At 41.5% G+C, this 66,383-nt stretch overlaps 4 protein-coding genes across 5 annotated transcripts in view; 3 read left to right on the top strand and 1 right to left on the bottom strand.

Moving 5' to 3' along the window:
• Window positions 1-18,501: 18,501 nt before the first annotated feature.
• Window positions 18,502-29,945, top strand: fam83b (family with sequence similarity 83 member B). The gene is made up of 5 exons (XM_062520201.1): window positions 18,502-18,667; window positions 21,716-22,210; window positions 23,988-24,152; window positions 26,803-26,927; window positions 27,291-29,945. The coding sequence occupies exons 2-5, from the start codon at window positions 21,761-21,763 to the stop codon at window positions 29,377-29,379; spliced, it is 2,829 nt and encodes a 942-aa protein (XP_062376185.1). The 5' UTR covers window positions 18,502-18,667; window positions 21,716-21,760; the 3' UTR covers window positions 29,380-29,945.
• A 7,173-nt stretch (window positions 29,946-37,118) lies between these two features.
• hcrtr2 (hypocretin (orexin) receptor 2) lies at window positions 37,119-48,822 on the top strand. The gene is made up of 7 exons (XM_062519170.1): window positions 37,119-37,320; window positions 42,906-43,084; window positions 45,379-45,619; window positions 47,392-47,507; window positions 47,631-47,851; window positions 48,145-48,266; window positions 48,650-48,822. Exons 1-7 carry the CDS (start codon window positions 37,119-37,121, stop codon window positions 48,820-48,822), a joined length of 1,254 nt encoding a protein of 417 aa, XP_062375154.1.
• A 2,198-nt stretch (window positions 48,823-51,020) lies between these two features.
• On the top strand, window positions 51,021-55,217 carry gfral (GDNF family receptor alpha like). Of its 2 annotated transcripts, XM_062519863.1 has the most exons (8): window positions 51,021-51,126; window positions 51,576-51,731; window positions 52,909-52,965; window positions 53,114-53,432; window positions 53,615-53,868; window positions 53,957-54,037; window positions 54,277-54,355; window positions 54,479-55,217. In XM_062519863.1, the coding sequence occupies exons 1-8, from the start codon at window positions 51,111-51,113 to the stop codon at window positions 54,561-54,563; spliced, it is 1,047 nt and encodes a 348-aa protein (XP_062375847.1). In that variant the 5' UTR covers window positions 51,021-51,110; the 3' UTR covers window positions 54,564-55,217. The 2 variants fall into 2 exon arrangements, with proteins under 2 accessions (XP_062375847.1, XP_062375848.1); XM_062519864.1 differs by lacking the exons at window positions 51,021-51,126; window positions 51,576-51,731 and adding an exon at window positions 52,543-52,691.
• A 1,304-nt stretch (window positions 55,218-56,521) lies between these two features.
• hmgcll1 (3-hydroxymethyl-3-methylglutaryl-CoA lyase like 1) overlaps window positions 56,522-66,383 on the bottom strand; it is a 14,723-nt gene continuing 4,861 nt past the window's right edge. The window contains exons 8-9 of the mRNA XM_062519742.1: window positions 57,950-58,075; window positions 56,522-57,241 (exon numbers count right to left, since the gene is read on the bottom strand). Coding sequence (XP_062375726.1) covers window positions 57,131-57,241; window positions 57,950-58,075 — 237 coding nt within the window. The 3' untranslated portion in view covers window positions 56,522-57,130. The remainder of the gene's footprint in view (window positions 57,242-57,949; window positions 58,076-66,383) is intronic.

Raw genomic sequence — 66,383 nt, 5'->3', positions numbered from 1 at the left:
TCTGATTAAGCTTCTCTCTGAGGTTCAGTAGCTTAGCTTCAGCTTCAATAGCTCCATTTGGACCCATTTGAGTCGTGCACCTGCTTACCTGCACACAGTCTACCCACACATGAATTTTGATGAGTTCCCTTGTATTTATAGATTTAGGTAAAGCCTAGGTAGGTTTGAAGGGATTAGGGCACAGTCCAGGTGAGACCCATCTACCTGCTGGGTGTGAGCACCACTTCTAAATCTCCTTAATAGATAAAGTAGCTAATGACCCAAACGCCTCTCTCTAGCCTAAATGTCTTTTAAAGTTGTACTGCCTGTTGAGCAAAAGGGGACAGACACACGTAATATATTGTGGAGAGGGGTTAGAAAGAGAGGGAGTTGAGTCTTTGAACCACTATCAGATTAAATCCATTCTGCAACCCACCTAATGTGACACTAGCTCCCACGTAACAAAAGTGTTCGTGCAGAGGTCTCTTCAACCAGTACCGTTCAGTCATCCAGAGAATTGATGGGCCATGCGGACTGACCCTTCAGACTTGTGAAAGCCCAACAAGTAATCATGAAGAAAAGAACTCAGCTATGACTCTCGTCTCCTGTGTTTTCCTGGATCTTCTCCTGGCCTTCCTCTTGTCTGGTCTTTATTTCCTCAGGATATGGTTGGTCACATCCGGATTCTGGCATCAAAGAGCACTCAAATCGCAAGCATCTTTCAGTAGCGTTTTCACAGACTGGGAAATTTCACCGCTAATTTGCTCTCGAAACTAATTAATAATGGAATCATCAGGTAATATAGGAAGCCTTGTCAAATGCATACTGCATAGAATAGATCTAGCACAAAACAAATCTCACGCATCACTGCAAATGATCATATCATCATATCTGTCGCATCATATCATAGATAATATTTTTCACTCATGCAGAAGGTGAGCCACTTTTGTGCTACGGCTGTGGAACAGTGATACAAGTTTATGTAATTTACTGTTGCTTTAGACTGAGCCCCTGTTAGCCTAACTATAGAAAAAAGACAGACAAGGCTGTTTCTGTGTCCGACAGGCTACTGCATGTCGCTCCATGGGCCTATAGTGCCTACATGTTCAAAATAATTATTTATGCATGCATCTTCTGTCACTAATTAGTTTAGACTATCTTAACCTAGTAGGCGTTCATGTGCATGGCAGCCGTTTGCATTGACTGACTGACAACATTACTCAGATCTCACCCATCATGCTAAAGTACTGTAAGGAGAAAACATATAATTTTGTGTTTATATACTGTATGAGGAATCCATTAGCCTGTCATAATAGTAATATATATGTGTGTGTGTGTGTGTGTGTGTGTGTGTGTGTGTGTGTGTGTGTGTGTGTGTGTGTGTATACAGTATATAAATATATACATATACTATATATATACACAGTATATACACACTGCACATAGTCTTAGCGACAGAGGTGAAAAACAAAGACATTGCTCTTATTCAATTATTTTTTATAACATCATATACTGTATCATCGTTCCTCTAGCTGCCGGTGGTGTTTCTATGGTGGTCCTATGCAACGCAATTTCATTCCGCACAGCACTTCCTGAAATGTTGTTTGGAATGACAATAAAAACTATTGAATCTGGAATCTGGAATCTTCTTCTTACCAAACTCTTAAACTTACAGTGCTTATTTGCTTACTCAACTTTATGATTAGTGTGATCAAGATTTTGATTCCCTTGTCTATACAAACTAATTATTCAAAATATGAGATTGAGATTGATCTAAAAATCCAAAATACGAAGCTTGGTGAGTTCATAATCTTTCATCAAAGGGACATTTTTTTTCTACTCTGTTTTTTTTTCACAACAGAAATGTTCAGGTTTCCTCAATTTTTACACGAATTACATACATTCACATGTCACATATCTAATCACCACCAAACAATCTAAACACATTCTTTGTCTGAAGATTACCCAGTTATTAAGGGACGTTTTTGAACATTCTGTCAATCACCCAAACATTGATTGGTGAGACAAATAATTTTGCCACTGCCTTGGAAAACAAATCAGTAATATACAAAAAAAAACATTACTAGAACTTCAAAGCATAGCTCTGTTTTCAGTGGAGTGTCAGAGTTTAATGTATGACTTATTAGCCATTTAGGAGATGACACTATTCAATCAGTCTATTTGGTTAGTGTCTCGTTTGTCCTCTATAATTGGGACGAGTTTGGAGACATTACAAATGCTGTTGCTTAGATCTTAGAGGGTGCTTTCATCTACCTTGTAAAGAATATTCAGGCGACCTTCAGATAGTGTGATGCAAGTATGTGTGTATTTTGTGTGTGCATGTGTTCACACCATGACAAGGACACTTGTTACTTGTTTGCAGCTAACCTAAAAGAAGATTGATAATGAAGTTATTCCATCATTATATTTTACTGGAGACTTACACTGCTAATTTAAAAGGTATTTCTTATTGCATGTCATGCTAAAATACTCCTATATTGAAATAGTTTATTAAAGGTGTAAGAATAACTATAATGGCATCAACATATAATGAAGTCTTGAAATGTATGTGCTTAGACTTTTGCCAAAACAAGATTATTGAGGAATATGAAATATCTTTCGTTGTAATATTTGTAAGTATTGGACAGAGTGATAGTATCAAATTGGGAAACTTGCGAACGTCAAAAAAGCATCACATTTCATATCAATCCACTGCAGGCTTCTTGTGTCAGGGAAAAATATGATATTCCAAACATGCATCTCTAAGACTGATGTGACAATGCCTACAGTATATAGCAGAAACATAGGCTTGTAAGCTCTTGAAAGATGGTCAGATGTGCATTTACAGTATATTTCATTTGCAGCTAATTCAGAAAGTGTCCCTGTATTGGCATAATCATAAGGGAGTTTTGTGTTTGGCTGCCTCTGGGTTTGTTTTTATTATGATTGTGATAAAAAAAATGTTGCCAACATTGCAAGATAGCATATGCTATATATTTGCTTTATTCAATTTTATTTACACATTATGAGCCATCCCTGGCCATTGGGGGCCGTGGTAAAATACATTACTGTAAAATGCACCGGAGTGTGAGTGGGTGTTATGGGGATAAATGGTGTAGCTTGCACAGCAACAGATCTCTACAGCTTTTGCTGTTGCACTGTGGCTGGAGACCATTTAAGTTAGTGCCACTGTTTTATCATTGCAAAAGCTCAACCTCGATCTTTGACCAGACTTGATTGTCTCACTCTCAGCTATTGAGTGAGAATGCAAAAGGGGCTCTAGAAAATCCCATCTTGGTCCCTTGTGTATTCACATTTTCTTCAGAAAAATGTTTATGGATTCACTAAGAATGTAAATAGGCTGAATACAATTACAGATACTGTCAATGAATCATATTCATAATAACATCACCTGTATTTATAGAAAGGTGAGAGTTTAGCCCATTTGTCAGTTGTTTCCAGGACCTGCTTAGAAACCGTTTCCTGTTATATAATTATTTCCCTCTTTCTTTTATTAGTTTGGAGACCCTGTCTTAGTTTGTGTTTGGATTTCCAATGGAGAAGATGAATTTGTCTCAGATCAGAAAGCATGCTAATTGCACCCTTCAGCTACACTAATTACAGCAGCCGATGTACAGTACCATAGGAGCAAAATGACAGGGCCTTATGCAAGGACTTCCTCTATGCTCAGTGTGTGTGTGCGGACATGTTCTTGTGTGTGTGTGTGTGTGTGTGTGTGTGTGTGTGTGTGTGTGTGTGTGTGTGTGTGTGTGTGTGTGTGTGTGTGTGTGTGTGTGTGTGTGTGTGTGTGTGTGTGTGTTGTGTGTGTGTGTGTGTGTGTGGACATGTTCTCTTACAGTGTGTTAACTGTTAACTGACTTTGACTGTTAACTGCTTTCTGATCTGAGACAAATTTATAGGCCAAATAGCTTACTTTTTACTTCACTACATTTTGTGCCAGCCGAAGAACAGCTAAAGGTCCTTTTGGAAAAAGGACGGTTCAAATACATGTTACATGTGCAATTTCTATTAAGCGAACTAGGCTTTAAGTAATGGTGTTGCCCAACCTGTATTGATAGCCAACTATTTACTTTACCTTGTTGTCCCCTTTTCACAATATTGCCACAATCTGACACTATATCAAACACAAAAGGGAACATCTTGATTTGGTCCAAAAATGTAAAGCAAATTTGTTTTGACACTTATTTAAAGGCAAGTACTTTTGTACTCCTACTCAAGTGGAAATGCAAAAGGAGAACTTCTACTTTTACTGGAGTCCGAGTAACATTCAACCATGTGTATCTCTACTTTCACTCAAGCGCAGGATTTGTGTACTTAGTCCACCACTGCTAACAATACATTTCTACATGAAGGCAACTAAAGCATCAGCACACAAAATTATTAAAACATTCAACAGCCACAAACTGTCATGAACAGCCAGTAACACCCCCACCACAATGCAAAGATGAGTGCGGCAATTATCCTGTGCACAAGCACAAAATGTCCATATGAAAGATTACAAACAATTTTGTTATGTAATATTTCAGAATTGGCCAAGCCCTCAACATATCTGGATATGACTAATGGACATTATGAAGAAGGTTGAAGACTGTTCATGACAGAAAACCTGGTAATGCATTATTGTTGCCAGGTTTAGACTAATCAAAAAATTATGAAAAAGGGGAATTCCATCATTGTGTTACTTTAAATAACCAACCAAAACATTTATTATGCTGGGGAGTCATTTACTGTAAAAGAGTTGGGACAAATGTTCAGAAAACAGTGTCTGACAGTCCGCCACTGGAAAATACATAGGCTATGTACAGTAACTATTCATGTCATGTAACATTTGTTGATTAGAAACCCCTCCTAGTCACACAGAGCCTGTGCTACACAAACAAAATAGGCAGTATTTACAGATTCTGAGAATGAGTTACTGTAATATGTGCATTTGAACGTAGAATGAAAAAAAACATGGTTTCAGTAATGGGGTGATTATTTTGTTGAAAGATGAGCCTAGGGCAGCCTAAACTCTACAGTATACCAAGAGTGTTGTGGTAATTAGGACTATGCCGCATTTAGCGTTAACGCTTTTGACCCAAAACAACCACTGGCAGGTTGTCTGAACACTTGTGTGCTGGGTCAGGCGTGCTACTCCAATCATGCCATTATAATCAGTGATTAAATCGCTGAGATGGTTCATGAAAGGTGTTACCATCTTGTTGACCTGAAGGCCTCATCATCATGGCAATGAGAATTTGTCGTATTCATCATCTCCACCAAATGGTCATGGATGGCTCCTCTTGTTCTGAATGAAAACAGGAAATAGAAATATGAGGAAGATCCAGGGACACTGTGGTGCCATTAACTAAATTAAGTGTCAAAGTCTTTCACCACAGAATAGTCGCCATGGCCTACTGTATATCACTTGGGAAAACGGCCTTCTAGAGCAGAGGTTAACCTGGGATGTCTGGTCGTCACTTTTGTCTGTTTTGTTTAATATCCATTACAATTTCTAACATACACCATAACAAACAGCATTGTTCACACTATGGCATTCTCTACAATGGCAGTCTGCCCTAAGCTAAGCATTAGCAAAGTGACAATAGTAATATTGCAGTCTTTGTAGCCTAATAGCTTTATATCCTGATGATACAGTCATCTGTGGCTTTGTTGCAAGTTATGGTCAGGAATTGCTTTTATGGACATGATAATGATGTCCTATGTATTCATTTGTAACACCTACGATATTACTGTAGTTAGCTTATGGAGATGGCCTCACAGAAAAAAAGCAACATTACTTTTCACAATTTAAATCTAATCTTAAAGCACTGCAGTAGATGGAGCTTAAATTGAATTGATTTTTCTGTCTGTGGGCAATAAAGTGCAGGGAGCATGCAGGGTCACAAACACCAATTTGATTGTTCTGGGGTGGGGTGGGGTGAGTGGTGTGTGTGTGTGTGTGTGTGTGTGTGTGTGTGTGCGTCCGTGTGTGTGTGTGTGCGTGCGTGCGTCCGTGTGTGTGTGTGTGTGTGTGTGAGTGTGAGTGTGTGTGTGTGTGTGTGTGTGTGTGTGTGTGTGTGTGTGTGCGTGCGTGCGTGCGTCCGTGTGTGTGTGTGTGTGTGTGTTGCTCTAGAGTGCCCCCTCATGCAGTTGAGAAAAGTTGCCTAAATAACTTCATCAGCAACTCTAGTGAGTGCTGTTCTAGGTGAATATGTGATGCAAAGCCCGAGCCTTGCCATTAAAAATGGGCACCCTTATGGAACACTCTCTAAGCTGCCGAATTTACATTATGTTCAGTTAGCCCTGTAGTTTCAATTTGAAGCATTTCAGTCCTCCACTTTCAGCAGAGGTCTGGTCTCTATTCAGATGTGTCAGACGCAGAGAATTCCTGTCCGACCGTGACAGCATTCAAGTGCTGCTGACAGAGGGTTCACATTTAAAGTCAGTGTCAGCTCAAGGCCTAGTGTTTTCATCAACTGTCATTATACTTCGAAGTCCTCCAAAGATCCATTAGACCGACTATTTTCCCAGCCACAGAGGAGTGAATGGTTCTGCTGTGTCCTGCCATTTTACCCTGGGGTAATGGAAACTCCCACCCCTTTCAGTAAGGTCCAAGAACATTCATGTGTGCTCTTAAGAGCTTGTTACACTTCATTGTATTTTATGTCCAGACCCTGCTTCAGTTTCAGTATTTGACACTGCTGTGTGAGCATACACGTCTCTTTGGCTTTTAGTGAAGGTTGTAAGTGACACAATGTTCACCAAAGCCTGGTATTGTAGGCCCTTGTCATGAAAATTAGTCGGATGATTTTACCCCACAGAGTTTTTTAGGCACCTACAGTATGTCTAAATATCTCTCTTGTTGATCATTGGTACTCTGATTTGTGTATGTTTGTTTGTTTACATTAAGTCCATAGATACAGGTCACTAGGAGTGGTGATGAAAGCCATTAGTGAAACCTGTCTTGCAGAAAAAAAGGTATTCAGCCACTCTGCCAAGTTACGTTCTTCAAAGTGTGCTTGCTTACGTAACAGATATTCTGGCTGTCTCATATAGTGTGGTTCCCATAAATTTGTCAACATACAGTACAGACACTTGGAACAACAGAGTCATTTTTGCTCGTCTCCGTCAATGACTCATATATGATGCAACTGGCCAGGGCTGTGTAGTGACTTGCTGTATCTGGGCTTCATCTACTGGGTGGTACCCACCCCCATGTTCTTGTTAAATGCAGTGGCATGACAGAACCATTGCGTTGATGTGATATCTTGTCAGCCCAGAATGTTACCAAACAACAGGGGACAACAGTATGGCAGCCCACACCGGAGGAGAATGGTCAATTGAACTCCCTGGTCTGGCACCAGTTTTCATGATAGGATCTTTGACACAAGAGTCTCTGTTCATTCACAAGGGCGAGATCTCAGTCAGCCCACAGCAGTTCATGTGTGATTTCAACTGCAAATGGAGTTGGAGAAGAGCAAAAAAGCTATCACATTGATTCTTATAACATATTACTGTACAAAGCCAAGTAGTAAATCCAAGGTGAAACTATAGCAACAAGCAACAATAATAGGGTCCAAGCAGTTACAGATCTTGAAGCAGGTCGCTAGTGCCTGTCTGAAGTAGTGCTAGTGCCTGTCAGAAATCCAACCTATGCCCCTCAGCTTGCAAAGGAGCCGAGAATTACAGCCCTTAACGGCCCTTAACCGTTTCCCATGTATTTTCTGTTGGAGTAAACCACTACAGATGAAAATCATTTTTTAGAGGTCATTTCAACTAATTTATTATGAGGAGGGAAACAACTGTGTTTCTGGTTCAAAGTAACTTGGGACCATGCACCGAACTGGGAATATACTGACCTGTTACACATTCCAGAATACGGCTGATTAAGTAGCTTGGGGTCTGCATGTCGGCTCTATCCTGAAATCCTAAAATGACTATTGTGGTTATAAGAGAAATGCATTCATGAGTATTCAACTATATTTAAATTCAGTTAAATATATTAACAAACACCGGATGTGGTGGACAATACATTATTCTGAGATGCACCAGGCTGTCAAAACGATTCCAAACAGACATAAGGTGCTTATAGAGCAGGTCCAGCCTATTTGTCAAATGAACCAGTAAAACAGTGTCATGGCAACGTGATCATGGAATGGAATAACATTCATACCCAACTTCTGTCACAGCTCATATTTTAATACCTCAATCAAGTGATGGGCTAACAATCATTAACATTCAACTTGTGTTATATTTCATATGTGTAAAACAAGCCACAGTAAAACTAAACATACTGGCAAACAATAAGCAGCATTGTAATGCCCCGATCAGGTGATATAATCATTATTTATAAAAAGAGCCTCGGTAAAAGGTCTTATGTCAGCAGATGGGTCAATGTCCAGACTAAGGGGTGTTATGGTTATGATTATGGTTGCTTTTTTTATTTAGCAGATGGCTTTGGTCCAAAGCGAATCATAGCTCTCTCTTGTTCCGTACAAAAGTGACCGAGGGCTAGGCTACTTCACTTCTTTGACTTATAGTGCTTCTTCCTTCATTACCGAAATGCATTCATTCCACAGTAAACACTTCGGTTTATTACTTGATGTTGACAATATTTGTCAGTCCACTCCGACCGGAACTACTGGCTTTCATCATCAATCAAGGTCTCCCCAGTAAGAAAGGAAATATTGTCTGCGCACACAGATGGGCCTACGTCAATGGATCTCCAAAAAGTGGCAACAGCTTTGGGTGTTTGAGAAGGATCACTATCACTGTTTTGCTAAATTAAACTCTGACACAGTCTATCTGTTAAGAACAGACCTGTATCTGTCTTTTAATTATTACATCTTAAGGCTTTTATGTTTTCTTGTTAATTATTAGGGCCCGAGCACCGAGGTGCGGCTGCTGAAGCGGCTGCACCGTAGGTGCAAGGCCCTATTGTTTTTGCTCAGATTAAATTTCTTCTGGGCCACGTTTTGCCTTTTTTCACCAACTTGGTATGCGCTAAAACTCTTGAAATTTGGCAGCTACGTGTGGAATTGGTAACACTACTCAGAGACAGAGCTCTGGCCTAGGGTGTGGCACATACCCCTTTTCCACCGACGCGGTTCTGGTGCTGGTTCGGAGCCAGTGCCAAGTCTGGAACCGGTTCTTTGCTTTTCCACACAAAATAACCTGGCTCTGGGCCAGGAAAACTGGTTCCAACTCAGCACCAACTTTGAGCTGGACCAGAGATAAGAACCAGTTACGTCAGGTGTTGAGAGTGGGATTGCAGCAAATCAGAAGCTTGCGTTGTCCACAGAGGTGGGAGTAACAAAAAAAATCTGAAAACAATGGCGGCAGCTCCAGGGGTCGTAACTGGAAATATTCAATGTGAATAAAGGTTTCTTGACCACTTTTAATGGCTAATTTTGATATGGTTTATTGTTTATATGCGACACAAATGCGTCCCGGACACACAGATCATTGCAGGTTGCTGTAAGCTCCCGAACGGTAAAGTTAGCTTGTTAGCTTGTTGACCAAAACATAGCAACCTAGCATGCTGATATAACTACTGTGGTGTTTCTGGTCAGGCTAACGTTAGCAGCAAAAAAAGCAGCGTAGCATGGTCATAACCATAACAACGGGTGCTAATCAAGTGCTAATGTTGGCTAACTAATGTTGCTTTTCTAGCGACTGCAATAAATACACATGCAACATAGGGCACGTCCGGTTTTATTCCACAAATGGATACAGTGATACAGTTGAACTCTCTCGACATTTGAGCTTTTTGTGCTCAAAGTTAATCGTAATAAGTTTTTCCACCACATCTCCATTTCTGCTGGTTGTTTTGGGATACAAAAGCGCACGTAAACAGTGACGTAGCGACGCAGCACTACTCTGGAACTCAGTCTGTGGAAAAGCGAGCTGGTTCTTGAATAATCGGCAGGTAGCACCAGCACCGAACTGGCACTAGCACCAGCCCGGAACCAGCACCTGGTTCGTGGCGGTGGAAAGGGGGTAACAGGGACTCTATAGCGCCACCTAGCGCGTTGTCTGTTGTGGTCGACATATACATTCACAGAAATTGCCCAGATTTGGTGGACATGTGTGTTGTATTAATCTGAACAAGTTTTACATTTTAACTATATAGTGAATATTAAAATAATTTGAGTTATGATTATGATTATGATTTTTGCACATCACGTATTTTGAAACACTTCTCCTAGACGGTTTATCGAAATCATGTCGTATAAGCACTAAGATGATCTTGAGGGGTTGCTCAAGAGGAATTGCGACCAGATTTTTACATTTTCGAAGTATATTGAAATGGCGAAGGTTTGAATTATGGCGTCTTATTAAGAAACTGCTAGTCAGAGACAGAGCTCTGGCCTAGGGTGTGGTTTAGGGACTCTATAGCGCCACCTAGCGTGTTGTCTGTTGTGGTTGACACATACATTCAGGAAAATTGACCAAATTTGGTGGGCATGTGTGTTGCTCATGCACATGCCCACCAACACGCACATTTTGCTTTGTTAGATTCCGAAATGTCACAGGTCCCTGCACCGCAGGTGCTCGGGCCCGCCATCGCTGCTTGCGGCTATATTTCTTTATTGATTTTACCTTGATCTTTTATTAGTTGGTACTTGTTTGATAAATTTGGATTGATGTCATGGTGTTTTCTCCTTTTCTAAACCCACTCCTCATTTGATATTTCTTTAGACATCATGATGATAATTATGATGATTATTATGGTGAAGATGAGGGTTTGTATTATAACTAGTACTAATTAGTGTTATATTGATGGGCAGTGATAAATCAATAACATACTTTTTTATTGGACATGAATAAGAAAATTACATATAAAAATGTCAATATACACCTATCTGCAATTGCACATATTTAATTCTATTTAATGCTAGAACAGTAATGTAATCTGTAAACTAACTAACTGTAATCTGTAAACTAACATTGTAATCAGTATTGATACAATCATGGTGATTCACAAGGTAGCAATGTACTGCAATCCAGTATTTGTTTAGTGCCAGACAGCCAATATTTACCTTCAATCCATGATGGTCTGTGCTTCCAAATTCAGATGTGGTTGCAGTCTTCCAAATAAAGTCATGTCACACCAAGAGGAGAAAGTTTTGATGCCCATTAGTTCATATTAAGAAATGTTTTTACATAGTTGTGGTGGATCTCTGGGAAGAAATTGAGACTGATCAGAAAGTAACATTCAGCTAACAAGTCAACACTTAAAGGGATATTCCACCACTTTTGTAATTAAGATCATTTTCCACCTCCTCTTGAGCAAAACAATTGATTTTATCTACCCTTTTCCCGTTCACCCAGCCATTCTATGAGTCTGGTGACACAACTTTTAGCTTCAGCCTATAGATCATTGAATCGGATTAGACCGTTAGCATCTTGCCTGCTAGCATCATGCTTAAAAGTGACTAAGATTTCCGGTGATCTTCCCATTTAAAACGTGTCTCTTTTCAAGTTAGAAAGTGCAATAAGACAAACTGAAAATGAAACCTGGCATTTTTCTATAGGCTGATTTGACATGGAACTACTGTACATCTGGTGTAATAATCAAGGAAAGTTGCAAACGTACCATGGGCGCAGTGATATCATGCACTACTACTGCTTGTTGCCTATGGGGACTATTTTACATGGTACCATGCACTGGTTTTCTAAAGGTTTGGTGAGAATTATAGCACAATATTCTTGTATCTACCTGGTGAGCGGAATTTCCAACCTGCCTTCCCATTTCTCAAGTTTCTAGCTGACATTCACAATATATCTATGTTGCAGACCTATTTGGTGTGGTGGTTGTTGTACAGAAATCCCTGAAAAATCCTAGGCCTAACAATGGCTTACAGCCACAGCATGTACGCTGTGACAAATCTGAGCTGAACCCCCTGCCTGAGTAGGTTATACTGTGACACCGATGTCTGATTTGTGGCAGCAAATCTGTTAGTTAGTGGCCATGGATTTGGAAGTCATGCCACTTGACTAATACGCACACTTATACCCTGTGACAGACATACAAAACCTTTCTCTGCTCTCCTGTAAGTATTGTTCAACATTCTTTGCATGTCAGTTCTATAGGAGAAACCTGATTGGAAGAGATGGAGGTGTGTTCTTATTTTAGGTGAGAGCACCATGACAATAACATTAAATCCTCCGCGAGAATAATTGTAATGATGTTACATAATTGAGTAACACCTGCCACATCCCTTGACATTCCAGTCAAACCAGCAGATAGTCAAGATGGACATCCCCTGCTCTGTCATCAGAGGCAGACATCACGAGTCCAGAGAGTAAGGGCGTATTCACACCAGGAAGGTCCGTTAGTTCACTTACTTGGTCCGGACCAATTTTTTTTTCTTTTTTTCTTTTTTTAGTGCGGTTCGCTTTCACACCATGATTAATTGCAACCGGACCAGAATTTATAAACAAAAGCACATGTGCTAAGGTCGTTCAACCATTGGCTGGTAAACGTGTAGGTGGGGTGAAGAATAGGAAGCCAAAGTCAAAGTTGGCCCACGTAAATACTATGTTTGCGTACTCGTTATCATCCTAGCAATATAGTTTATACAGTTACAGCTTTGCAGAAGTGCTTGAGCGTCAAGACCGTTTGATGCAAGTTTAACAATATCATGCTCGTAATTTTGCATCGACGAAGACGTGCAACAAAACAGCTGAGAAGAGCTCTCATGTGTGTCCAACATGCTAACAGCAGGCCTACGGAAGACGGAACGGGTAGGAGATGCAAAATCAAATTATTGTTGGCAAAAAAAGCGATAGCCCACTGCTGCTTACAGCTGTTGTGTGTCACGGAGCTATCCTACATTTCCCATAATGCGCAAAAACTACGGGAGCTCGTCAAATCCAAAAAAGGTAGATTTCTGTAACTGGGTCGGATCGAGGTCGGTCTGCTTTCACACCATAAACGAACCGCACCAGGGTTCGATAGGAACCGCTCCGAGACCACCTCCTCAGCTGGGTCTCGGTCCGCTTGTTTGGTCCGCACTAGAGTTCGAGTGATTGTATTCACACCAGTCAAAAAGGTCCGAACCAAGCAAGAAACGAACTTGAGTTCGTTTTAATCGAACTAAACAAGGCAGGTGTGAATACCCCCTAAAAGTCCTTCCATGTATTATTTCAACCTGTGCACTTAACACAGGTGATATCACTAATGATCTGATCTACTTGGCTGCTAATTAGGATGATTGGGTGAAATACTTGGCAGGACTTTTACTTTCTGAACCCGGGATGTCCACCTCTGACTGTCAAGAGATGCTGCCGAGGGCCCATGACAGCCCATGGCCAGAAAACTGAAGTTACTTGGGGACAGCTGCTTGTATGTGCACATTGATTGGCAAGGCGGTGACCATGGCAACCAGAGGACAAATATCCCAGAGGAAATATCTACTCTGGCCTCTAGAGGAAAGGTCTGGGAGATTGAAAAAACCCAGATTAAAGTAATGTGGTCCCCATGCAAGAGGAGGCCTTCTCTGAGCCATCTTAATCACTTCCCCTGTCCATTCTGCTCCAGCGTAACTAGACCAGAAGTCTGAGCCTCAGCCAAAGCACCAAGTATGTCCAAAAGTCACCGTGTTCTGGTGAGCCCCAATAAACCATTTTCTCTCTCACCTCTCCCAATCAGTATGAGTAAGGTATCATGTTGTTGTTTAGGTTCATACAGTGTTGTGTCTGTTTGTAGAGTCTTTCATTTCTAAATGCAACATGGCAAAAACTCTGCAAGTCATCTAGGGAGCTTATCAACCATCTGCTGGTTGTATATTGATTGATTGATTGTGTTTATTTAAGTGTCAACACCATGGTGCCCAGCCCATGTGGGCTTATTAGACGCTGAAGTAATAATTACACAATAATATTATAACTATCTCCAGATAGCCACGTACACAGAGCCCAACATAACATAACTAAACCACTAAAAATTAATACAAAGAATGATGACTTGTCAAACTGGAAACAGAATACTTTGTTGCAAATACCAGGCCTTTTCTACAAATGTATCTCCTTCATATTGTCAAAATATATCAGGATTTTAAACTGAATTAATTCAAAAAGTGAGTTCCTTAGGTCGCAGTATAAGGGACAATAAAAAACAGTGAAATTCATACACATAACTCTGATAAATGTTTTATTGCTCTCCAAAACAGACAGCTAGATCTTTTATTGCCTAGACCATTGAGGTTTGCTGATGAAATGTCATCAAATTCAGGCGCTGATCCAAATCATGAGACACTTATCATAATTCAGTTCCTTTTTCTTTTCCTTTTCCTTTTCATTCACCTTTGCTACCATTGCATGAGATAGCATTTGACCTTGGCAGAGGTCTGTGGACTCTCTTGCCTCTTGCTTGAATGAAGGACAAACAAACAGGTAGACAGGGTCCAATTGCATGATTGATAGATAGTGGCCCCTTATTCCATACCTGTCAACTCCTGTTTTTTTATTTTTTTCATTCTAGCTCTCTGATGGTGTAGCTATGTATCGCTAGTGTCAGCCATTTGCTCCTGCTGTTGCAGTTGGGGCGTATTGTGTGGACACCAGGATGGACAGTGAGTGAACAGCGGGGCCAGGAGGTTATAGCTACATGAACGTCAAGCGTCGTCAACAATGTCACACAGGAAGAGGTCTCACCCACAGCGTGTCCTTAGCATGGACATGCATGAAGGGCAGACACCTACAGGGAGAGACAGAGAGAAAGAGAAGGAGAGAGAGAGAGAAAGAAGAGAGACAGTGAGAGAGAGAGAGAGAGAGAGAGTGTGTGTGTGTGTGTGTGTGTGTGTGTGTGTGTGTGTGTGTGTGCCAATTTCTTCTATATCTGCACAGACAGGCCAATTTGAAAAGGAAAGTTGAGATGGCAATTTGCATTTATCCACCAAACACGAACACACACCTACAGTATAATTTAACTGACTGCCGCGCTAAGATGCCATTTACAACTGAGAATCACCATGACTGTGCTCCGGAGTCCATTGAGTCTCCGATCAAGTGCTCTTATAAAGACAGAAAGGAAGAAAGAAAGAAAGAAAGAGAAAGAAAGAAAAAAGTCAGAATTGTAATTTGCTGCTCCAGTGTCTGGATACAATTCAACAGTTCAGGCCTCCTAATCCATGGACAACCATGCTCTTGGCACGCTGTTACCTCAGTAAGCTTGGCCATTCTTTTCGGCGGTAAACAGGAAGTTGCACCTACAAATGTAATCTCACAGTGAAGCAGCGTCTGGAGGAGGGATAAGCCCCATTTACCCCCTACACAGGCAGCTTAAAGCTCAGGGGTCCTTGTGAATCTGCTAAAACACAGTGTAGCTTTGAACTGGTGCACACGATCACTGCAAGAGTTCTCCATGGGGAGACCAGATAACTGTGAGGACATGTATTGTCGAATATCAAAGGAGAGAGAGAAAGAGAGAGAGAGAGAAAAAAAAAAGAGAGAGGGAGACAGACAAAGATTAGGAAATGGCAGTTGTATCCAGCAACTTTTAGCTTTTACTTTTTGAGAGATACCAACAGGCCTAAACTGATCATTTCCTTGACAGACAGAGAGCTCCTCTGAGTTTTGAGGACTATGAAGTGACAAAGGACGACAGACAGAGGGATTGACATCGAGAGAAAATAAGACATATCAGACTGAAAACCAAGGAATATCGAGTGTCATACAGTAGCACTCCTGCTGAGATTACCACTCTGTATTCAGTAGGGCAGCAAGAACCGATTTCCTCTGTGTCAATATCCTGTCTCCACAGAGTCCCATCATACTCCTGAGGACAAAGGGCTTCTGACCATTGCATTGGTCAGAAACAGTCGCTCTCAGTTATGGCGATTCGTAAATGACACCTCAGTGCAGGAGGCGAACATGATACTGTAGGTGTGCGCGTGTTTGTGCATGTGTAGGTTTGAGTGTGTGCATGTTTGTGATTGGTGGATGAATGCAAATTTGCATCACAACTTTGCTTTTCATATTGGCTTGTCTTTCATATTGGTGCAGATGTATAGATAGAAGAAATTGGTCACACACACACACACACACACACACACACACACACACACACACACACCATATGTTTAGTTTCACTCACTTGAACAGTGATGCTCAGAATGAGACAAAACTATTGAAAACATGCAGTGGCATACCAATGTCATAGGCAGATGTATGGATTACAGGGCCTCTCACCCTTGGCAGCAGTCTGCGCTCAAGTGCCCTTTCATACAAAGATGTTTTGCTTGGGCAACAAGACAAAAAAGAAGAAAGGGAATAATATTGTGATTCCAATCAATACAGCCTTCTTTTCTTTTGTCTCTCAATCTTTAAACAGAATCGCTTATTCATTAACCTCTGCATGCCATTCATGATAAGTAGCAGTTTAAAGTGAAAGATGAAATGTTTTTAACATTTCTTTTGCGTTTATGCGTTTAACATACTTTTGAAAGAATGGAAAACTCCAGTATTCGCAAAAAAGAAGGTTAAGATTACATGACTCGAAGATATAGAGGACAAGACATACAAGCACAAACACATACACTGATTAATAGTCATTTTGAATGTGTTAACCCTGAAAATGGATTTGGAGGTTAAGCATGTCTCACACAGATCCGTGGCATCATTGAGGCAATGGCCCTGTGTACAAAAAAGGACAAATATTATTTAGTGCTAAATATTCCTCATTTTTTCTAGATGCAAAAAGCCTGCTTAACGTCATTTGACTGTTGGATGGCGCAAGGGGTCATGCCTGCACACTGTATGTGAATTTATTTTTAACACATTCATGGAAGGCAATGGAGCAAGGCTGGCTGACTAGTGAGTGATATAGCAGTATCATAAAGATATTTACCTGTGAAATGGTGACCGCCTATCTCCCGCACACCACCTGCTCATCCTGATGCCCTCTGGGCGGAGAGACAGAAGCATAAAACCCTGAACAAACACTTCCTTCCAATGGGCCAAAAGGACACTCAGCATCCACATGATAGCATGTTCAATACTTTAAAAAAAAAAAAAAGTAGTAGCCCAAAGGGCACATGTTACTCTGCTCCCACAGTTACACTGGCTACTTATTACCATGGAAATCAAATTGTGTCTGCAAGATACTCAGGTAATGAGCAATGATGCACGTTACTTTTACTGTACCCCAGGCATCGGGGGTAATCAATCAAATCGGTGTATCTGATATACAGTAGGTGGGCCAGAGGCAAGCTAAACTGATGATGACAGCACTGCAACGCTCAAAGTCGGTAAACATTGGTTTTGTAGTTATCCAATTGCATCGAAGTCCGGAATCAGTCAGAGTAAACATTGGTCGTGGTATTATCTAATTGCGTATAGTGAAATGTTCAAATGCATGCTTGGTGCCGCCCCTCAATTTGGGCCATTACATCATTCGTAGCCATACCCTTAATCTGATAGATTACCAGGGTCTGGATTTTCTAGGTTAGCTACTTATAGCCACGTGCATCAAATTCAAATCACTTCTGCTTGTTTACAAAGTAGTCTCCAGTACAGATTCCACTTACTTGAATTCCCTACAGGCATGTTAGCTCCCGACCGTTGTACTCTGTATATGAATGACGCTGGCTCAGCCACCCGTAACCTCAGGGCAATCCAAACTTTTCTCATCTGTTGTTCCCTGTTGGTGGAACGTACTCCTAGAGCATGAGCGTCCCTCTATAAAAACCTCTGAAGACCCATCTCTAGGTGGCTGAATGTTCCCTTTAATTCTTTCTGATTTATTATTTATGTTTCATGCTACGTCTTTTGAAGTCAATGTTAGAAGATTTTCAGCTCTCACAATTAGTATTAAAGTACCACTGAATGAAAATACATGGGGAAAAAAACTACCCTTATCTATCCTTTAAAAAATATACGTCACACAGATCATGAATTATCTATAACATAACTAACATATAAATCACATCATTACCTAAACAACACAAGCCAAATAAAATCAACAACATTATGCACTTTGTCGTCAAGTAGATATAGTCCTCTGTAGACCTGCTGTAGGCCTACAAGCGTGTGGCTTGTTCTTTGTCAAGTTCGTAACATTTGTATAGGGCAGCCTGGAATGTCCTGAGATTGACCACAGGAACTATTCAAGACTGGAATCTAGAGAGCCAAGAACAAATAGCCAGGGACCAGACCTGACTACAAACCTGTACCTAAATGGGCTGGCAGACTCAACCTTTATCTCAGATACCAGCCTCTGTAACTGTCTTATTATTGACATGTGGTGCTTAACCATTCCAAGTTGATATCTTGTTATATTGACCTTTTTTTTTGCACTTTGCCACCATCCGCTCATCAGTTCCATACACCATCTCCAGGAGTGAACTTTACTCTAGGGCAGGGAGAAGGAGGTGTGGCTAAATATGCCAAACAGGTTCTGAGCTGCCTGCGGCCTGTAGGGAAGTTATTAGAGCCGGTTATTTGCATGTGAACACTCGAATACTCACCTGGTGTTAGTTTCCCACAGAGACTTACAGGTGAGCACACCTTGGCTTTCGTTCGCTCGTTTTTTCCCTCCTCTTTGATGATGTTGCTTAGTTTAGTTTGCGCGAATGAGGAGATTCCCTGTCCTTAGTTAATCGTTGCGGACTCTGAAACCCACTGGAGTTACTCTGAAGTGCCATGGGAGTCTGCTGGTGGATTTAATCAGACTGCCACAGTAAGTGAGACTCAGAAACTTCCACAGGTGTGAATGAGAAAGAGGAGAAAGAGGAAAAAGAAAACGAAAAGAGAGCTGTTGCTTGTTGTGTTGCCATCTTTTTTTATCACTGTTGTAAACCTGAAGTTTGTGACAGCCTGAAGGTGTAAACACAATGTTTGACTTGTTCTGGCATGTCAATGAAAGACTTCAACTCAACTGAAACTCCACAGTAACAGTTTGGTGGAATGGTCTATAGGTCTCATTTAAGTACATGTTTGCCCATATATAGCGTATATTTTCAAACTACTTATTAGATATCTGCCAAGCGAGTTAAACAAGTCCCTTATAGAGCAAGCCGACAAGATGTGTCTTACACGTACTGTATGTGGACTAGAAGAGGATCTCTTGTCAGGGAGGTTAAAACCTCTTTCTTTGATGTACGCTGGTGCTTGTATTAACACTGTAGCTGTCTATGTACAATACAAATGATCCTATAGTATAGTGGTTCACTATATACACTGGGACAAGTGGCTTCTGAGGTGGTGACTGGTGAGAAGTGTACACACAGACTATGATGTACTGTATGTCCATTGAGAAGCTGGATGTTGTTTGCTCATTTGTTACAAATGTAATGAAGAATTTCTACTGTGTATGCATAGGCATACTTTTGATAAATGTCATGATTGAAATGATGACTGATCTTCAAAATGTCATGAACATACACAGACATAGCAACCATATCAATTGAAAATGGTACATGTTCAACAAGCTAAGAAAAACATATGCCTCACAGATGAGCTCACTATCTGTGTCTGACCGCAACATGCAGCAATGGATTATCAATGACGAGCAAATACATTAATGATGGTCAATCTAATTCGAATTGTGTTGGTTTCTGGCTGAGCAACTGAATTATAGTCATTGTCAGTTACTTAAGGCTGAGAGATAAGGGAAACTGACATGACTTTTAAACACACACTTGTGCAACTTAGTAGCTCATAGATGTAGGAGGTGAGAAATATTGTTAAAGTATATTTAAAGTAGTTATTTTATCTGTGATGTGAATCATTCAAGTCAGACATGGAAGTATTTTAAAAATCAGTAGATAAGCTCACCAGCTACCGTTAGATTTATCACTCTGAACTGAACATTTCAGGTTTCTGTTTCACAGTAACATGGACTTTGATCCACAATACAACTCATTTCTCTCATTTTTTTTAATCGGCGACACTGTAAGAGCTCAGTCACACAAGCTGACCGGTTTTCCAGGAAAGAGTGTCTGTGCTGTGTACCCTCCCTGGTAGTCACCAGACAGATCCGGACAAGTCCTCCTGTTCCTTCTGGCAAAGGGTGTCATCTGAGCTAAAGTGTCTCCAGACACAATGCCGTTTTGCTTACCTATTCTCTGCAGTCTCCTCAGGCTTTAGACTGTGTGTGTGTGTGTGTGTGTGTGTGTGTGTGTGTGTGTGTGTGTGTGTGTGTGTGTGTGTGTGTGTGTGTGTGTGTGTGTGTGTGTGTAAGAGAGAAAGATAGTGAGAGAGTAAGAGTGAGAAAATGAGATAGATATGCTGTCCATATCACACAGCACCATCTTTGATCAAAATTGATTTCATTTGACTTTGTCTTATATAAAGATTGAATCACAAAGTCAAGGGCACATAATATGAGCATGCTTTTGTCTACCTCTGATTATGGATGACTCATGTAGGATTAATGACAATTCTAACCTATGACCCTTGACATTACATAGTAATGATAAAGAGGGTCTTCTTCTCTCTGATTACATAATTGAAGCAAATCACCACAAAGATGGCCATCACCCCTTTCCCAGGATAATAACCCACACAAGGTCCGTTATGTCATAGCGACTGCTCTGCTCTCCTCTTTTAACCTGCTCTGGCTGCCACCTGTAGTTTCACAGTGATGCGTTTGTGGTTGAAATTAGTCAAATAGACATTTATCAACTTCATCAGCATTGCATCGGCATTTGGCACAATGTCTGGTCCATTTATCACTTCAGACATACAAGTCATACTGGCATTTGTATTCCTTGCTGTATAACGCTAATTGTTAGACATTCCTCCTCCATTGTTTCCTTCAGCATTATGCCAATATTTGCCATACAATGCTTCCCTTGTCATAGTCAAGTCATGTCAAGTCAAGTCAAGTCAAATCAATTTGACTTTATATAGCGCAATACACTGTGGTCTTTCAATATGCAATACGAATAGTTAAGGATAGAAGGGCAATAGTAAAATAATAGTTTAAATATTAAAGATTTAAAAAAAGAAAACATAAAATACAGTACACAAGGTAATAGTTCATAACAACATAAAAACATAAAAGGTCAATAGTTTAAAAGTGTTTACAAAGTAATAATTAAAACACATACAAAGGGCAATAGTTTAAAAGTATTTACAGCAGCACTCTATGGAGATTCTTGAAGTAGTCAATTATGGAATGGGAATGGAATATCCATCCATCCATGTCTGTCTGGCTGCTGCACTGCTGATTGGTCTTCCAGTAACTAAGCCAGTCTTAGTTTAAATTCCGTATTCTAAAAAGGATAGCTCTGGTCCTTGCTAATCACGTTTGATGCCATTATAAAACCCAACACAGCCCTCCTTTTGTTCTGTATATTACTGTGCCACCACAAATTGATACTGAGTTGCTATGTCTCCTTGTGTTGTTGCTTTGCAACCTTATGCAGATGTATCTTTTTGGCGAAAGAATAATTATCCATTAATAAATCATTACATTTCTCATTGCTGTGTCTTTATTTTATGAGATATATGAGTTATATGTAGCAACCATGTCAGAACAGTAGGCCCTATTTAGCCTTTTGAGGCTCCAGTGATGTGGATGTGAGAACAGCTAAGGTTATTTTAGCCACTCTGCTTCACATCATGTGTAAGAACACCTAGCTGTTCTAAAATCAATGGAACATACAGCCTCTTGGGGCTTAGTACTGCTTAATCATAATTTTGACATAATTCTTTGTTCATCAAGCCTATTGATAACTGGATACTAATTACAGTTTTTTTAACACCTTTTTGTTTCTCACAGGTGTTTTATCGTTACTGAAAAGTGTGGGAGCCCTCTGCCACAGTCATGCTGGAGTCTCATCTCTCTCAGCTCTCCTCTTTAAAAGATGACTTTAAAATAGACGATTATGTGCCGCCGCACTACCGGGAGTCCTACAGGCTGGCCATCGATGCCCTCGTCAGCGGCGGACAGGACGCCTACCTGGACGTCGTCAAGGCCGAGAAGGTCGGGGCCTTCCTCTCAGAGGCCGAGCTCCTCTTCATCGCCCACAGCACGGAGCGAACCACCGAGGACCACCACTCGGGGGAGGTCGACGGCACGCCGGACAGCCAGTCCTCGTCGGGCACGTACTGGCCCACGCACTCGGACGTCCCGGCCCCCAACCTGGAGCTAGGCTGGCCCAACTATGCCCACGATAGGATCCAGACCAACGTGGAGCTCCTGTTCCACCCACCCAGACAAAGCAGCCCCACCATAAAGGAGGTGATTCGGAAACACATCCAGGAAGCACAGGAGGTAATGATCATGCTCGGAGGCCTCTCCGCTCTTGTTGTTTTGCGGTCAAATTTAGGTGTGAATAAAAGCTTTTATGATATCCAATAGTGGTGTGGAAATACCAGTGTTTTCACAATTTCACAGAGGCACTAGTAATTGGCAGAGCCTACAGTATCTATTCCCATGAATTACCATAAATGGCAGGATGAATATCCAGAAGTTCTGCCAGTAATTGAGCGATTAGCTGTTGCTGTGTTCATTACTGGACTGGAGTACAAGCATGTACCTACACAGCATTTTTACAGGTTGGGTGCTGTTCCCATGATGGGCAAGGCTAGGGCGGTGTACAGGGTGTGCACCCATGATCTTGTTCAACCGCTTATTCTTCGGATGTTTGGGAAGGACTGGCTACGGTGATGGAAAACTACCATGAGTCACAATACACAGTGCAAGTGAACTCTTGCTTTTTGATTCATTGTTTTTAGAAAAGAATGGGTGTGTTGTATTTATGTTCATAATACACTATATGTGGCATGACATGTCCTCCCGTTGTGTTTTGCTGTGTTGTGTTGATCTATGACCTTTTGTGATCTTTTTTGTGTCGTGCAATATCACAGGGACAAATGACCATGCTGAATACACATGCTCTTGCTCTTCAGGGCTATTCCCATTAGCAGACACAGGTGTGAAGGCAGCACAAACAACCTGAAAGAACAACTTAATTTGCCATAATTGGACTGTCACAGTAATCGAGAGGTTGTTTAATCAACCTAATTGTGGGATGATAGAGACTGAGAGCACCTCTACCTAGTTTTCATATCACACACGCCATTATTATCTCAACTTCAGGCAAAGGTGCCTGCATGGGTGCTCCTCTATTTTACTGTTTGTTCCATACACAACATTTGCATTATACTGTTACTCTAGCATGCCAGGACAACAGAGCATTTTAGACAAGATGGTTTTACAGACACACTTATATGGTAGCTCTACAAAAAGTGATGATGCTTAGGAATGCTCATGGGGAGAAGGTTAGATACTGAATGGATTCTGGATATCAAATGTACCAGAATAGCGATTCTCTCAAAAGCTGGTGGGTCACCATTGGACAGCTATCTGTAGCGTTTTGTCTGTAGAGTTTTAAATTTGTCTACATTTAATTATTCCTTTGTTGTGTATGCAAATATGCAAATTAAATTCTACCGTCTAAACCAGAATAGGTAATCAGTTATGCTCTCTTAAATGTTGAAAATGAAAAATATTTTACTCCAGTCCATAAAATGACTATTATACACCATGGTTAATGGGATTAAATAAATAACAACCACAAAATGTCGTCAATTTGGTGTGTGTATGTTGTTTTTGTTTTCAAGCATATGATTTTGAGGATGAACAGATCTGTGTAAATTACTGGTTACAATTATTGGTCACTGTTGTTTGCTGTAAGTACTCAATTTACTCACAAATGTATCGTGTTGAAGCTTGAGCTGGAATGCTGGTCTTCTAGACTGACATTTAGGGGATTTAAGGCTGATCACCAAGATTATCACCTTGGTCAAATCACACAAAAGCTTGACATATTGTTTTGCATTTGTTGCTATGGCATTTCATACAAGTCTTCAAGAAAAATATTTCACTGCAGTGAGACATTTTAAAAACATGCTCTGCTTACATCACCTTTTGTCACGCATCATCTCTCAAAGGATTTGATGGTTACAGTTGTAATGTTCCCGTCACTGCTAAGGTTTAAAAGTATTGGTTTTGTATACTGATGTGACCCTCTTTGCTTGCCATACAGGTCATTGCCATTGCTATGGATGTGTTCACTGACGTGGATGTATTCAGGGAGATAGTGGATGCCTCTGTTAGAGGAGTCTCTGTCTATGTCCTCCTGGATCACTCTCAGTTCAAAAGTTTCCTCACCATGGCGGAGAGTCAAGACATTCAAATATGCAAGCTGACGGTAATGAACTTCAAGCACACACACACACACACACACACACACACACACACACACACACACACACACACACTCACACACATACAGTATATATTTTATTATTTTCAGTTGACAAGAATTCCTAAGAATTTGTATGGACAAACACCAGTTACAGTACAATGTGTGAAAACTACGCTGAAGGCTATGCTTTTGCACAGTCTTTATCTCCAAGAAAATGTCACATTTTATGAGTTCTCCCATTTGCTTTTCAAACATAACAATAAGAACCATGTTGTCCTTGTCCTTGCCAAACTGCTCATCATCTGAAAATTCAAGGTGTTGGTATCCACTAAATGTACCTCAAGAATGATAATTATGACTGGACTGAAAAGCAATTATGCTTTTCTCCACAATCATTTTACACTGCCCCCGGAAATAATTACATAAGTTTACGATACCATGAATCAATGCTATAATAGTAGGGGTAGGCCAGTATTTTCACAATGTTCTTGTTCAACGTAGCAACAGTAAAGTATGAATAGATATACAGCCTTAAAGTAATGTGAATGCAACTTTTGGAAAATACTTTTCAAGAACTAGAACTAGTTTCTGAAGGTACACAGATGCTTTGCCACCCCTGACATACTGTACACAAACCAAAGTAGAGCCACAACAACAACTAGAAATGCAATTCCAAGGAATTACCAGTGCACGAAAATGCAAAAAAAAAAGTATAGATAGATAATGTAGATATGGTTACTAAGGTGTAGCTAGGGTAAACATGGTGGTTGCATAGTTTAAAGAAAGCTGATAGTGTGAAGGTAGACAGTTGAAAGCTTAAACATTCCAGTTCTAACCTAACTAATGATTTCTAACAAATGTTAGAAACAGATGCTGTAAATAGATGTTAACTATGCTAACAATGATAACCAGGTCGATTGGTTAACTTAGCTAATGATTTCTAGCAGTTATGATAAAAATGCTAACAATGTTAGCACTGCTAACTATGTTAACAATGCTAACCAGGTTGATTAGCTAACATAGCTAATGATTTCTAGCAGTAATGTTAAAAATGCTAACTATGTTAACAATGCTAACCATGCTAACAATGCTAACCAGGTTGATTAGCTGACTTAGTTGATGATTTCTAGCAGTTATGCTAAAATGCTAACTATGCTAACAATGCTAACTATGTTAACAATGCTAACTAGGTTGATTAGCTAACTTAGCTAATCATTTCTGGCAGCTATGCTAAAAATGCTAACAATGCTAACTATGCTAACTAGCTAACTTGCTACTGAGGACTTCTATTTTGAAACATTTATTGATAGGGTTTCCATGGCTGCCACTATCAGGAATAAAGAAGTTACTGTAGTAAAATCATGTTGGTTGCTATGGAAACGGTCATCAATGCTTAATTTTAATGGTTGCTATGTTGGTTGCTAGGTACATGGAGGTCTCATGTAGTTGACTGGAGGCATAGTTGATGATAACTGACAGTTGGAATGGTTGAACAGTTAAATAGTTGAGTAGTTTCAATGGTTAAATAATTTAATAGTGTATTATTGCAGTGAGGACTTTTATTTTGAAACAGTTGTGGAAAGAGGAAACAGTTAACAGGATATGTAGTCTTCACAGAGAGATTGTATGCTTAAAGCCTGAGAGAGAGAGAGAGGGCTGCTGCAGGTGGGGCTGGCCAGAGCCATATAAAGGGAGAGTTGCGACAACCCGGGTACAGAAAATTCGGTTTGTGACGTGGTTCGTGTAACTTCAAATAGTTCAAAATAGTTCCCGGAAGCGATTGACTGTTCGTTAAAATAACCGTCTTTTAATGAGTGTTCGATCCTAACTTCCGGGAACTATTGTTGAGAAAATATGGAACATTAGCGTCAATGGAGTTGTTGCAACTCTCTCTTTATATGGCTCTGGGGCTGGCCACCTGGCATAAGATTCTAATTGCTTAACGACCTGATTGTGATGTCATAGAGGCCAATGTTAAGTCTATGGGGAAATCTGGAATCTGGGAAAACCTACGTTACAACGTTTGAATGAAGTTTCTAGGTTAAACAGTTCAACCTGAATAGAAAAAATGAATTTGATCAGCGGAATAATAATAAGAAGAAGCCTAGGAAGAACAGTACAGTGCATTTTCATGCACTGTAATTAAAGGCAAAGGAACTATTTGTTCTTGTTTAATTAACTGTGTGCCATGTATTGCCACTGGTTGCCATCACCCAACATTCTTTGGTTAATGAAGTGCTTGGCTGTGACAAGCTGTTCTGCCTTGAATACTCCACTGAAAGCAATAGGCCAATATCTTCAACATCCGTTTTGGTTGATGCAGTGCATGGTTGTGAGAATGTGATATTCAGTAAATGCTCTGAGTGCAGATGGGAGCTTCTCAGAACTCCAAAGAAAACTCCCCTGAACTACAGATCATTAACACCAGGTTGGAGTCTAGGTTGAATGACCATGTCCTTAAACTGACATATTAAGTACAAGACACCAGTACTTAAAAGAGAAGGCCATATTACCATACTGCTATATGCAAAAACAGTCCTTCACCCTTATGTTTGGACATGCCATGCTAACAGCTTTGACGCGTAGAGATAGGAGCCATTTCATTTCCATGAAACAATACCTCTATCTCTCTATGTGTTTTCTCTTTCCACAGAACATGCGGGTCAGAACTGTAAAAGGACAAGACTATCTCTGTCGCACAGGGGCAAAGTTTCACGGGAGCATGGAACAGAGGTTTCTGTTGGTTGACTGCAGGACTGTGTTTTTTGGATCCTACAGGTAAGGATGAGACACACCCCACCTGATTATTGCTTCTCTTTAACAGGAAATACGTTTAGACTAAATATGCTGTAGATAATGCTTGGTAAATGATTTAGTCATTGATTTGACTTCCTTCAAGACAGAATTCATAGGAATTATTCAGAGACCTTCACCAGAACTATACTGGAAGGCAGACGAAAAAGATTTAAAGATTTGACAAATAAGCTTCATGCCTCAGGCAAACCAAGCAAGTTTCATAATAATCGTTATTCATTTCTGCCAGACTGCTCATATATATCTTATACGTTTTCAGTTTGCTGTTGGGCTACATATAGTACATGAAAAATCACCAACTTTTATGATCTCTTTGCTATCATTCAGCTTGATGTGGTCCTATGAGAAGATCAACCTGAGCATGGTTCAGGTCATAACTGGCCATCTGGTGGCATCGTACGACGAGGAGTTTCGAACTCTCTACGCCCGCTCCACTGTCCCTCCAGAGCTGGCACCTCTCGACAGCCTGGCGAATGGGAAGAGCCTGGGGGGCAAAATGGAGACCAGCGGGTCTCAGTCCTTTGAGAGGAAGCACCTGCGTCACACCCTCAACACCGCCTACAGGCAAGCCTGCGAGAGGAGAGGCTTTGGTAGCCACATGGCAGGCATCGAGGAACAACCGCCCAATCATGAGCCGTTCGGTCACGAGCGAATGATGCACCAACAGCCTCGGGATTATGCACCGACGATGGACGCCATGAGTTATCTGAAAAGGCACAGCTACGCTGGAGAGAGACAGGAGGGCACCTACACTCCTTCCTACATGAGGCATGGAGCCAGCAACTGGAATGTGGCCGCGAACAGCAGAGGTTACGGTGGGAACCACTGGAGACATCACCTCCCTGGTGGCTACAACGACCCGCATCACGCACCACCGATGGACCAGGTCCACCGCGGCACCAACATACGCCAGTCTTACCACGGTGGTGGAAAACAATTCATGAACATGCAGCAGAACATGCCCAGTTTAGAGCAGGTGTCCAAGTCATTTATGCGTGATTGGAGGGTCGAGTCCTACCTAAATAACAATGACACCATCGTGGAGAACCATGAATACCTGGACCAATATGATGCACCTGAGAATAGGCCTTCTCTGCATCTGCACTCTCGTCTGAGGTCCTCAATAGTTCTAAAGTCAGTTATTCCTGAACAAATGGAAAATGGTTACACAGATGCCTCTTCGAGTTCCATTCGGTATAGGGACCAGCATGGCATGGCACCCAGTAAATACACACAGCCAACTCCCTCGTTTAATCAGAATGAACCGGTGGACTATAGAGCAATGCACAGCGATTTTAACCTGAGAAGACGCAGTCTGCAAATACTCGATGAGCCGAAGCACCCTGGGACTGGTAACACTTTGGAGAGAGACTATTTACGTTCTTGTGTCACTCTAGGTAGAGTGAAAGGGAGATTGGCACGCCAGGACCTGGATGCTCAGCAGGAAAATGAATTTAAAAGGCACAGTGTGGCTGATCCAAAGTCCAACACATATGTTGGACACAGAGAAACGTCCGGCGCCATGTTTAATTCTCTGATGAGGGTGCATGAGGAGCGATACGCTTCTCGAGACAATGCCAGAAGCAGGGTTAGCAGGCTGAATGACGATCAAAGATCGGTCTCAAATGGCGATTTCAACGGGTCTGCCCGGAGCCCAACTTCGTCCGAGTCTACGTGGACAGAGTCCCCTACCAGGACCTCGTCCGCCACCTTGCTGGCCCTGCGAGACAGAAAGCAAGAAAGAGCCAAACCCAGTGGCATCAGCTCGCCGCAATTCCTTAAGAAGAGCTCCATGAAAATCAAATCGCTCCTTAACATAGCAGATAAGAAAGAGGGCTCGCCCAAGAGCAAGTTCAGACTGATCCCCAAATCGGCGGCGAGCAGCACCGACACCATAGTCTCCGAGGACGGCCAGCAGGCCGGCGATGATGACACGGCCGGGTCACCAAGGTCCACAGGCGGGCCCGGCAACTGGAGGTCTCACGGCAAACTCCACGACAGAGACGTCCTGAACGCCGTGGGCAGATCGTCGGCGCCCCGTTTCAGCACGGAGGGCATCGACCAGAGCTCGGCCGACGAGAACAACGCGCAGAGGCCACCGAGCCAGCAGTCCAGCGCCCACAGCGTGAAGTCCAGTGCCACGAGCAGAGAGCCCCGCCGCTGGGACCAGTACGGCGAGAACAGGCGGCGCTTCGAGCCCCCCAACGCGCCGGAGAAGGGGTCAGCAGGCGACAGTCAGCGGAACGACAGAAGTGCAAGCAACCAAGCCAACGATCGACACAGGGTTTTGACCGCAGCCAAAAAGGACCGTACTGACCGGATAAACTACTCAGATCACAGTAATCACTTCAGCCATGACAATAAACTGGGACGCCTGTTCCAGCGTGTTGGCAATTTAATCCATAAAAAGACATAAACAGGCTGTGATGGTGTGGGTGGGTGGTTGGGTACATTGCTGAATCCTGATGTGCTAAACTTGAACATTTGCTTTTCTTTGTCGGGTTGCCCAGCACTTCTTGACGAGAATGCAATTGTTGTTTTGTTGCCTTTCTTCCGATAAGTATTCCACAGAAGTATTCTTTCAATACAGACAGGAATGCCTAAGTGCTATTACCCTTACAAAGGAACCATTCAAGTCTACTGAATGACTCTATACCTCAGGTCATTAATGACGTAATGATATCATGCATTACCATTCAATGATATATAAACAATGCCAGAATGTTATTTATAGGGCTTTTGATTGGATGCTGGTGTATGGGTTAATTGGAGGTTAATTCCGCTCTAACAAGTGGCTGGTGCAATTTATGTTGACTGTATCAACATTATAAAAGGTTAACCAAAGAATAAAAAAGGATAAATATGTAGAATGTGCACTTTTCAAGAGGCTCTAATAAAAACAGAAAAAAATGAAGCATAGCGGGGGAGAAATTTCATTTTTATGTATTGAGTGAAATTACTTATAAGTCTCTCACATCTCAGATTCTTGCAGAGAGGCAAAATCAGAATTGCAGAGAGTAAATATTTTGAATGCAACTTGAGTGCTGACGCTGAACAAAACTCACTATACTTTCCACTCCCTTCCCCCCTGAAAATACCATTTGTTCACCCCCAGAAAACAGCAGGTTTATTTACATGTGTCTATACTTGTCATGCAGTTGCAATTGTGCCGAAGGTACAGTATGTGGCCTTATATTGGGGAACAAACATACCTGCCAGTCAGCGTACCTGTCAGTCAACAGTACAGGCGAGATCCAGGCAACAAATCTACACTTACGGAGAGTGTAGGCATGGCAGGGAGGGTGGATGAGTATCTGTTTGTGTAGCCCACACACACACACACACACACACACACACACACACACACACACACTATAGCTATGTTGAGTATAAAGGTATGTAGCATTAACAGACATACAGTATGAGACATAAGATCCAGTATTGTAATTGCAATCATTCTCTAACTAAGCAAAACATAATGAGTGACCGCCAAGAAAAAGAAAAATGATTTAAAAACCTTTTTGTCTGTACTGTGACTGATGTCACACACACACACACACACACAGACACACACACACACACACACACACACACACACCTCAACAGATTCAGGACATGAAAAAAGTGATTTCTTGGTGGTTACTTGAGCAACCTTTTTACATTTCATTGAGGTAACTTGAACGCCATTCTTACCAGCCGTCATAGAAAGATCCTTAGAAACCTCAGTGTTGACACTTGAAGTAGTGCAGTTATTTTTCTCTGAGGAGAATATAAACATCTAGCACTTAAAATCCCCAGAAATGAAGATAGGTAGATAAGGGATGAAAGAATTGCTGTTGTGACAAATAGACAGGGAAGGCTGTGGAGACTTCCACATAAATCTCCTTTTCAAGCAGAGAACACGATAGAGTTCAGAAGAGTCCAAATGCCAGATCTGGCTCACATCTTTTTCAGATCCGGGGACAGCGGCAGCAGCTTTCATGGAGTGGACATGTTTTTTTTTTTTTTTGTGGTTTCATGTGGATGGTGCATCTTTGTCAACGTGTTATTCTTATTATGCAGATGCCGTTTTCAGCCTTGAATGTGTTTGCATGAGATGCAGTATTTGTCTGGGCAGGAGGAGACATGCTTTTTTGTGGTGGTTTCTTGTGGATGGTGCATCTTTGTCGAGAAACCTTGATAAAGGGCAACTGGCCGAAACGTGTCAATACATTTGAGAACGAGACTGAGTGTGCGGCAACATAATCTTTTTCTATAAGTTTCGTCCCGTGCCAGCACCTCTGGGTGTGCATCATTTTTTCTTCATTGGTGCATCTTTGTCAACATGTTATTGTTATTATGCAGATGCCGTTTTCAGCTTTGAATGTGTTTGCACGAGTTGCAGTATTTTTCTGGGCAGGAGGAGCGACCAATAATGTAAGGATTTGAAGGGAAATTGCTGTAGATGTTATGAAACTGGGCTGTGCTTGTGAAATGTCAAGTAACACAAGGATGGCTGTGAAGCACAAGGACGTGAGGAGTTATTATCGCTTAACATGAACTGGAAATATGTGTGAGGGGAATGCAGTATGAGTTTTTAATAGTCAAGGCCACTTGTGTGTGTGGAGGATCCTTGAAGATGGCAATTCTGCCATATCCTTAATGACTCATTATGGGGCTGACAGGCATGGCCAGACTGTTCTGACAATAAATGGTTTGATCATTAGGTAGTTAGCTCTTTTGGCACATTACGCTCAATGTCAAATTACGTACTGACAGAACAGAACAAAAAAACAGGTGTTTTCTTTAGAGCATAATTTTAATGCAGGTGGTAAGAAGATTTTCACGGGATTAATTGCTTTACGGTTTTAGAAAGTAGAAGTTTCAAGCAGGCGGGCAAGGACGAGGAGGCGCACGAGTCCCACGAGGACGAAGAGGACGGCGGGCACAAGAGCCGGCGCTCCAGCCTCACCAAGCGCATCGCCAACTCCTCGGGCTACGTGGGCGACCACTTCAAGTGCGTCACCACCGAGCTCTACCATGAGGGTTATTGACTCTACCTGTACAGTAGAGTAATAAGCTGGTCTACCTGACGGAGGAGCTGAGCGAATGGTTGGTTACTGTAATATTATTTTCTGAAGCCACAAGGATCATAATAGCCTATCATAAATATCAGAAAAAGTAGGTTTCAGATAGAAGTCCTTTGTTAGCTGTGAAAACACATATTATGTAGATTTTATTTCAAGCAATGGCGTTACATTTATTGTATCTTCGGTAAAAACCACAGCCTAATGCCTATATTTAGCAGTATAACCTATGATAACCTATTATTAAAAATGTAAAGTAGCAAAGTAGATATTTAATTCTACTGTGTGTTTGGAATGTGTATGTGTTTGTTGATACAGAGCGGGAGAGAGAGAAAAAGAGGGAGAGAGAGAGATTGTGTGCATGTACAGTATGTGTGTGTGTGTGTGTGTGTGTGTGTGTGTGTGTGTGTGTGTGTGTGTGTGTGATTGCGTGTGATTGCGTGTGAAGGCCTTGTTTACTTTCCAACCAATCTTGTCCATGTGTACTTTACTAACCAAGCCAATTCAAGCCAGGATTTAGACTTGGACCATGCAGCAGAGAAACATATCCGCCTGTAGCTCTGCCTTGGGTGGGTTTTCTACAGTAAACCGGCTGTCTTTGGGTTCTCTAGCCACACTGCTCAACATTAGATGGACTGCCAGAATCACCACTGACACAAATGCCAGCCGGATGGGATTAAGACTCCAATCCACTAATTAGTGGCTGTCACACAATTTTTTGTTGATGTTGTTATTGTTGTTGGTATGAGAAATCTGAACATTTGTAGAGAACTAGTACTAATAGCAGAGTCTCATTTGCCATATGGCCCCCCCAAAAAATGTGTTGTCCCACTATTTTGAGTGTACAGCTCCAATTTAATTAAGTCAATCAAATCAAAAGGGGGTCATTTAACACATACCAACCAGTTAAATGTACTCCTTTGAGATTGAACACTTTACATTTTACTCTGATTTTACAGTGACACTAGGAAGCTAAGTTTATAAGACACTGAGGTCATAATAACTGAGAAGCAGAAAGCAAGGATGTGGGATAAAAGTACAATTGTGTGAGGGAGAATATGTTGTATCTTAAGAATTCCACGTGGTTGAGTTAACCATTTTCAACCTTACCAACAGAATCCAGAATCTCTTGACAGAGCATTGAATTGAACTTGTGGAAAGCCCAGCAGCAAATGTCAAAGTGAACATGCAATAACTGACAACCTAGTCTGCTCTGAGCAACACCTCACTTCCCTGGCCTCTTTTGTACTACCCCCCCCCCCCCCCCCCCGCGTAGTGTTGAGCTCTCTCCAGCTCAGTGCAGGGGCTTGGCAGCTGCTGGCAAAAACACAATTCCTTCTGTACGGTTCACACTTGATGCACCTGATGTTGAGCTGACCTTCACAAATGATCATACTGTACTGTACATGGGTTTTATGTGAAATGTCTCTGAGAGTTCATTACACACTTTAAACAAAAGGATAGGACAAAACAGTTGCCTAGGAAAATGACAAAAGGTGTCATCGATCATTTCTAAAAACAAACAAACAAAAAAAAAACAGAAAAACACTGTCCAATGTACCACATACCTGCATACTACATGTAGATATAATGCAAATTTTACAGACAAAGCTGAAACTAAGCAGGTGTTGGCTCAGTTAGTACAAGCCCAAATCATCAACATATCAACATAATAAATTTAATGTGAAAATGAACATTTGGACAACATAGAATCTATAGGCTACACAATATATAATTGGAAAATATATAATTATATTGAATTTGACTTTAACTTGGGACAGGAATGTTTCCACTGTGTTGCTTCAAATTTTGTTGTAAATGTTTAGGAACTGAGGAGACCAGTTTTTTTAAAACGAAATGTTGAGAATTTGAGAATGAAATGCCGTCTCATTACTCCACGATATAGAAATTCAGTTGCTCAACAGTATGTGGTATTAGTCAAGTTTTGTATTCCATGATGCACTTAATTTAACAGATCTGGACTGCAGACAGGCCATTTTAGCACCTTGACTCTTCATTTATGGAGAAATAGCCTACTATTTACAGTACAGTGCAGAATTTATTTTGGCTGTGTTTTCCTGAAATATTCAAGATCTTCCCTGGAAAAGATATTGCCTGCGACTCAAAACCTGTATACATCATTCAGAATTGATTGTGCTTTGCCAAATGTTCAAGATGCACATGCTGTAGGCACTAATGCTCCTCCACGCCATCATATTGGGGTTTTTTTCAGTATATTTTTTGGGCTTTTTTCCTTTATTTATATAGGACAGTAGTGAGAGACAGGAAGCAAGTGAAAGAGAGAAATGGGGTGGGATCGGGAAATGACAGCAGGTCGGACTCAAACCTGGGTCCCCGTAGGCACTCGGACCCGTACATGGCACAAGTGCTGAAGCCTGTTGCGCCACAGCGCCCCCCCCCCCCCCCCCATAGATGTTGGGTTTTGAACTGAGCACTAAAACAGATAGGTTGGATGCTTGGATAGGCCCTCTCCTTTTTAGCCCAGATGAGTCCAATTTCCAAAAAGAATGGCAATTTTGATTGGTCTAACCACATGACCTTTTCCCACATTATCTCAGCCCATTTTAAACAAGCTCAGACCCAGATAAGATGGTGGTATTTCTGTATCATGTCTCAATACAGTTTTGGCTAGTTTTTGAATTGGGTATCAAACTGTGACCTAGACAGTGGTTATCAGAGAGGTTTTCCTGAACCCATACTGTATAATGACCTGGAATCTGGAAACAGGTCTAGTTTTAATGCAGAGCCATCTGAGGTCCAAAAGGCCATGGTCATCCAATTTGTTTTTCAGCTCTAGTTTGCAAAGATTTCTTTGGATTTTGTGAATGTTTTAATAATAGCATGTCCTGTAGGTGATTAACTCCCAAAATACTTCACAATTTTGTGCTAAGAAGCATTAAATGGCATTGTTTCAGTACAGCACACAGGTTCACACAAAGTGATGAATACCCCTATATATTTTATTCTAAGAGGCCCTGTCTCTCTGGGATGCTTTTTTCATACCCAATCGTGTTAATTAGTTATGAAACATTCTTAATTTTGTTCTCTTAATCATTACACAGCTTTTCCAGTAGGCTATTTTGTTACCCCTGTCTCAACTTTTTTAAAAACATGTTGCTAGCATCAAATTCAAAATTAACATATATTTTCCATGGAATAGTCAAATTGGTAATTTTCAACTTTTTATAAGTTTTATGTGTCCTTTTGAGTTTAAGAAATGTGCAGATTATTACATTCTGTTTTTATTCACATTTTACACAACGTCCTACTGTAACTGTTTCTGATATGGGATTGTACTTGGATGAGAGACATCAAAACTAAGTTGTTACTAGGAGTGGTGTTGGTGGTGGGTGGCCAGTAAGTGACTCTTCTCTCTGGCCAAAAAAGTATCCCAATGCCCCAGTCAGGGCAATGATGGGGACATTCTGTACTGCAGGAGATGCAGTCTTCGGATGAGACGTTAAACCGAGGTCCTCCTGACTCACTGTGGTCATTAAGATCCCATGGCACTTATCGCAAAGGGTAGGAAGTCACTGGTGTCCTGGCTAAATTACCAACCTCATTCGATCTGGCTCCCTAATCACGCCCTCTAGTGTTATTGGCCCATTCACTCCCTCACTCTCAACTTCAAGCAGTATATAGGTGGTAAGCCTTCTGGCGTATAATGGCTACAGTGTATCACCCAGGTGGGTGCTACTCATTGGTGGTGGTTAGAGGTTCCCCCTTCACTGTGAAGCGTTTTGAGTGTCGTGAAAAGCGCTAAATGTAATATATTGTTGTTGATGGCTAGTCCACAAATTCTAACATTGTTCGCACATTTAGCATAAAATTAACAATGATACGCGTGATATTAAGTTGATATAACCAGCCTTCATTCAGTTGGAAATAGAATCGCGTAATGATGACATGATGCTAGCTAGACATTTTCTGTTTGCAATTAAAATTCGCAAATGCTAGTTTAAGGAAAATGAATAATTGAAAACTTCACGACTCACTAGTCCCACTGCACAAAGGCAAAGACCACTCTTCACATTATTGCCATGTTCCAAATCATAGTGAGTGCAGCTTACAGTATGTGAAAGTGCCCTGCCTCTACAGTTTACCATCGGCAAGAGGAGCCGGATAACTTCGCAATCTCCCGCAGCCTCGTCTTTGTTGACACAAGTCAGTAAAAATCTGCTTTTCTCTCTCTCTCTCTCTCTCTCTCTCTCTCTCTCTCTCTCTCTCTCTCTCTCTCTCTCTCTCTCTCTCTCTCTCTCTCTCTCTCTCGTGCGCGCGCAGACGCTATCCCAATGAAATGGAGTAGGATAATGTTGAAGTTATGGAGATTGAGAGAGATACCGAAAAGTATAATCCTTATGAAACACGCTGTTGGTGCATAATGACATTGGAAAACCTTCTCTGAGAAGATTTAAAATCAGTTTGTAGTCAAGCCATTTTATTGGCTAGATGTTGGTGGCCCCTCTGTCCTTTGGTGCCCTAAGCACAATGCATGATGAGCGTCATGCATGATAAAGCAACATATTTTCCCTTCGTCATATCCCTATGTGACCCGCATACAAAAGTCAAAATAATTTGTGTGTGTATATATATAACATAACTTAAAAAAAATATTTGGTCATCCGAGGCCCCACGGTTCTCGAAATATTCACAGAAACGGTGTTCGACTCACCATCCTTTCGGGGGGTGCAGAGCGGTGGGTGGGTGGGTGACGAAAAAACGAAAAAAAAAAAAAGAAAAAAAAAAAACAAAGTGTCATCCTTGTGGGGCTTCATGCCCGCCCAGTATGCAGCCCATTCTATCAATCGCTGACAGATATTCGCAAACAATACTAAATAAACAAACAAACAAATCATCAATCAATCAATCAAGACGGGAAAAACTCATTGGAAAAACCTGACCGCAGCTAAGCATAAGTTGGTAAGACTGGTGGTTATGGATTGGCTATGGAAAGTGCGCTTAGGTGCGTCATGCTACCAGTAAGCTTTGATGTGAGAGCGCGCAGAAATGTTCTCTTGTCACCTGGCGATATTGAGTGCAGACTCCAGTAGCTCATTCTGTATCTGAGATGTCGGCTGGCACACTCCATCCCGACTCCAGACCGGAGTCCTCTCCTCAAACGCCTGTTTTCAATACTACGGAAATCCTGCTCTACTCTCACATAGACGAAGATGACATTTGGGAATATTTACAGCCTAAACATTACGAATGGGTTCTGATCGCGGGATACATAATCGTTTTCTTCGTCTCTCTGATTGGAAACGCGCTGGGTAAGTTTTAAAGTTGTTGCATTCTTCTGTGAAAGCAGTGTAGACTAAACATAATATTGTTAGGAAACTGCAGTCAGCGAAAGACATATTAATCCCTGGACAGTTTTATTCCATTTGAGTGCCACATTCAATTCGTTTGGAATCGTTTTCTGTCGAGTGTACATTTAATGTTCGAGGGAAAAATGTTTCCTTCACATAATTTGCATTTCAACACCCTCGCATTCTAAGTACTCTGACACAGACAATTAACGGAATAGTTGTACAGGGTGGTGAACATTCATTTTCATTAGTGTCATGACAATGAGAAGGTGGCCATGACAATTAAATGAGAGACGTGGTATTGGGCACAAATGTCAATCAATCAGACAATCAACAGTCTCTTTACACTTTATGATATAAAAAACAACTGAAAATGTATCATAACTGTCATGCACATTTCTCCAACTTTCCCTCTTTGTCTTACCTCAATTGATTTGTATCTAAATTATTGGAATTAATCAATGATTAATGAATGTGCATTCATTTTAAGGTGCACTTATGTCAAGAGCTTTCCAAATTGACCACTGGAATATGAATCTATCATATAGGCTATTGGATCTTGTGGTGGAAATGACCACACTTTTGTCAGGAGCGATGTCTCAGTCTTTTCACAAAGAAATTCTGTTGTCATATTTTAGCAGCCTCTATTTACAAACAGTGTTCCGAGAGGCACATGAATGGAAGGGAAGTATTTCATTGTTGCCCACAATCAAAATGAACTTGTTTCTTGTTGTCAGGAAATTCAACTAGCATTATACACAGGGCATTGTCCTGCACCACTGTAATTGGATTGGATCAATTATATTTGATTGCACCTTTTTGTGAACATCATTATATGACTGCTCACAGTTAAAGACTGCAATTCTCAACTTGAAATTCATTTTCTATCTAATAAATAGAGTGTGATATGAGTCACACACCTGAAACGGACCTATTAACTCCACTGAGCTTTAAGGCACACACTATAGCGCACGCCCGGATCAGCAGAATCCATACCACACCTGAGTCACATCCTGATTTGCTCCAGAGAGAGATAATCAATGTTTTCTTGCATATTCCTCAAAGGACGCAGAACACAAGATTGCCCCCGAATGTGCTCAGAGAGCGGAACTCCTTTATTCTCAGTGAACGTGATACATTTGCAGTGTGCTGTAAAAATGCAGCAGTGGGAAAAGTGCTACGTTTACAGAAACAGAAAAGGTCAAAAGGGGACACACTGCCCAAACAACTGTTGGATGACACACACATCTTGTCAATGAAATCAATCTTCACAGGTGTTTGCTCAATTGATTTTATGGCTGCCTGATAACCTCCTCAGGAGCCAGAGGGATGAGAGAGCTGTATATTGCTCGGCTCCACTGACAGAGTGACGTGATAGAAACAGCTAAGCCCCAGCTTTGGAGCCGATGTGCTCACAGATTTTCGATAAACAGAGTCATTGCCCAGATGTCACTGCTCATCAATTTAGCTTCTCCATCTTAGTTGGCAGTGTCTGTCAATCATCCACATCATTTCACCCCATCATTCCCCCCCCCCTTACCTTGATATACTGTACCATCTGCAGTACCTTTTCCTTGAGACTCACTCGGTGCAACCCCCCCGCATCATTCATTTCTGTTTGATGTGGATTTTCCACACGTGGGAGCCTCCTCTGGCCCGGATTTGGCCCAAATCTGGCACATCAAGATTCAAGTCTGGTCCACAGTGATTCGCTGACCTTGACTGTGGTGTCTTTCGGTCAGCAAGAAGTCAGGGAACTGAGAATGGCTCCTGTCAACTCCAAAGCAACGTATCACACAGACACAGGAAAGACAATCAAAGTATCAAGACAAGGATGATACAGTTGGCGCACTCAAAAAACATATCTGAAAGCCGATAGCAAACACTTGTCCATGCGTTTTTAATTTCTCTGCATCATTGTAATGAAACACCATAATAGGGTATGTACTTGCACCAAAGATCCTTAATTATTGACAAGATAGAGCAACGTAATGCATCTCTATGGAAGCAAAATTCGAACAGTTCCGGTCTGCTTAAAGAGGCGTGTCGCAAAGACGTCATAGTGGGATATCGATCTCTGTCAAGCAGCAAGCAGTTCAGTTCGAATGTTAACAGGTCTGCTTAAAGGGGGATTTTGCCCCCCTCCCCTTTGCGAAGACAGAACGCGGAAATGATCGAACGTTTGCGCCTCTCACTCCGCTTTAACCCTCTCTGCTTGCACCTTGCACCTCTTGATTTATTGGCTGGTTGACCCTGCTCTATCTGCATTTCTAGCCCAAGTTTTCATGTTCATGATAGTGTACTTAAAGTACACTCCCAGTAAGAATCCAAGTTTACCGGAAGGGCCCTATTAGAATAAGCTAAGAGGACTACACGCCATGGAACATCATTTGTATGATGCACACATTTCTGGTGCTTGGAATCCACTTGAAACTAGCCCACGGTGTGTCTGTGCTTTTGTTGAAGCATTCTGGACATAGCATCCTTATCAGCAGTCCACTCATGTTAACATCTAAATGAGGGAACTGGAGGCGTTTTCGTCACTCACAAGCTAGAAGATGAGCCTTTGGCTGGCCTTAGGCACATGACAGGAAAGGCTTTGAGACAGGAAATGGGTCACAGTGGGGCATTCCTCCATATTGATGGTCGCGAAATGGGTGCCGCAGTTCATGTTGAGACCAAGATAATCTTGGTCTACTATATATATGTGTGTGTACATATATATACTGTATGTATACAATATATTGCCAAAAGTATTCGCTCATCTGCGTTAACTCACATATGAACTTCAGTCACGTGTCCCATCTTTAATCCATAGGGGTTTTTAATGGCGTCAGTCCACTCTTTGCAACTATAGCAGTGTGGAACAGGAAGGGGCCATCGCCGAGTTCCAATGAAAGGAACTCTGACTGCTTCAGCATTAAAGAGAAACTATGCAGGATTGGCGATTTCATCTCCGGTTTCGGTTTCGGTTTTCGTTTTCGCTCGTTTTATGCTTGCATATTTCTCAGAGCTTCCCCTACAGCTTTAGCGTGTATATTTATACATATATAGACTATATATATACATATATATATATATATATATATATATATATATATATATATATATAAATTGCAAGCGTGGTTCTTCTTGTTCCTTACGCGTTTCAGACTTCCAGATGTAAACAAGGAGCGATCGCCTCCTAGACAAACTGCAAGGTTACTATAGCGGATAGGGACACTGGGGGCGGGAGGAAATGTGACTGTTTTCGATAAAACTGGTCAGTCAAGCAAAACAACGATTTCTAAGCGATTTTATGACTATGAAAAAGTTGCATAGGGTCTTTTTAACCAAGAGATTTTGGACAATTCCATGCTCCCAACTTTGTGGGAAGTTAGGGGATGGTCACTTCCTGTCCCAACATGACTGTGCGCTAGTGCACAAAGCAAGGTCCATAAAGGCATGGATGACAGGAGTTTGGTGTAGATGAACTGGACTGGACTGCACAGAGTTCTGACCTCAACCCAAAAGAACACCTTTGAGATGAATCCTGAATGAATATATACAGTATACTATATGTAGGTGCTAGGCAGTTGGCAGATCAGATTTCTCACAGACAATCGTAGTGGAAATATAAGTGAAGTGTTGCCTGGTTTAGGATTAGGCCTACTTTTGTTTTTGTCCACAATCCACTTGAAGAGTTTGATGACAAATTGCCTGATATAGAACTTGAAGAACCTGATCTTAGAACCTGATCATATTTTCGTATTATTCTGGCGACTCATATTCCAGATCATATTCTGTTACATCCCAATGAATTGTCATTGTCTTCTGAAATATTTACCTGGTAATACATGACTAAACACTTAAAAGTGCTTTGTTAACCTTGTGGTCATTTTGGCTGCATCTCAAGTCTCTGCAACAGCAGTCTGAAATAGTGCTGAGCGAAATGGGTCAATATTCTTATCCAGAGCTCCCAAGTAAAACCGTTAGTTTGCTAACTAGCTAACTGTGGATCTTCAGAATCACTCACATAATACAGTCGATTATCTGGCCTTATGCTAGTCTAACACCAAACGATTGTCAAACAATTTGACAGTCAGACATTTGAGAAGTGAGAATGAGCGAGAAACACAAAATGCTTAAAATGATCTGGACATATACATGGCATGCCTCCGCAAGCACTGGTTAGCAATGCCGTCTGGCTATTCACCTTATTCCACCATGACCATTTTAGAAATACAGTAGGTGGATTCGACTTGATGTACGTCATGGTTGAAAAACATATCAGAATCTCATAAATAATCACGTTATGCAGTCAGCTTAAGATGTCTTTTTTCTTTTAAGATTGAGCATTTGTCTGGGGAGTCTGCGCTTTATTTCTACTGCACAAGAGGCATGATCAATAGGCATAGTTCAACTCTTGAATAGTCATTCAACTAATCAGACCAATGATCCATATGTGCCTGGAGGATAAGCCAGTTTGTGATTGGACCCAGCACACGTGGACAGGAAGCAGGAAAGATAGATGTGCAGGTTTCCAGCCTGAGCTTCAAATCGCCGGCAGATCAGGCTGGGTTTACCCAGCCTAGATGAAGAGGCTAACTTGGGAGGAAACAAAGAATGTCAGAAGGTCAGATGGCAAGATTGTACTTTGCCACCCAAGGTTATTCCCCTCTATGGAGTGAGTAGCCTGCAGCGGTGGCCTCCCGTATCGTATGGAGATATATTTTAGAAACAGCCTGCCTGGCCATTCTTGGCCATCGAAACTTGGTGGGCATGTTGCCCCACATGGATGACAGACATACGCATAGGCACGCACACACTCAGACACACCGAAGCACACACATAAACACACACACACAACCGCATGCACAGGCACACACACATGCACACATAAGACACAGGAAACAGGCACACACACACAGTACACATGCATACCCACACAAACACACACACAGGCATAAACACACATAAACACAGGCATGAACATACTCACACACACACATTCACTGTCTAAAATGTTAAAAACCAAAACACTGGCCCCAGCTGTGGCGCAACTGGCTGGGGCACCTGCACCGTACGCCGGCGACCCGAGTTCGATTCCCACCCCCTGGTCCTTTCCGGATCTCACCCCTACTCTCCACTGTCTCTGGCATTAAAGGCCTAAAAAGCCTAAAAATATATACTTAAAAAATAAATAAATAAAACACTGCGGGACGTAGTACTGAAAAGTCCTAAGTCTGGCTCAGCCAATAAAATGAGGGCCCGTGCTGCATTTGATTCATTTTGAACACTGATCATCATGCAATTAGTATCCCGAGTATCTTGGCCTGACCGACAGGCCTATAGCGCATGCTGCTCTGAACACAAAATTCAAAACTCAAGATTCACTTGTCTCACAAATTCAAAGAGCAGGGTGATACAGCTACAAACTTATCAATCAGACATAATAATCAAACAGTTAAAAATCTGAGACTATTTTAGTGTTCTGTTTTATCGTTATGTCTTATTGATGTCTTCCAATTGATGCAGAAAGTATATCAGTGTTTGTATTGTTTCAGTTTGCTTTGCAGTGTGGAAAAATCACCACATGCGCACAGTAACCAACTGTTTCATTGTGAACCTCTCCTTTGCTGACATCCTCGTCACCGTCATCTGTCTACCGGCAAGTCTTGTTGTGGATATCACCGAAACCTGGTTCTTTGGGAGCACCCTTTGTAAAGTGGTTCCATACTTGCAGGTAAAGGCTTTGCAATATGCTTTGAAACCTTTTATTGTATTATTTAAAATTCTTTGCACTCAAACGCTTCCAATGCTCCTGGTTAAAATTGTGTTAATCATCTCCACAATAAAAGAAAACAGAACTTACATTTCATTCAAATAAATGGACATTATACATGTATACATTCAACTTCAGAATACTTTGTAGCTTGTAAAAACCTTTTGTGGCTTCTCTATCGTTTGAAGCAATAGGCAACTTCCCTAACTTTCCCACTGTCAATACAGGCTAGATAGGGATCTGTCGGGACCAGGCCTCTCTCAGTGGCAATCAATAGAACATTAATTTGTGTCTGCCAGTGATGTGCTTTAAGTGCCCTGGCATTTTGCAGTCTATGGACAAATGTACAAGTTGTATCCCTCTTCAGAATGAATTGGATTAATTGTTTTGTTGTTATAGATTTCTCTCTTTTATCATCAACGATTGACAAGGAGTTCTTGAAAATGTCAGTTCTCCCTTTTATTGCAAGTTCACAGCCAGATCTATCAACAGACAGATGATTGACTTTCTCTGTTGACATCATTGTTGTCATTGGAATCACACCCGCACACATTGTAGTGCATTAGCCTATAGGACCTGTGGCATAATCTTTACATTTTTGTGTCTCAGATTATGTTGTATTTGTGTAATTGTTTATTATATGTACATGTAATGTAGTATTACCAGTGGGATGTGTGAATTGAATTATCTGTTGAGATACTCTAAAAACACACAAACAAACACATGATCATCAATATGATGCAGTTACAAGATATACAGTATTTGATTGGTCACCAGTGGTAAAACAGACAGACAGACACATGCATGAAAGCAGGCACGCACGCACACACACACAGATATATCTATCTATCTACCTATCTCTCTCTCTCTCTCTCTCTCTCTCTCTAAATCAAACCAGCTAATAGACTAACTGAAAAAGAAAACAATCTGCCAATCTCTTGGTATGGTGAAGGGTATGTGATGATGTGGGGCTTTCACCCAGACCACTCCTGTTGACAGGAGCATCATTCTCTACTATTTCTGCAGTAAGGAATTTCTGTTGCCTACCATATGAGTTTGTCAAGTCTGAAGTATCACCTCAATGCAAAGCAATCCGGAGGTATTAGATAGCACACCCCTTGATGATAATAATGCTAGCCACCAGCCTTGACAAAGTTAACTGTGCAAACCAACTACATTTGTTGAAAATGTCTTCACAAGTATGTTGAAGGTGGTTACATTTATTTCCATTCCAATAACTTTGCACATTACATTTCTGTTCGCACTTTTTATGTCTCTTTTTCCTACTGTTTAGTTTGATCATTTCCCTCTCAAGTAGGCATACTTGAATTGCGCTCTATTTCTCATCTATTTCTCATAGAGGGAAAGAGAGAGAGAGAGAGAGAGATGGATGGAGAGAGAGAGAGTTCAAAACTTTGGATCATGATCACATACTGTACATTCATCTTTCTAGACAGGAAGAGGAATGTATTTTTCATGTAGCATTGAGGAACTCTAACGACCTCTTGTGACCTTTACAACGTGTGAGTCAGATAGCTGTAGCAAGGAGTTGAGCAGAATGTAATGTCACTTACATTCATTTGACAGAATACTCAGCATCATTGTTGACCGTGACAGTAGTATATAGAGCATAACGGTAGTTATATAGAGCTTATTTCAGTATTCAACAGGTGTTCCCTAATAAAAACACATCAATGCCCCTTTCAGCTCCAACAGATGGGCAGTTACAATCAAATTCACTATGTGCTTTTGGCTAAAAATGTTTTCTGCATCTGGTGTACCTTTGTAAGCAAATGTAATATAAATTGAATGTCCTACAAAGTCCATATGCGACAGTAAAGGTTTGTTTTCATTTAGCGAGTGATGAGGCTTTTACATTATTGTTAAGTATTTTATTTCTCACGAATTCATTTCAATCTAGATTCTTCTGCTATCAGTTTGTCTTTTTGCTTCCTTCCCTCTCTTCCTCCTTCCTTTTATTGCTTCATCCTTTCATTTTGCCACTTTCTTTTCCCGTTAACGCTGTGTTCAAGTCCATATGCGACAGTAAAGGTTTGTTTTCATTTAGCGAGTGATGAGGCTTTTACATTATTGTTGAGTATTTTATTTCTCACGAATTCATTTCAATCTAGATTCTTCTGCTATCAGTTTGTCTTTTTGCTTCCTTCCCTCTCTTCCTCCTTCATTTTATTGCTTCATCCTTTCATTTTGGCACTTTCTTTTCCCGTTAACGCTGTGTTCCCTCCTCCCGGCAGACCATCTCCGTGTCCGTCTCTGTGCTGACCCTCAGCTGCATCGCTCAGGACCGCTGGTACGCCATCTGCCACCCGCTCATGTTCAAGAGCACGGCTAAGCGGGCGCGCAAGTCCATCCTCCTCATTTGGGTGGTGTCCTGCATCATCATGATCCCCCAGGCCATTGTCATGGAGTGCAGTCAGTTCCCAGAGCTCACCAACAAAACCAGCCTCTTCACTGTGTGTGACGAGCACTGGAGCGGTAAGAAAACCTGGCTGAAGCCCCTGCAGCTGCAGTTCCATAGTGCCGACTCTGTGCCGTCTGGTTCCGTGTGGCTTCGCTGAAACAAACAGAGGTTCATCAGCTGTGCACTTATCAGAGGGGGAATCTGTAGTGGTTTCCAAAAACACACACCGCCATGAGCCCCACTTTCCAAAACCACTTGAGATAGGACTTTGTTTAGGTGTGCACTTGAAGAGGTAAACTGTGAAAAGGCAGGATGCCAGCACATAAACGCCATCCAGGTGTCCGCTATTGATGCTCTGACTCTGTGTCACTCAGCTTCTGTGAAGTCAGGGGCCAGCGGCTCTATTGGAAGATGTCAAAGCTATAGCAGGGTACACAGTAGCCTGGTCATATCAAACCCTCGTACTAATATCGTACAGAGGGTCGGGACCTACTCCATTCAGCATCGATTTTAGGCAGGAGGCGTGAACTGGGCCTGATTTTACCCAATCGCTAATGTTTGGTCATGACAGCTATAGAGACTACAACATGCATATGCTCGATGTCATCGATAACACCCGCCTCCCCCCATCCCCCCGTTCTCTGATTGGTCCGGATGGAATGCATCCTGAGAAATCGAGTTTAATGGAATCAGACCCAATGGTGAAGGGAAATGAAATTGAGCAGAAGCTTACGGATGGCTGTGCCAGGCTACAGTAGGTACACAGGGAACCGTATGATGAAATAGTCTTCAAAAGATATTGTAGACACAGATGGACATAGCTATTTTAGTCAATAACACCTGAGTTTACTGAGCAAATCAAAGTGAACTTCATTAACACCCCATTATTCTTCTACAATATCTTTGAGAGCAGCACTATATTTGAAATGTCATTCAGGTTACCACCTGACAGGCAAGTCACCTTGCATTGCTGTAGTCATTGGCTTGTGTGGCATCCATTAACACATTACTGACCTGAAGAGACAGGCCTCAAAGTTGGTAACTCAGAAAGCCATTTTTCTTCATTGCTGCTGATACGAAAGCTAGGTTACCCAAATATAGAAGCTGTAATGTCTTGGTGACACATTATTTCAATGTCAGCCACTGACAGTTGGCGCAAAAAGAGATTCTATTGCCTTGTCATATTGGTGAGAGAATGCTGAATTGATTCAACTTGTGACAATGACACTCGCACAAAAAACACAGAAGAAGCTTTTATGATAACAGCCATCAGACAATGTGCCGTGTCAATTGCTAGTTTGCCAACAAGAGCCCTGAAAACAATTTATTCTTCAGTTAAACCATCTCAAAAGTCTTTTCTGACAGTGATTAAATGAACTTCAAACATTGATACCAGACAGCGGTGGCTCTGCTAAATGATTAAATGCATCAAAAGCGGGAAAATGTGTCCAAAGCTTAAGTCTTTTCTGCCTTTCTCTCCCTGTTGGGCACACTCTGTGAAGGCATTTCTTTTTAAGTGCTGATTTTCTTAGCAATTATTAATTAAGGATAGCTAAAACAGAAGTAATTCTCCCTCAGAGGGGAACGCAAGAACAACTTCAAGAAGCTCATCAGTGCTCCTTATATCTGAGCAGCCTGAGCATATCTGAGTACTTATCCTCAGAAGTCAGAACATTTGAAATGTTTTGCGTATTGCAGAAAGAAAGAAAAAAACAGTTTTCACAACTACTGCTAGCACTATAACGACAAGCATCAGGAAGGCAATAAAAACAGAAGCCTAAGTGCCGTTGTTTAGAGTGGTGCATTTTCCTAGTTGATAAATTCATTTGCACTCTCTCCGTCACAGATGAGATCTACCCCAAGGTCTACCACACCTGTTTCTTCATCGTCACATACTTTGCTCCACTCTGCCTCATGGTCCTGGCATACATCCAAATCTGCCACAAGCTTTGGTGTCAGCAGGTACGTTTCTTGAGAACTAAAAGCTCTGGGCCATAACAGTGTCCAAGTGTTTCTGTAGAAAAGAAGCACAGCACACTTCAAAGCATGCCCCTCCGCCCCCCCCCCCCTTTCCTTCCTCAACAGATTCCAGGAACATCATCAGGAGTGCAGAGGAAGTGGCACTCACTGCAGTGTGCCACCCTGGCGTCGGGCTCCGGTCCGTCTGTCAAGGTGAAAACCAGCGCCGTGACGGCGGAGGTCAAGCAGGTCAAAGCTCGGCGGAAGACGGCTCGCATGCTGATCGTGGTCCTCTTTGTGTTCGCACTGTGCTACCTGCCGATCAGTGTCCTCAACGTCATGAAAAGGTTGGTTGATGGTTTGGTTGGTTGGTTGGTGGGCTGGTTGATGAAGTAGTACTGTATTGTGTCTGCAAGGCCAAGATACAGGTAGATGTTGAGAGTAAACATAGAAGTGTTTGCTTGATTCCAGTGCATTGTGACCTAAAAATACCATTCCCACATCTACTCTATGTCCTAAGAAGCAGTGAAGTCATTTTCACAGTTTGATTACAGTAAATGTCTGTGATTAATTTGGGTAATTCACCAGCTATGTCTTATATTGAGAGGGTATTTTTGTCTGTTTGAATAATAATTTTCAGGGTGTTTGGGACATTTGCGTACACAAACAACAGAGAGACAGTGTATGCCTGGTTTACCATCTCCCACTGGCTGATATATGCGAACAGTGCAGCAAATCCCATCATTTATAATTTCCTCAGTGGTGAGTTGCTCTGCCCTTCAGACATTTACCCCATCTACTGGACACAACAGGTCATCACAGGCCAAACAGTTCACCAGACTCACAACTTCCCATAATAATGAAGGTTGAGATGTTAAAGCTTGAGAAAATAAGACTTCAAAGTCTCAATTACACTCTTTAGAACAGTTCCTTTATATATTTTTTTGTATTCTCTTCATGCCATATTAAATGTCTAATAGACTTTCAAGCTCAGCCTTTGCCTTTAAAGGACCATGTTAAAAAATGGGAGGTCTGGGATTTAAAGCTGGACTGAATAGGACAGCATATCAAAACTCAAAGAAAGCTGCTTTTTGTGATTCAAAGGGTGTCTCTGCCTTTTTTCTTCTCCTCGTTTATTCCTGCAGGTAAGTTTCGCGAGGAGTTCAAAGCCGCATTCTCCTGCCACTGCTACGGTCGCCAGGAGACCGGGGAGAAACAGCGTGTGAGAACGAGAACCAGCACAGAGAGCCGGAAGTCCCTCTCCACTCAGATGAGCAACCTTGACAGCGTCTCCCGCATATATGACCATGTGCTGTAGGCCAGTGAGAATACTAAAAAAGATTCAACCACACACAATCATCCTCAGATGTGTGAAGACTTTAAATGTTATCATATGGAATGAGCAGGGAAATCAACGAGCAAAAAGGGGAATAAGATCCTATATGCATTTCCAGTACTTAAATGCATACTTTAGAGGATAGACTGCTGATTTGCTGATGAAATCAGTAAGCAGGTTCCTTACATTCAGTACACTAAATACAACAGGATGGATAAACATTGGTGTGTGGTTAAAAAGCATTTGTATAGTTTTCTGAAAAACTATACAATTTATCATATTTTTCTTATTTATTTGTGATTTCTGCTTTCTGACAACGTTTATTTGGTGATATGATATGACATGATATGAATGTTTTCATAATTTATTGTAATTTATTTCCGTTGTAGACTTGATGGAAGTTGTCATGTGGAGACATAGGCACGTAACAGTGCATCAGTGCTATTGCAGGGGCTTTCAACAGACCAAGTACCAAGCAAAGCTACAGTGTGTCTTTGAATTTCTTTTTATTATTATTATTATTATTATTATTCATAAAACCTGTTGAATATTACTGTGTTGCTCCTCAAGATGAAAAAGTATTTTTGTCCACCTCCCTCCTGTGTAGACCTCATACCCAGGGAACAGTCTATGTTTTTTGTTTAGTTTATCTCTAAAATAAAACTGTGTGTGCTCCTGAATGAATATTGTTTCCTAATTAGTTCTTGTTGCTGTCATTGTAGTCACTCGAGCATACCTGCATACTAAATATAAATCCAAAAACATATAGGCTACTACAGGGAGGTTCCATCCACTAAGGGATGCTTAAAGCTGTGACTCAACACACCACCATTATCTCTGCAATTATCAGGTTGGAATATTTGCATGTTTCATATAAATATTTACATGATGTTTGATGGCCCTTATTCACTGATGGTTCAGCAGTTCCTGAAATTCAATCTGAGGAAAACAAACATCTCTCTCACCCAGGCAACCAGCGCTTTTACACTGGGAAAAGCACATCTGTGTCAAAGGCTCAAATTGCTCTCCCATGCAATTTTTTCATTTTTTTTTTTTTTTTTTTGCTATTTTCATAGACAGACGTTGTGTCTGTGAAAACAGGCAAATATAATCGAAGTCAACACTTTCATGTTTTCATCAGCTCTCCAATTAGTAACGCTAAGGTTTTTTTTTTTATTTTGCTATGTGTAAACTACACATTGTATTTACATGTAAACTTTATCTAGTTTGCCATTTGAACTTTTCAGTGATGTTAGCTCAATGACAATCAATGTAGGATACATGCAATATGTAAAAGACTAGAGTAGGCTGGTCTCCCTTGCTCTATAAGAGTCCTGTTGATAAAAAACACTTCGATAAGTCCGATAAATAGCACAGATGTAAGATAAAAAAAAAAAAAAAAAAAAAAAAAACATGCCACGCAATGGATTTCTTTTGGTCATAAAATACACATGCAATACAGTAACCTACAGCACTAGTACAATGTCAGTGAGTGTTATTGTTTTCTTTTATTATTTACTGTAAATGGTGTTATTGTCTTCTGACGTCATTCCGCATGCCAAATAGTCAGCCATCCCCGCGGAGCTGCGACAGAACTTTGACAGCATGTCGCGAGCATCAGTGATACCAACTGTTCTGGTCATAGGTAAGTTAACCAACAAAAGTGTACCTTGCATGAAGAAAATACTGAGTTTAGATTAGGCTATGTTTTTGTTTAATCTAAAGCGAATTTTACATAGTGTCATGATGCAACCTGTTGAAGTTGTCAAAGAGTCAAACAGGTGGTCGAATCGTATACTAAGTGGGCTACGGACAAGGCTTTTTTTCCCTTCCGGATTTACATTAACATGCAGGCTAACCTGTATAAATGTTGCTGAGATTTAAAAAGACAAACACCTTATTTTGATCTGTATGTCATGCTTTAGACTAGGGAGATTACGGCTACGTTTTTAGTACGGTGAATTTATTAAGGTGGATGGGTAAAATAATATTATTATTAGGACCAAAGATGAATGATGAACAACATTCACTTTCGTCTCTGGTATAAAAATGATGTTCTTCTTGTTTTCCAACCATTTTATGAGGAAATGTAAACGTTTTGACAGAATGTAGATTCTCTAAGGTACTTTCTTTTTCCTGCTTCAGGTGCTCTGGCTGTACACATATTAGGTGTGAAGATTTTCTTTGAACCTAAAGACTGCTCTGACAATTTAGAAGAATGCATAGCAGAACACAATTTGTGCAAAAGAGAGGGCAATCCTCTCGAATCTATGTGTGGAATTGAAGGTATGGTATTTAGCATATCTCTCACATCTCCTTTGGTGCATTTTTCCCTGATATAAACACATGGCGTAATCTGATAGAAAAGGGAATAGATCACATCCAGAGATTAGAGAAATGGGCCAAAGCCTCCCTGGACCGGAGTATTAAATAAAACAGTGCTGTGGCAATGGCCTAAGGGCAAACCTAGAGCTAAACTACATTTCACTCCCCATTCTCTCTAACAAGGTCACAACACGATTGATTTGGAATGGTGGCAAATTCAGATATATATGTTCATGCTTTTGTGCCGGGTGAGCATGTGTCACCAGAACCAACTTTTGCCCAGTGGAGGATTAGATTTCAAATACTTTATTAAAGGCCTTGTGACAGTGGGGGAAAAAAACACTTGCACTCATTGTGAAATCACCCATTTGTCTGGTTCCACATTTCTCTTTGGGCATGTTGGTGTGCAGGTGGACCCTGCCAACTGGAAGACCCTGTCATCTGTAACATGACCATTCAGTTCATGTTGAGTGGCATCTCCATACGGAGAGGATGCTTCTGCCAGTGGGAAGAAGAGCCATGCACCCTCCTGAACCTGCTTACTGCATCCTGCCAACAGCACAGAGGTAATGTGTACAGATGCTCCTATTATGTAGCTCTCTTTCAGGTTCGGTCTGTTCGGTCACACATACACACACATGTGACACACACACACACACACACACACACACATACACACACGGAGAGAGAGAGAGAGGGAGAGAGTAGACACACACATGCAGACAGATTATGTACACATACAGACGCACACACACATACACACACAGGATCAAAGCAGCTGGAGATTTTGAATCCAACAGAATAGGACCACACCAAACTCAACTAATTAGCCATTTGAAGAATGTAATCAGTTGATTACGGGAGTATGTGAGTTCAGATGTTCTGAGGTTTGGTTGAAATAAACTGCTGCCACTATGTTTTGTTTTACACCATGCAGGGGCTTTGTGATGAGAACACCCAATAGTGTACTGTTTACTTAGCTGCTCAGAACTGGTTATAGCAACTTCAGTGTCTCCTCTTCCTAGATGCTATATGTGCTAATAAGAAAGTAGAAAATCGCACTCAAGCACAGAAAGTCAACCTGTTAGCCACTGTGCCCCAGAGATAAAATAAATAAATAAAAAGTATTTATGAATGGCTCCAATCTACAGATGACGTGAACTCCTATGCTAAGACACGTTGGAGTCCTCGAGAGCTGATCCCAAAGTCTGGTCCAGCCCCTGTAAGCTGCACTCGTGCCCTTCAGGGCTGCCAGGAGAACCATGAGTGTGCTACGGCCTATAAGACCATGAGGGCCCTCTGTCACATGGACGGCTCAAACTGTAAAAGCAGGGCGGTCTCTTCGCTCTGCCTGTCCCTATGGGAAGAGCTCAGGAGAAGCCAGCTCGGCCAGTGCACGTGCAACAGAGGCAGGAGGAAGTGCCTGGCGCTTTGGCGTCTCATCCATGAAAACCCTTGTATTCACAACGTTGCAGAGAGTCAACTTTTATTCATGACTACAACTTTGGAACAAAACAACCAAAGGTGTATGTACTGTAAGATGTTTTGTTCAAATGATGTTAATATTGTTTGTTTGTTTTGTTTGTAAGGCCATTAGGTCAAGGTCGTTGATGAATATTTTTGAATATATTTACTCAGTCGTATGTGTTCTGTGTTGATTGGTGACTTTTTTTGTACATTGCTCTACAAAAAAGAGAACGCTCCTTTCCCTCCTCATGGCAGTTGGTGTTTAATGTGTTGCAGCTGAACAGAAGACGGTTCCCAAGATGAAATGGCCAGATAGCGGTCTCTCAGGATATGGTAATGTCTCCATTTACTCGAGTTTTCCAGAAGAGTGCAGTGACATTTTTTTTTTTTTTTGAGATGCTGGGAATTGCAGTGACTAATAATTGGCTTGAGTAAGTCTTGTTTTTTCTTTTCCTTCTCTTCTCTGTTCTCCCTCATTTAGCGCCTGGCATGAGCTATTCTTGTAGTGGACAAATGAACGTCTGCCTTGAGCTTGAAGCCTGCAATAGACGGATGGTGCCGCTGGTGAAGGCCTGTTCGAGCCCGTGCAACCAATCACAGTGTGGCCAGAGAATTCAGCAGTTTTACAAGGGCATGCCACAGACTATGGCGGAGAGGATGGTCTTCTGCAGGTGCAATCCAGAGGACCAGGAGTGTCTGGTGGCGAGAGCCAATCTGCATGGTGGCACATGTGAGGACACTGAGGAAGACTGGACTTGTTTGGAGATGTTGGACAGCTGTGTGGAGAGCCAGATGTGCAGGTGATTTCCATGCTCTTCAGTGGCAGTGAAGTTAGCAATCGAAGTTGACAGGCTAAACTCTTCTGTTCCTGTGCACTGTATTTTTTTATGACTATTTTTGTTCTTCAGTGTGAAGTAGTTAGCATGTGTAAGTAATAACTTACTAAACTAATGCATCTGCCGGTTATTATCGCTATCCACAGGGAACGATTTGGCACCCTCTTGTCAAAATGCCTGGGAATTGAGCCAGTTGGCCTTGACGCCGATTCCTACTCCGAGTGGGTTAATCTCATTGACTCACAGCTGAGTTGGAGCCAAGAAAGAGAATGCAGAATGGCATTGGTGGCCTCAATGGGCACTATGCTTCAGCAACCGTGCAACTGTGATGGCCTGCCCATCTACGAGCTCCACAAATGCAACAAACTCCATCAGCTTCTACACAACAAGTCCATGTTTAGTGAGTTAGAATATACAAATAATTGATTAATCACTGTTGTGTTGAAAATGAAAATGTTAATACAGGAAACCTTGTATCCAATCTTCAGTGACTCATTTGGCTATAACAGGAGCTCCTGATCCGTCGTCAGAGGCAACTGATTGGATATCTGCACAGTGGTGGTGGAGTGGTAAGTTCCTTGGAATGGTAAATTGAAGTCTAATTGCACCTTCATTCAACTAAATGTAAATACAATTCAAATAAAAGTAAATGCTTACATTGTCAATGAAACTAAATTTAACTGTAAAGTTTAGCCATTAGTAAATTAGACTATTATTCAGTTAGTAAATTAGAGTGATTACTGTACCACCACAGTCTAAATGTCTACATTTAATGCCTATCATGACACCAGTCTTATTCTTTTTGCAGATCATCTAGATAAAGTTGTGTACAGCCTCTTGGTTGTGACAATATTAGGTGTCGTCATTATTGTTTTGCACAAATTGGGGTGAGTTATATCTGTATGGAGTCTATTCCATGATCTTAGTTACAGCTTTATAAGGTGCTAAGTTGCAGAACTCTCAATCATGTATCTGTTTTTGTTCTAAACTTTTGTGTTTTTAATTGATAGGAGGCAGAGAGCAGTCGCAGACCAAGTCAAATATGGCACTCCTTCACAAAAGAACAGTGACAGTGATGCTAGGTTTCAATATTAAAGTCATCTACGACAGTATATGTTTAATTACTCTGTAATTCCTGTATTTGTTAATTGATCTAAGATTCTGCAAATATATGTTAAATTAGTGTGGTATCTACTGGTGATACAAAAATGACTGAGCCAATTAAGGAAAAACATCAGATCTATTGCAGTCAAATACATGATCTAATGATCCCGATCTGATAGCTGTCACTAATCACTACAAAACATAAAAAGACAAAAAAAAAAACAATCCTACAGTACATGTGGTTTGTATCACAATACTATCTTGTTTTTTCAGAAAGTCTTTATTTAGAAAGAGCAGGGAACATAAAGTATCAGTGCCGCTGTGTGAAATAATAGGATGTTTGCCCATGACTTGTTATTGGCAATTGATTCTAATCTTTTACATTAAATATTAAGCTTCTTATTTATTTAGCTATATACTACTGTATATAGAGTATACATATCACAATACTAACACTCTGCTTTTCGGTAGCACTTAATGGACTGTTGGACTATATCATACTCAATGTGATGTATACTTTGATTAGCTATACAATATTTAAAGCCCTGTATTTATTCATCGGTGAATTCTACCCATTCTCCACTCACTCAGGCTGCAATCATCATGCCACTCTCTCCATAAAGAGACGCTTAAATAAATATTTTGACCTCCACACAGATGTCTCCTCTACTTTGCATATTGTTTGTTCTGATTACAGTGAACGGTGAATAGCTAGTGTGAACAGCACCATCTTGGTGTAGAATTAGTGGCAGGGTATAGCAGCACTCATATTTTAGAGGCGTAATAAAACTTCAGTTTCGTTTACTCAGAGTTTCCTGGTTATTTTAAGGAAAGTCTTTAAAATGTGTGACAGTACCTCAGTAAGTGATTATTCAGCTGCCTATATGAACTACCAACTATTTCACAGTACAGGCTTTCCGTCTCCATTTTAGCTCAATAGGTCATGGTCATTACTGTGACATATGGAATAAAAGTGTTGATGTTCTGTGCAGTCCCATGTTGATGAATACATTTGAAATATATTTCATACAGTATATATAATATATTATTGCACGACTAAGCCTATATTTTATCTGTTTTATCCCAAAGCTGAGGTCCCTTGTTAATCCACATTTACAATTAATCAACAATCACTGAAGTAAGGCATATAGCCCACAGATAGGGTAGACCTTTTTTACATGACATTTTAAATTAGCTCACAAATAAGTGAACAATCTCAAGTTTCATGTGTCTTTATTTGTACATTTCTGTCTTTTTTTGTCCTCAGCCAGCTTCTTTTTTCTATTTGCACTTTGTAAACGAAGAGACAATACCCTGTGCCTCAATATACACGGTCTGTATTTCTGTTGACTTTTTCATCCTTTGTATCTGAAATATGGATGTGGCTTGATCAATTGTCCCTCTGAATGGTAGCACACAAAACCGAGATGGAGCGCCACTCCACTCATTTCAAAAGGTCAGTGTGTGCACAAGAGAACGTGATATATAAAAAGCATTTTGAGGTCCGCTCAATGATTTGTGTCACCAATTAATGAAGGGCAAAACATCACTTTTTTACATTGCAATGCTTCTACAGTATTTCATGATTAAATTGAAGTGTGGTTGTTCTATGGTTTAAAATGACTTATCCTGGAAGAAATGGGCATGTCTCAAGCCGAGCTATTTCAGACCCAAAGCTCGTCCTTGACAAGACAACGAGCATGCTACATCTTTGATTGCTCAATCATGTAAGCATGATAATTACAGTAGTTTTTAAAGTGTGTCTGATATGAGCGACTCATCTGCTGTGTTATTGGTTACTGGGTGATTGGTTACTTGGAAATCCCATATTATCTCTGTCTTTTTATATCAGAACCTGTGGCTGTAGCTTTAAATGAATGTTTCCATGTTGTACTCAAAAATGAAATAATCACCTCTTGGAAATGTCCTACGCTTTTAATAGAGTTTTACACTAGCGAATGCACAGGGTGCAGGCACTGGTACAATGTGATACCCTCACACATACTGTACTGTATTATACTGTATATTCACTTAATTGGTTTCTCGGGCCATAACATGTTGATGTTACATGACAAAAGCACAGAAAAAACAGTCATGATAAGCCTTTGGAAATACCACACTCCATGTTTTCAGGGAAGATTTAGGAAATGAGCATGTATGATGAGGAGATAATGATCAATGTCTCAGTAGCTTTAAAGCCTTTCTGACCTCCAGAATCCAGTGTGCCGCTCTGTCTTAATTACAAACACATTGGGCAGGAAATGAAGAGAAGAAGGAGAAGACCCAGTAGGAACAGACAGAACAACCTTTAAATGTGAGGAATCGACCTCTTAGGGATTGATATTTATATGAATGTTATGGGGAATCAGATGCCAGAATGTTAATTCACATGTCTAGAAAAATAGTTCATATTTCTCAGGAGTTAAAGTGCACATAGTACACGTAGAATGATCTAAAGTTAGTCAGTTAGTACTTATATTTCAAGCAACAGAAATATAGTGCAAAGCTATTCACAGAAAATGCATAGTATGCATTGCATCTAACATATCATTATTAAATTATGGGACACAGTGGCAAGATTTGGCTTGGGCAACTTTGGAGTTGGTTCTGCGATTTAAGGCTTGACAGATGAATTCACCTGCATTTATGACTTTCGAAAGATTCACCCCCTGGATTGGAAAAAAAAAAAAAAACAGAATTAGTTCGACGAGTTGCACACACATTTCTCGAACAGCAGGGGGTGCAACAGAAAAAGGAACCCATGGCCCGGGATTAAAGGTAAATTGAGCTCTCAAAACTCCTCCGAGCAGTTAAAAGGTTAATGAGGCGATGCAGCTGTAATATGAGTGAACAACAAGGCTACCATGATCAATGTGGGGGAAAATTCGGTTTTAAAGGAGACAGAGCATGATCGACTGGATTGCTTGGGTGCAAGAGCACACAGCACAATCAATTGCCTGCCTGAAGCACTTAAATGTCCTTTTGTTACAAAGGCTGATGTTCCAGCAAGTCTCTACCCTATTGACATGTACAGACCACAGGGGTCCAACGGCGTGTGGGTATTCCTCAGAATTACAGTTGTCTAGAGTATTGCTGCAGCAGAGCCTCTTTCTCCTCTCTCTTTCTCTCTATCCCTCTCTGTAAGATTCCAACTAAATTATAAGATGAAGTACATATTCATCAAACAGATTCATTCATATGCATCCCCTATACATTAATTACATCAAATTGTACCAATTGCATGATGTGTTTTATAAATGAATGTCACATGAGACAGGTGTACTTGATCTGCACTCTTTCTCAGTGGGGCTGCACCACCTCTGTGAAAAAAGAAACAACGGTAGGATTGATTTCTCAGGTAATATAGACACACTTACTGTCTCGATGCCCAGGCCGTGGAGCATATAGACAACATCCTCGGTTGAAACGTTGCCTGAGGCTCCCGGGGCATATGGGCATCCTCCCAGTCCTGCCACGGAGGAATCCACCACAGAAATCCCCATCTGAGCCGAGGCGAGCACAACAGGAAAGGCTTTCAGTGCCCACAAAAGGTGAGCTGGGTGTAAAGTCTCCCTACAATGCTATCAGTTATCCTTTATTAGGATGTTCTGTTCCTGTGTGGTTTTGTTGCCTGAGAATGTGCTGCATAAATCAAGGAGGGGGGTTTTTCGGCATGGCTTTGTTTATTATCTGGCGTTGAGGGCTCCTTTTTGTAGGAGAATGGAGAACTACACTACCCAGGAGGCCTAATTATCCAAGACAAAACTCTCTTCTCGAACAGCAGCACAGCTTGTATATTGGTGCAACGTGTCGCCATAACCATCTTCATATTTGGCGGGAAACAAACAGAAACAGAGCAAATAGGAAGGAGACTGGAGCACACTGATCTCAATAAGTTTGTTTGCACCAATAAAAAACTGCAAGTGAGATCAGTGTGCTCCAGTCTCCTTCCTACTTGATTCTCCTGAAAGTCCTACTGAGAAGCACCTGAAACAGCAGACGATTTTGGATTGATGTGCAGAGTTCTTCATTTTAACAAGAAACAGAGCAAACTCAGTTCGACGATATCTGCACTGAAGGACCTGAAAATTCACTGTCATAACATCCATTCACTGTAATGCCATGATTTGTGTATATATATCATTTTTACATTAACTCACAAATATTAAAGCATGCTTTTTCTTTCTCTAATTCTCAGGTTTGGTTTTAAGGCCTTGCAGACAGAGGAATGACAGGACAGAATAAAACACACTGTGGTTTTCCCTTCACGGCCATTCCAAAACCAATGTGTATAATACTTCATTGCAAAAAACGGAACACTTCCACCCGAAGCCATAAAATAACTCAAATTTAATAACACAAAGACCCCATCCTCAAGCCGGGAGCACAATCCCCTCACAGTCTTCTGCTCCTGAGTAAATAGCATGGCCCCATATGAAATAATAATCACCTGTAAGAAAAGGTCTGCCTTGTCTTTTTGAACTTCCTCAGATTCAATTTGGTTTTCACGGTGCGTATAATCAGTGTAATTGTAGGATTTCTACACACAGTGGGGAAACTGCGTACGACGGCGCTATATGCGTCTGGCCTCCATATGAGGATTAATGATGCGTTGTAGGCCTTTCTAGCACGCCTGAGCTTTCCTTGGATCGCACAGCCACATACTCTGAAACTCTTGACTCGCAGAGGTCTTGACTTTTTGTTCTAATCTTACAGCGTACCCTGACAAAACCCCATTTGACATTTTTTTTTTGCCTGCATCAACAATGTTTTCACACGAATGTGTGAAACGATGTTTTCTTCAGTGCTTTCAACTTTCTGAAATAATAATAATAAAAAATGAACAGATGTACTGTAAGATAACACATGGTGCATGGTTAAGGTCCATTGTTTTCCAGACCAGCAATGCAGGTGTGCAACTTCACTTGCTGCAACCAGGTGGAGGAAACTGTATGACATCTCTCTCCCAGGACCCTGGGCAGGGCTTTAAATCCATTAAGCTATTTACAGGAGCTTCTGGAATCCTTTCTCTTTGTCACAACAAATTATAAAGCCAGGCCTGCCTATTTTTCAGGACCGTTCGCAGATTAAGATATCAGAATGTTTTCCACATGTCCCTGCGACTGTCTGGAGGATCTTAAAGACGTTTTCCAGCTTCCGAGGCCGGGCCAGATGTCGGGAGGATCTCACAGTGAGGTGAAATTAACGCGCTTATCCTCCCCCTGACCCTGCGCAGTCGTCAGGACAGATCAATGCCGCATTTGAGGTCCTTTTCACCCTTCGGGCAGAGCCGAGTAAACAAAAAAGAACAGGAGCCTGTTTTCCCTTTTTTTTAGACAATGGTTGTAATTGGTGCCTTTTCTCAGGGACAAGGCCTCATTCCATTGGAGAGCTGTGTGAGCAGGCTGTAATTGCTGTTTGTGTTGGCAGAGGGTGGGAGCGATCCGTGTCGGTGTGCAAGCGCGGTCGAGATTTCCAGACCCTTGGTTTCATTAACGTCAGCGCAGGATATTGTATTGGGCAGACGGTTTTGTTGTGTAAACACGGAAGAGGCGGTAATTTACCGCGCCAATCCTCTTGTGTCGAGACGCTAACGACGAGCAACCTGGAGGGTTCCCAGAGCGAAGCTGTTCCCCACTGACGGAGCGGTACGCCTCAAAAACGACGGCTAGCCTGCTGTGAAAAAAACACTACCGCTTTCTGTTGCAACGCGCACGGCCACTTGGGGAACAGCGGTCAGGAACTCCAAATTGCAAGTGTTCAATTAACTTAACACAGCCAAGAAACCAGATGTGGAACTGCTGCTAAAGGGCTTGCATTCAATGAGCTGTAGCCGCTACGAAAAAAAACAAAAAAAAACTTGCTGAATTCTTGGGAAGGTTATGAAACCTCATTTTCAGTTTTTCTTTCTTCAACCACAGGGTCAGGGTTACCGAGCTCTGTTTGGCTGGCTGGCTGGCAGCTCTGGCCGACTGGTACAGCACTCCGCAGGTGAGCGAAAAAAAAAAAAACTTGAGGGGGAATGCCGCACCGCACTCCTCATGTTTTTTGTTTGCTTAGAGTCCAGCAGTTTAGCAAGTTGCGCTTGCGAATGACTGCTGCAGCCTTCTGACTCAGCTTTTGACATTCTCTGTGTGCAGTTGTACTGGAGGCTCACAGTTCAATGTGCTGACAACTTTCCGTCTTGGGACAGTTCCTCCCAGCAATAAATAAACACGACTACGTCTATAAAACCACAGCCGTTCACTTGTACTGTATTTTTGGCCGATCAGAAGGTAGACAAAATATAATGAGTTATTTTCAAGAAAAGACGGAAATTATAAGTCAGGATCGGGGCAGGGAAGCATGAATACCCTCTATGATCTGGGAGCATGTGTGCATGCCAAGGTAAAGACCTTACTCCTTACACACAAATGACTCAGTTTAAGCACCTGGGCGGGATACTCTGCGTAAAGCCAGAGATGCACTGTGACATGTTGAGTGAGTAAGTGTGCGAGTGTGTTTGTGTTACTGTGTGTGTGTGTGTGTGTGTGTGTGTGTGTGTGTGTGTGTGTGTGTGTGTATGCATGTGTGTATGTGTGTATGTGTGTGAGAGAGAGAGAGAAAGAGAAAGAAAATAAATCATAGTCTAGCTGTACAGTACTTCAATCCATCTCTTAAGTGTCAGTTCAGCAGACATCACTTCATCAAGAGCAAAGCCCCTAATCCCTGTCACACAGTAAGATTACAGTTCTCAGTAAATCTCAGTGATAACGCAACCACGCCGTACAGCCAGTTACCATTCACAGCCAGCTACTAAAACAAAAACCCCTGAAAGTTTTACACGGTCAGAACCCCTTGTTTTCCCAAGGCAAAAAGAATTCGGTGGGGCTGGCTTCCAGTTCCATAACACGTCCCAGGGCTGTGGCTATTAATCGAGCGTGCCTGAGGGAGAGCTATCCTAATCTCGCCCTCTCATTGAGAGCAATATTTTCCACTGAATGGCCCACTCGTTCATTCCCATGGCAACCAGGGGGAACACACTGCGCCAATCTCAAGAGGGCTAAATCTCCAATAAGGCTCCAATAATTCCTCAGCACCGGTCATTGGAAGGTTAATTGAGACCTGCAGAAGCTTGTTGACCATAGCACATGCTGGATAAAAGTGCTGGCAGTGGTTTTTATTTTATGGACAAATCTGTTAGGTACCTATCTTATTTTTGTGAATCTATCGGTCAAAAATTAAGTTATGCAATCATAAGGAGCCTTCCATTGGCCATTACAAATGGTTTTACGCTGTCACAGTGGCCTTTCTACCACTGACCTTTCTCAGGATCACAACATGAGAATCTGTCCCATCTGTGAAAGGGTCACAGTCCATCAGGAGCATGAGAAGTTAATTGACAACATGTCATATCAATCCCAACATCATCCTCAAAGATACAACAAAGAAATAGTACTATCTACACTTTTTACACTACATCAGTCAAAACAACAAAACATTACTCATAATGGTTACATTTTCATTTGTAGTGCAGTCCTATTAATCTCACTGACAAATCGCTAGTTCTCCACTCTCATCTTCAACTCTGAGATGTGAACTTCATTCAGTCACACGGCACATGAGAGAAAGTCAGGCCATTCTCACCTGAGCTGAAACTCAATGGATGATCTCAAACAAAGGGCCTCCCAGCAGGTGCCAGGGCTGCCTGAGAAACCTGAGAGAGACTAATGTAATTTTCCAAAAATGTTTTACACAAATCCTCAATCTAATGTAATTTTCCAAAAATGTTTTACACAAATCCTCAATCTTATTAGCATCTTGTTCTACCAGCTGAGATTTAAAAAAATAAATAAAAAAAAATAGTTGAGAGCTCACTTTGTTGAAGTAATTAGCTTCCACTAGTCATCTTCTTCACTTCAGCTGCGATTTCATTGTGACAATGTGTTGAAGTCTGCTCACATAGTATTTCATACTTCTTTAATATACTTAGAGAGTGGCTGTAAGCATATGAAGGTATTTTAAGTGAACGTCCCTAATCTGGAAAAGTTGAGGGAGCCCTGGGCCTTGAGAGTTGCAGCCAACCCTACAGTCCCCTGGAAGCAAAATCAACATTCGAAGGACTGGAACCAGAGGGGATAAGTGACATTTTGGGCCAAACTGAATGTTATACATCAAAAGAACTGGCTTAATGAGATTTTCATGCATTCAAAGGTCTTCCTCTGGGGACTCAGATATGTGTTTTTAATGCAGACGATGGAAGTTAATAACCACAGTCAGGTAAATGGGATGGTGGTGGTCCATTTCTTTTTTATGCTTCACTTGTGATTTTATAGAAAATCATTTACAATTCATTGGCTCAAAGCCATACACTATTTAAGCTGGTTAAGAGCATATTTCGATTTTCTTGAGAGCTGGGTGAAGCTCGGCTCCCCAGAAAAGGACAAAAACTCCTGTGAAAGTCTCCCCTGACATGTTTAAGGGAGCTCTAAAAAATGGTCCATTTTTGTGTTTTAGTATATATTTGCTAGAGTCAGTTATCTTTCTGTCGTGGGACCTCACAGTAGTGCTGAAAGCTCTCACTAATGCTGTCCCTCAAAACTGCATTTTTACTGATCTTGACATCGATCAAGCGTGATGGTGGCGCTTGATCTGCTGATCTGCCGGTTTGAAGGAGATTGTTGCACTTGATACAGTACGTATGCTGACAGAAACACTTGTTGCACACCAATGTCTACCTCAAATAATTAACTATTGTTACACTTAATTTTAATGACGATGATGAATCCACAAGTTTCTTGGGATGGGCACTGTCACTGTATGTTTGATGCATGTCCACGCAATGTCTCATCATTGTTAGGAGGACAGACTGCCCCTTCTTTGTTTATTTAAATTTTTTCAGAGCCTAGGCTGCCGACAGAGAACTTTTACAGTGTACTCACGGAAGGGCAGCCAGTGGTCATGAGAAATGATTGCTGAATGTGATTTTTAAAAAAGAAATACTCTTGCGTAATAAAATAATCACATCCGTATTAATATCATAGTCTACGAATTGGCGTATTGTGCTGGTGTGTCTACTTGTTGCCAATTCAAGAGTAATATTATCAGTCATTGTATCAGTCTCGGCCACAACTAACCGGTTATCAGCCCTAAAATTCCATAGAGTTGCATCTGTACTTCACAAATTCACAGACAATGTTTCATTTTAATGTTTCATTTCAAAACCTGCATGTCCTGACATGTCTAAGGCGCAAACCAATATTCAGACACAAAACCCATTGGCAATCCCTTTGATTAACTTAAGTTATAGTATAGTTATGTTCGACTAACATAAGTGATGCCATTCATCTGACATCATAAGATGGATAATTTGGATGTGGGTTGGATATCCAACCTGATGACCCTATCAATCAACCCTGCTTGCAAACAGTTTGCCACAGATGATTTGAAGGTTGTCTTCCAGTACATCCAAACCCCTTCTACCATCCTAAGGTGCTGACATCAGCCGTTCCGGAATAGAATCATCAAGCTGCCTGCTGTTCACCAGACGTCCAGCAGCAGAGCTTTAGCTAAAAAGGTGAGAAAGGTGCCTCAGTGAGGTAGAAACGCGAAACGTGAGACCATTAACTAACCAGATCAAATTATCCAATGTAACTAAACATAAATGCTGATTCAGACTTTGTCCGAACTTTCAGGTGTGAAAACGTGCTAAATTACTCTGAGACAAGCAAGAGCATATTGCAGAACTATACTTAATTGTGAACTGGTCTGCAGGCTGTTATACGGTGAATGAACATCAAATGTTGCCTGCATCGACTGATAGTTTGGTATAATTTGTCTGCAATCCAACGGTTTTCTCATTCAACAAGAAAAATGTCCAGATGCACATTTTGGCATTGGTTTGCTCAACATGATCCACTGCATGGTTCAGTTATTGATATGAGAGTTTTACTAGCTCACAGTGCTGAGTGGATGCGTTTGGGCTATTGAGCCCGAGCACTGTCCCTGTTGGGGGCCAGGGAAGTAGGAATGCTTGCAGACCAGTAAGCCCAGCGAGACCTGTCTGGCCATCCCACTGCCTGTCAGCATGGTCAAAAAAAGCCTGCCTCTGCTCACAATGAAAGGCTCCATGAGATTAAACCTTCCCAGGCCAGGCCTGTGAAAGAACACAACACACTTTCCTATTGCTCTCTCTCTCTTTCTCTCTCTCTCTCTCTCACACACACACACACACACACACACATGCACATAGACACACACACCATAGGAAATAATAGTCTGAAAAGAAAGGTACAAAGAACATGGCATGTCTTTATCATGAACAAAAGCAGGGGTGACTGTGATCTGACAGGGTTAGCTAAATTCATTTCTTGCTCAGTTGGTGGTGGGGGACTCCTGGCATCCAGTAATGAAAAGCCATGATAACATCTTTCATTTCCACAAGTTTTTTTTTTTTTTTTTTTGGGGGGGGGGGTGTAAATGGCCAGCTGAACTTCCTTGGCTGTTATTATTTTCTGTGGTTTGTGAGAGGCAGCTGTGATGAATCAGTCTTAATGCTGATTCACACTGAGGAATTTCACCTTGTCCCTGCTTCTCTTCAACGTTGTCAAAGGTACCCAACATCATAATGTCTGGAACAGAGTTATTTTACACGGTCGCCCCAGCCGCTGAGACAGCTGAAAAAGGCTCTATCGTGCACACAGACGCTTGCTTAGAATAACTCAATCACGTTCAGGAGATATTTCTGTCCTTACAACAACACAGGCCTTCCTGGCGATCGTCAGCTTTTCTTATGAGCTAAAGCTGCTTTCGGGAATCTGTAATTCAGATCACTCACATCCTAATATGTGGGGAAACATGATATGGAGGGGGGGATTGGGGGGTGAAAGAGGTATAACACAATTGCTTGTTTGAATTCAAATTAGCTGCTCTCTGTTTCTTTGTAATCTTTTTTTTTTTTTTTTTTTTTTTGAAATAGGACCCTCAAGCATGACACCCAATTCACAACAAAGTGAGGGAAATTCATGGGCAACCTTTGTGAAGTGCCGACCCCAGTTAGGGTTACAGAGTTACAGCTGGAGAGGCATGGAAGCGGAGGGATCGGAGGACGGAGGGTTTCGGGCGGGCATTTTACCAGAGTCTGGGCCCCCACCCCATCCAAACCCCTGCCCGTCCACCATGTGTTTAGTAGTGGGCGATGAAAGGATAATTCCCCCCTTGCCCTTTAAGCAAAGCATTGTCACAGGGTTCAACGGGCTAGCGACAGACGAGCTGGGATCGCTGCAGGGCCCCGCCGCTCCTCTCCTCCCCTCTCCTCCCTACTCACTCACTCCTCTCCTCTCTTCTCCCCTCCCTCTCTCCTCTCGTCTCCCCTCTCTTCTGTCCTCTCCTCTCCGGCTCAGGGGCTTTGTCAAGGCCAGAGCCCCTGTCATATGAAACAGACACCCAATAGGTAAGCCTTTGTGTCGACCTCCTGACAGCCGTTGACCCGCCCAGCCCCCGAAGCGCATCCCTGCGCGGCCCGGGGAAGACAAACTGTGAAAGAGAAGCCACAAAGGCCCCCAGAGAACTGATAGTGCCGCACCGGCGAGGGCTCTGGCCTGTGTCTGAAACGCCCCTGGACTGATGGCTTCTCCCAAACAAAAGCTGGAGAATCATATCAAAGCAGGGTCAGAAAGAGAGAGAGAAAGAGGGAGAGAGAGAGAGAGAGAGAGAAAGACCGAGAGGAAGAGAGAGAGAGAGAGGGAAAGAGAGAGACAGAGAGGAAGAGAGAGAGACTACTCTGATTCTTTGATTATTACTATTCTCTTCCTTCCTCCCTTTCCCTTCTTT

Source organism: Sardina pilchardus, chromosome 18 (genome assembly GCF_963854185.1).
Source record: "Sardina pilchardus chromosome 18, fSarPil1.1, whole genome shotgun sequence".
NCBI lineage: Eukaryota > Metazoa > Chordata > Actinopteri > Clupeiformes > Clupeidae > Sardina > Sardina pilchardus.
The sequence above is the reverse complement of the archived record's forward strand: the minus strand, read 5'-3'. Positions and strand labels throughout refer to the sequence as shown.

Bases quoted from the DNA above. Each gene is read 5' to 3' on its own strand.
- gfral (XM_062519863.1), top strand. The intron at 51,732-52,908 runs GTAATGTGTACA...AATGTGTTGCAG, and splicing joins ATCCTGCCAACAGCACAGAG to CTGAACAGAAGACGGTTCCC. The intron at 54,356-54,478 runs GTGAGTTATATC...TTTAATTGATAG, and splicing joins ATTGTTTTGCACAAATTGGG to GAGGCAGAGAGCAGTCGCAG.
- hcrtr2 (XM_062519170.1), top strand. From the start codon at position 37,119: ATGTCGGCTGGCACACTCCATCCCGACTCCAGACCGGAGTCCTCTCCT. The intron at 43,085-45,378 runs GTAAAGGCTTTG...TCCTCCCGGCAG, and splicing joins AAGTGGTTCCATACTTGCAG to ACCATCTCCGTGTCCGTCTC. The intron at 47,852-48,144 runs GTTGGTTGATGG...AATAATTTTCAG, and splicing joins GTCCTCAACGTCATGAAAAG to GGTGTTTGGGACATTTGCGT.
- fam83b (XM_062520201.1), top strand. From the start codon at position 21,761: ATGCTGGAGTCTCATCTCTCTCAGCTCTCCTCTTTAAAAGATGACTTT. The intron at 24,153-26,802 runs GTAATGAACTTC...CTCTTTCCACAG, and splicing joins TTCAAATATGCAAGCTGACG to AACATGCGGGTCAGAACTGT. The intron at 26,928-27,290 runs GTAAGGATGAGA...GCTATCATTCAG, and splicing joins GTGTTTTTTGGATCCTACAG to CTTGATGTGGTCCTATGAGA.